Below are 72,089 nucleotides of genomic sequence, written 5' to 3'. Positions count from 1 at the left end.
GACCGTCTGGTAGCCAGGAGCAACTACCCTCCCACAAACCACCCCCAATTGTGGTTGATCACTGTGAGAATCTAAACGGACTCATAGATCCACAGACAAGATTGTTGACCCGTCCGAATACTCCCTAAAATGCCATCCCAACAATTCTTTTTCCATTCTCGCAACAGATTCAGACACATACAGAGCCATAACCAAATCGCTGACCCTTAAAAAGGTACCATACCATTCCTGCAGTTTAAAAGAAGACAGATCCTATCGTGTTGTTATCCGTGGTGTCCATCATTCCGTCCCGGACGTAGACATTAAGGAAAGCCTGACCTCGACGGTCACTTGGTTTGATTTGTCAATAGACCAAGAAGCCGCTTCGACAAAACTAAGCTGGTCAACTTAGTTTTTGTTGAACTTGAACCGGCTGCAAACAACAAAGAAATCCTCGGGATCAAGACACTCTGTCGGCAACGGGTCCAAGTTGAACTCCCCTGCAAAAAGAATGATGTTGTCCAGTTGCCACCGTTGTCAAGCTTTCGGACACACCAAAAATCATTGCCAAAAGCTATCTAACTGCGTTAGATATGGCCTACAACACGGCGTGGAGGCCTGCTTAAAGGATGTCAATCCAGTCAAATGTGCAAACTGTGGCGGTGGACATATAGCTAGCTATAAAGGCTGCGTCATATACCAGCAAGTTGCTCAACGAAAAAGTGCCACATCCCAACGCAGAACCGTCCCCCAGCAGTTTACTGATCCTTATGTTTGGTCAAACTCAGCGGTGCCCAACTCCTACGCTAATGCTGTCCGTGGTATTGCTAGTCATCCCCAGCAGCAACAGGTCCTGTGACCTTCTCGCAGAGCCAACAATTTCCTCCACTAGGCAGTGACAACAGGAAACAAAGTCAGCCACGTCACAGAAAGTACCGCATCGACAGCAGCAGCAGCCATCACAGCAACAACAAAGGCCTCAACAACATCAACAACAGCAACAGCAACAGTCAGATCTCCAGAGGACTCTCCCACAACAACAGCGACGCAACTCACAGCAATTGATCAACGACCAGCAATGGCAGCGCCAAGAGAAAAATGTTCTTGCAATCAAACGAAAGCCTGTCGGTCCTTTTTGCCCAGATTGACAAGTTATTCCAAATGATGGTGTCGATGATGGGTTCTTGTCTCTAGATTATTACCCCAAAATACTCCAGGAACAGCTCAAGCGTTCCCTGATCTTTCCCAGTTAATGCGACACAACCATGAGCCAAATCAGCCTGAGCATTGGTGTGTGGAACGCCGACGGACTGGCCAACAAAGCCATTGAGCTGGAGCTCTTTATGCAAAGTCATAATATTGACATTATACTGGTTAGTGAAACACACTTTTGCTCGAGGTCGTACTACAACTTGCATGGGTACGATATCCATCAAGCAACTCATCCTGTCGATCGTAAGCGCGGTGGGTCTGCAATAATAATAAAATGTGCTATTAAATGCTACCAGTCCTACAGTTTACCAAGCACGAATGTATAATGTGTCTCTGTCAAAGTTAAAACCGACCTTGGGGAAATAGGTATTGCATCTATATATTGTAAACCAAACTTTCAGTGTTCTGCTGACGACTTTGAAAAGCTCTTTGACGATCTTGGAACAAATTTCATAATCGCAGGCGATTGGAATGCTCACCACCGCCTCTGGGGATCCCGGAACTCAACCAGCCGAGGAAGAGCACTCGCAGATGTTGTTCAAAGATCAAACGTCCAGGTCCTTGCAACTGGAGGACCTACGCATTATCCATGCAGCAAAGAACGCCAACAGCTATTGACTTTGCCGTCTATAGAGGGATACGGTCCGAGTGTCTCTCCATCACAGAAAGCCTTGAGCTTAGCTCTGATCACATCCCGCTGATTATAAAGTTAAGAGTAGCTGCGCAAATAATTCGGAATAGGCCTCGTATCCTCCCTCGAAACGCGAGTATCCCGCGCTTCCAAGCAGCAGTCAACCGGCTTGTAAACCTCAATCTGGTGTTAAACTCTCCCGAGGACATAAACGACGCTGTAGAGATATTTGTCCGGAGCATTCATATCGCTGCCAAGTCCTCAACCTGTGGACAAGTCTCAAGCCACCCCAATCCACCTCAGGCTCTTTTAAAACCTGAAGTTATGGACTTGGTAAGGCTGAAAAGATCCTTACGTCGCAGATATATGAGATCCCAAGACTTAGTCGACAAAAGGGCTTACCGTCGTGCCGAGGACGAGCTTAAAAAAACTTCTGCATCAAACCAAGCGCGAATATTTTGATGAGATGCTCCTCAAGGCGGACCCCACCAAACCGTACGGCTTCAACCTCTGGAAATCGACACGAAACATCAAACGACAGCCTCTCCGAAAGATCCCCATAAAGAAAACTGACAATACATGGTGCAGGTCTGACTCAGAGATTTCTTTAGCTTTCGCGGACGAACTAGAGAAACGCTTTCAGCCATTCGACCTTGCGAGCCCAGAGGATCTTGAAGAAACAATGGCCTTCATAAATGCTCCTTCACCGAATGCTCTACCGATCCCACATGTCAGCCCAGAAGAAGTTTTTCTCCATATTCGAAAGCTACATGTCAATAAAGCGCCGGGATTCGATGGCATAGACAATAGAATTGCCAAGGCTCTGCCTAAGAAGGGTATCCTGTTCCTCGTTCTCCTCTTTAATTCAATGCTACGTATCCACCACTTTCCCTCCCAATGGAAGTGTGCTGTGATAACGATGATACAAAGCCAGGAAAACCGGAGAACCTTGTAGAGTCATACCGACCTATAAGCTTGCTTCCTACATTCTCTAAAATATTCGAGAGAATATTGTTAAGTAGAATTATGGGAGTAAGAAGCGTGCAGGTCGCCATTCCCGACCATCAGTTTGGTTTTAGGCATCGTCATGGGACCCCAGAGCAAGCACATCGAGTAGTGAATCACATTTTAAAGGCCTTTGAAAACAAGCAATACTGCTCTGCAATTTTCCTCGACGTCAAGGAAGCTTTTGACCGCGTATGGCATCTCGGACTACTTCATAAGTTGAAGTCATTACTCTCGACTGGCCAATTTCTGCTGCTAAAATCATACCTGCTTGATCGAAGTTTTATGGTCGAGGTGAAAGGGGAAAGGTCAAGCATTAGACTTGCTCGTACTGGCGTTCCGTGGAGAAGCGTTCTGGGGTCCCGTTCTCTACACTCTGTTCACATCGGACCTCCCAAGTTTAGTGGAACCGGGCACACTTTTGGCCACATACGCTGACGATACTGCCTTCCTTGTGAACTCTTCCTGCCGAGTCGAGGCATCAAGGATCTCCAGGAATTTCTGGACTCATATGGCAAGTGAGCTAATAGGTGGAATATTGCCATAAATAGCAGGAAGTCGCAACATTGCAGTTTCACTTTGAGAGCAAAGACACTACCCAGAGTCGAACTGCACGACGTCACCATCCCACAGTCACCCCAGGCCCAGTACCTGGGTCTGACCTTAGACAAGCGGCTCACCTGGAAGGAACAAACCAAGAAAATAACAGCTACATGTCGGAGTAAACTCAGGAAGCTAAACTGGTTACTTAAGCCAATAAAGCAAGCTTAGCCTTGGCAACAAAGTGTTGCTGTACAAATCTATCGTGGTGCCCTCGATCACATATTGCATTCAGATATGGGGCATGGCTTCTGACACAAATGTCATGAATGTGCAGAGAACCCAAAACCGAGCGCTTCGAGAGGAGAGAGGACGTAATGTTTCCCGAGTCCTGAAGCAGTAATTTTACTGTAATCTCCTGTTATTGTATTCATGTTATCTGTTCATTGTTATACTCTACGTATTATAGCCATTAAGTTGGCTGATCGACGTAAATAAAACTTATATGTTAAATCAAAAAAAAAAAAAGCTTTTCTGCCTGATAATTTGCTAGTATTATCAAAGCATACCATGAAAGGGCCCGCGTGATCTGCTGCGTAAATTGAGATGATTTTGTTTTCTCACTTACTCCAATCTTTCCATCAATTTTCTATGAGGCATTGCTTTTCTTTTCACTCACTATTTTTACCGTTTGTCGTTTTCGATGCGGCATCGGATTTTGGCGCGCGTGTTCAAACCATTTCCATTTTTCCTTGTTTCTATTGTGGATCCAAGAATCGGTGCCTTCTCTTTTTCTTTCCCTAGTATTTCTTCTATGTCGTTTGATGTTTTCTAAAGAACTTCTTTTTTATAAATTCTTAGAACCAAAGTTTTCCTGTAAAATTGTAATGTCATAATTATAAGGTTAGAAAAATTAAACTTGGAGAAACTGTCTCTTATATTATTTGTGAATTTTCAATATCGATAAGTCGATATAAGCATGTACGTCTGTCCGCCCGACCGTCTGTCTGTCTGTTTCTACACAAACCTAAGTCTCTCAGTTTTGAAGCGATTGCGTTGAAACTTTGCACACATCTTTCTTTTGTTTGCAGGCAGTATATAAGTCGGAACGGCTGGGATCGGTCGACTATATCCTATAGCTGCCGTATAGTTTTATTTAATGTTCCAACTAGACTTTAATAAAAAAGAAGGACCTTTAGATTTCTATGTGTGATGAAAATTTATGTCAATGATTTAGTTTTTATATAGAACCTATATGTATGTGACGTAGGGTTTACGACCGAATTAGGAATAAAAGACGCGGGGCGCGTCTCAACGCTTGATGCTGCGGAGCGACCGAGAGATGCCTCAAGCGAGCGAGACAACTATAGCGCATGATGGAATATGTTGATGGCCGATCGAATGCACGAGAGCGGGCGACGCGAATAGAGACAAAGATAAAGAAAAGATAAACAAATTCAATAAATTATTGCCGGCCAAACTTTCCCGCGGCTGCTTCACCCGACACAGACGTAACATGATTTTTCTATCTGCTCTCTCAAGGCATCGTCGAATGCCCTTTGTAAAATACTACCGGTATTTTGTAATCCGAAGGGCAAACATCAGAATTTATACTTTTCTCCGTTGACTGAATATTATGTTTTTTCACGATCTTGTTCTGCGAGGAGAATTTGGTGCTAACCGAATTTAAGGTTAGCCAGTATTATACCGATACTCAACAAGGGATATTTATCGGGAATGTGTTTTTCGTTTAGTTTGCTAAAGTCGATTAGCAAACGCATTTTGCAAATACCTGTCTTCTCTTTCGCTGCCCCTGAGTAAATATGAATCTTTAAACTTTCGATGTCCGGTAGCTGGGACCGTTCTCTAAATAATTGAGAAGATCATGTGAGTCGACTGAGGACGCTGTCGTCTTCGATATCGCTCAGCGCGGCTGCCGCTATATCCTCATATTCTTGACCGTGGTACTGGTGGTCTGCTTGATGTTGTCAAGCCGCTGCCGCGTTTGGTCAGATATTCTATCTGAGAGATTGGTCTTCTTGAATTGTTTGCCTGCGAACTTTGATGCTATGTTACATTTTGGTTTTGTTTAAATTGTGGATTTTGCAGGGTTGTGGGGGTGTGTGTGGCTCTTTCAATGTCGTGGGTCATGGCAATTTTATTTGTGACGAGGGTTAGCTTACGCTCAACATCATCATAGTATTGTATGAGACTTTGGTCACTTCGACGTACCGCTTCAAGCTGTTAACGCAACAGTCGCAACGAAGCTTTTTCTGCGTAGGAGCAATCTAATCTGCCCCTAATTTTTTTTTTTCAACGTTGCTGTTATTTCTTAAATCTTCTCTTTGGGAGACTATAATCTTATATTTTTAACTTAACTAACAGTCATGTTGACTGATACAGAGACGGCCCTTGCTGGGTTGGGAGGTCGTTGCGTCGCAGGCGGGATCTGCTGGATACCCGAGTCAATCTCTGAGCGAGGGAATTTGGGTGCGAAGACAGTTTTTATTTGTAGGACTCTTTTTGCTTCTGAATTTCGTCTTTCACTGCGAGGATGCAGATCCCTGTGGATGTTTTCGTTGCGAACATACCAAGGCACAGTGGCGATCGTGAGTTTATGATCCAGTGGAGGCTGCTGGCTTTCAGTTTTAGGTGCACCTTCTTACATTCGATGTGCTTACGCCATGTTAGTCGTCTATCAAGGTGGACGCCAAGGTAAGTTACTTCGTTAGCTTGAGGGATCTGCATACCGTTTAATGAAAGCGGAGGGCATGTTTGTCTATTAAGAGTAAACGTTACATTTTTACACTTTTGCTCGTTTCCACTACTATTAGATGATTAGCCAGTTGGTTTGTTGCTTGCATTGGGCCATCTGAAGCGACTAAGGATAGCGGTATCGTCGGCGAACGTTGACGTTGTTACTTCTGCGATTGTGGGAATATCCGCAGTATACAAAACATATAGACACGGGCCGAGTGCGCTTCCTTGTGGAACTCTTGTGTAGTCGCCCGAAGTAGCTGCGTTGCATCTCACTGAGAATACCTTATTGTAGAGGTATGATTCCAGTAGCTTATGGGTGTATGTTGGCAAATACGTTTTAATTTTGCGCACGAGTCCATTAAGCCAAACTCGGTCGAAAGCTCGAGATACGTCGAGAAAAATATCGCTACAGTATTCTCGCTGTTCGAAGGCTGAGCGTATTTCGGATGTTAATCTGTTCACTTGCTCGATGGATTCGTGGTTTCTTCGGAAGCCAAATTGGTGTGCCGGGATAATTTTGCAAGCTTCCAGATGTGGTATTATTCGAGTTAGCAAGCATTGTTCAAACAATTTAGACAAACAAGATAGAAGGCTTTTTGGTCTGTACGATGACGGTTTTGTGTGGTTTTTTCAGGCTTCGGTATCATTATGGATGGATTTCTTCCACTTTTCATATTGATACCTTCCACACCACCGGCAGCCTTTTTTGGTTTTAGCCCTCTTATGACCTTTTTCGATTTCCTTCGGCTGGAATACAGGTGCAGTTGGGTGAGGGAAAGCGTCTGGCTGAATGACTGGCAAGAGGAGTGAATTTGAGGCAGGGTTTGGCTGGAAGACACTTTTGAGATGTGCAGCGAATGTTTCAGCTCGGTCTTCATCGCTGCGAGCCCAGTATCCCGAAGAGTTTTATATCGAGTCGTTTCGATTGGGGTGCCAAGATTTGGGTGGGCCCTCCACAGAGGATACTTTGTGCTTGTTGGTGAAAGATTCTGGATGTACCTCAGCTGTGCATTTTCTTCCTGTAGGTGCAGAGCCTGGTCGAGTGATCGTGTTGCTTCCTTAAGGCGTTGCTTTGAAGCTGGTGATCTGCTGTTTTGCCAATCACGACGCGTGCGCCTCTTTTCTCGCACGAGCTGTTCGATTTTCTGATTAGATTTGTGGTTTTTGTTTCGGTCTACTTCCTTCCCTTGAGGAGTAGAGATTTTAGCTGCCGCAACGAGTACTTCTTCCAGGGCGCTCGTAGTGTAGTCGATGTCCGATTCCATGTTAAACTCCGGGGCGAGTTCTATGTGGGCACTCACGTACTTTTTGTATTTAAGCCAGTTCGTTTTTGGCGATGTCAGGCTGAGGGGATGTTCAGTTATTTCTGGGCTTTGAAGAAACGTTTAAAGCAAAGGCGAGTGGTCTAATGATATGTCCGAGACTGCTTTGGCTCGTATTAGATTGCAAGGTATGTTTTTTGTCACCGCAAAATCAATGGGGTCTGGGAGCTTGCGTGGGTCGGTTGGCCAGTATGTGGGGACTTTCAAAGGAAACATAGTCCAATTTATTTCTCACATTTATAATTGCATTGTACAATTGCCTTCCACTGGAGTCACTAGACATGATCCCCAGTGCGTGTGCTTAGCTTTGTAGTCTCCTGCGGCTATAAAGTCTCCTGCGGAGATAAAACTATCCCCAAGTAAATTGTAGAAGTCCATAAATTGTCCTTTTGAGATTGAGAAACGAGGAGGGCAGTAAACCAATGTATGTAAACACATTGGTGTTTACCACAATGTAAACATTGTGTGGATTTTGGTTGCGCTTTGCGGTCGCTTGACGCATGCGACTCTGCAACTCCTTGTACACCATACATCCTTGATAGTTTGCCGTATGGTTTCCTCTGCAGTTCCCACATTTCTTCGCGGTACTGCCCATGTTTGTAGTGCAGTAAGTGAAGTTGTTGGGTGTCCCCGCAGACTAAACAGTATGACATAGTGTGTCCATACTCCTGGCAGTTAGTGCATTGCACTGGGACCGTTGCGTTGATGGGCCTCTTCAACTGTGATTCTCTAATGCAAAAGATATTGCAGCTTGTAGATTGGGTGGACTTCGTTCTTCTTCAGCGAATTGCTTTCTGGCTCGAGTTCGACCTTGAAGAGGGTTGTGGCTTTTTATCTTTATTTAGAATGTAAATAACATTCTTGGCGGCGAAGCTCTTTTTTTAAGGGCGGTTTTTATTTCCGCGGCGGTAACATCGGGTTCGATTCCCTTTACTACCACTTGTATGCCCTTGCTGCTTTTCAGCTGGTACGTGTAATAGCTTATCCTATCATTGTCCAAATATTTGGGCACGATACGGAAGTTCTCTTCAGTCTTGGTTTGCACCTTTATTTCGTAGATGTTCCTTTTGAGAAGCGGGACAACATGAAAGTTGTTACCGTTTCCGATCAACGCTGCAATTCGGTTGACCAGGGCACTCGAGTTTTTCTCCCTGATATAGATTGGAAGGGGCTTGGGTTTTTTAACGGTGTCTGGCGCTGGTTGGTTTTCGTCAACCTCCGCCAGTAGGGCAAATCTGTTACTACTGGATCTTCCTGGTTCTTCGTTTATCTTCTGGACGCGGTTAATTTATGTTTTATTGCCTGACGGATTACTCTGCGGGCTGAGCTTGCGCTTAAACTGGATGTAGCGATCCAATCCAGTCTTTAAGGCCGGGGCAGTTTTGGCACTTTCCGAAGTTGTTATTTTTGTACTCGCTTTAATCGTTGATGTCGCGGTATTTTGAGTTGGGGGTTTTTACACTGCGAACTCCATGACGCGGGAGTCGGAGTGAACAGAGCGGGTGAGCAAGACCGTGCCCTATGGCTTTCAACGATCAGTAGAGCCGGGTTTCTCGTAATCACCGAATTTTCTATTTCGGTATCGCGGGTTGAAAAGTAGGAGTAGAAGCCGTTTTTTGGGGTTCACTAAGCTTCTACGCTCGTTCTTTTGATCGTTTCTCAATGAGCTCATTGTGTGGCACTTATTTATTTAAAACAATGCACTAGTTTTTGTTAAAAAAGCTTGTCTATTGCTTTTAATAAATTATGTTAAAGCGTCTTTTCGCTTATATTGGTTACCCCAGAATTTTTGGTTTTTTTTTTGTATTGCAACTATTGTGTTGCAGTTTTCCCGGAGCAAGTAGTTCCGTAGTTCAGATGAACTGACCTTCAGCCGCTATCAAAAAGCTAGTAGTATTACATTTTGGTGACCTCGTCGTGATCGCGCCTGAAGTTCAATCAGTTTAATTGCCCCAGAAACTAAAAAAACCGGCGTGATTCTAACAAAGAAAAAAGTTTTGTTTTCGTTTGTGTTTCGTTACGGGATGGAGTCTGGATGTGAAACTATTAGATCTGCTGCCGCAAGCAGAGAAAGGATACTGCGAAGAAGAGCAAAGGTGACCTGCAAGGAGATGGAGCTGCTGCATCATAAGGTGAAGGCTGCGACGCAGAATGAGGATTGCACCATTATGATTCTGGATGCTGTGTAAAAGCGTTTGCGTGATCGATTCACCACGCTCCAAGAATAGTTGGAGAAGGTTTAATATCAGTGAGACCGGGATTGAGCTATATCGGCGATTCTCGCAGCTAGCGAATGATGTCCATGTGAACATTCAGGTGGAGGTTGCCAAGCGCTCCATGAGAATCGCTGCCCACATCTCGAACTTCGATGTTGCCCTTGACCTTTTGAGCAATCATTTTATTAATCGGAGTTCCTTCTTGCCCAAGGTTTATTGCCTTGCCAATTAGTCAACGACGAAGTGCGACGGCTGACTCGCTGTTTTGTATGTTTGAAGAATGGCCATTTTGCACGCGGATGATCAGCTTCCCGTTGCCCAACGTGCAACCGCCCAACATCATTCCTTGTTGCACCATTGCGGGCAGCTACCCAGCCCTAACAAAGCCCCACCAGTAAGAGACTTAATTGACACCGATGTGTTTCCGTTGCTACCCCATCTTCCCAGTCAATCAACACCGTCTTGACTAATGATCCACTATACTGAAGTGCTTCTGCCAACCGCCAATATCCTCATCCGTGGTCGACAGGTGCCTTCCTGCCTTGCAGAGTGTTATTGGATTCCGGTCACAAGTTCTCTTTATCTTATCGCGGCTGGCAAGTCAACTTCAGCTTCGTCGCTCCACTCGAGGCACGATTTTGCCTGGACCAGGAGATTGTTTGGTACTGCAGTTTGTGGCCTGCGAGCTCGTTACTTCCGCCATCAATTTCGATGCGTCGTTTCTCAGAACTTTCCAGGCGTTGCCACTACTGTCGCTTTCAACTTTTAGGGGAGGTTATTCAAAGAGGCTTGAAAGTCACAGTTCTCTACCATGGTGGAGACAAACCCATTCATAAGTCGGGTAGAGAAGTTTCAGCGGTTGCGGTCCTGCTCTGTGAGTCCGCCTTGAAGACTGTGGGTGCGTTAGAGCTGACGGAAAAAATCCAGCTCATTTTAATGAGATACTGCATCTGAGAGCAGTAGAATGCGCTTCGGCGACGGGGTTTCGCGAGCTTTCCAATAAATTTAGTTCGCATTTGCGATCCATGGCAACTGTAGGCACAACAAACCAATCTGCAAGCTGCATCATAATCCATGTGTTGTTGTAGAATGTTGATGATGCCACTCAGTCTAAGTGGAAAGAAATGCAAGTTGACTCGTATTTCTTGGATTCCCATTCCAAACATGGGAGCCCATCGCCAGTTTCCTCCAGCAGAGATGGCCTGTATCGTGTGCTTTAATGTTTTCGCTAACAACACGAGTCTGGAGCGGCACTGGAACGCACAAACCGTTCGCCTGCACCATTTGCCCAAAAGAAATTTCGGTCACTTTCGGTCGCATACAGGCAAAACGCCCTTTCGTGCCAGTAATGCGCCAAGACGTTTACGCGCAAGGAGCACACGGTCAACCATGTGCGCAAACACACGGGTCAAGCCCCCATCAGTGTGTCTGCGGCAAGAAATACACGCGCAAGGAGCACCTAGCTAACCACATGCGCTCCCACACCAACGAACGTCGTTCCGTTGCGAGATCTGCGGCAAAGCTTTAGCCGCAAGGAGCACTTCACCAACACATACTCTGTCATACAGCAGGCTAGTTGCGACTTCTACTCCAAGACATTACAGTTCTTGTTATTATATTCTTATATTATTATCATATTCTTATATTATTCTGGCACTTGAGTACGCGGAGTGATCTCCCGCTGAAACGGCTGTCGGGCCGTTGTCGGGCTCCGATAACGCTCCTTAAGCTTCGCCACTAAGCTGGCCGTGGAGGCTCAGATGGACCATACCTGACCAACGCGGATCGTGCTCTGAACTCTACACCTCGTTAGGGCTAGAGTCAACCCTAGCATGGGACCTCGCTGCGAGCAACGGTAACCATGAGATCAACCACGCGTCTGCACAACACCTAAGGGCAACGGGTTGGGACCCTATAATATGAGTATGAATACTAATAAAAATAACGTTGACTGAGAAGCTCTTATCTACCTAGCGGCAGGTAGGTAACCCCTCCATTTCAGGGATCCGCGTGGACCAATGCAGGAGCGGAACCCAGGAGATGGGTAAAGCAACACTTAAGTACCTCGGAAAGGACCAGTGCAGGAGCGGTACTCAAGATGGTAATGCATCGCTAAAGGACCTCGGGAAGGAGATCGTGCTGATGGTGGAGATGCTGGAGGATGGAATAAGGAAGTCCATCCACAGCCAATGAGGGACGTAATAGAGAGCATCCGTACTCTCTACGAACCACTGGACGCCCAGAAGGACGAACAAGGAGGCAAAGAAGCGCAGAAAGCCCACCAGGCGTTCCCCTTATTTCGACCGGTGGCGGAACCCAGGAGGAAGGGTATTGGACCCAATCCCCCGAGCACCAAAAGTGGCAGGAGGGAGTCTTCACAAGCGGCGACGCAAACGAGGACCGGAAACGGACAGCCAGGGCAGGCCATGGAATCGGACTCTGGAACCCAGAGGATGAAGGACGCCCCCAAGTGGAAGCTGGTAGGGCCCGAAAAAGGGAAGAACCAACGAAGACTTAACCCAGCACCCAAGGAAAAGCGAAGCCGCGAGGCCAGCTACGCCGACATCCTGCGACGAGTGAAGCAGGGTAAAAAGCTGCAGGGAGCTAGGAGAGGTCGTTTCAAGGATTAGGAAGGACCCAGAAAGGAAAGCTCCTTCTCCCGCTCCTTCTCAAAGGATGCTGAGGAATTTATTTTCGGTTTCAAGAGGTAGATCGCCAGTTTTCATTGAAGGAGATTTTAATGCTTGGTCTCCGGAGTGGGGAAGCAGAGCAACCAACGAAAGTGGCACCAGCCTCTTGAAGCACTTCGAGACCATGAGGTCCTTGACAATCGAGGCCAAAAGTTATCCTACAACAAAGCAGGGTGTGGGTCGATTATCGACATAACTTTTATCAGTAGCGCACTAATAAGAAGTGCGACTGGGAGGTCAGCAATCCTTTTACTTTCAGCGACATCCACGCCATACACTTTACCGTTGGAGGGTAAGTAGGAAATGGATTCCCAAGGTCCCACAATACCGAAATGGAAAGACAAGTCCCTGGATCGAGAAGCATTCCCGGTAGCTCTCCAGACGCTCGACTGGACCCAACCATCTTCTCCAGAGGGTCAGCGAACGACCTATCGAGGTCAATAGCAGCTGCCTGCGACTGCGCCAGGCCTATGAGGATACGGTGCAGAAGAAGAGCTTCGGTATACTGGTGGAAACAGGACATCCAGCTATTAAGGACTGTTTGCCAGCGACCAAGGAAGCGATACCAAAGGGCAAGGGGAGCAGAAAATCAGATCATTAAATCGGAGGAGTTCAAAGCAGCCAAGAAGGGCCCTGAAACGGGCAATAAAAGCCAGCAAGCGCGAATGATTCACTATGATCTGCGACGAGGCAGAGGTGGGGGACCGCCTACAAAGTGGTCATGAAGAAAATTAAAGGGGAGGAACTAAGGAAAATAGTAGAATCGCTGTTCCCAAAGCACCCGCCCAAGCGGGAAATACTAATGGCCTTCATTCCAGTTTCGGAAGAGGAGGTCAAAAGCTACGCGAGAAAGAAGATCAATACTAGAAGACTCCAGGGCCCGACGGAATCCCAAACGCCGCCCTAAAACAGTCAATGGAGAAAAAACCGGAGGTCATTTCAGTGACCTTCAACAAGTGCCTTTTCCAAACAAGAGGCAATTTTCCAAAAAAGTTGGATGATGCAACATCTTATTTTGCTGCCAAAAAGGAACAAGCCAACCGACGACCCATCAGGATACAAGCCCATATGTCTCTTTGGACACGGTAGGGAAAGTCCTCGAGATGACCATTGCTACTCGCATCTCGAAATGAATCGAAGAGAAAGGAGCGCTCCAGGGAACCTATGTGGACTCCGGAAGGCACGTTCTGCGATAGACTCGATCAAGGCGATGACCGACATGGCAGAAGCTGCCATCGCAGGATCTTGGTGGAGATAGGATGATAAGGAGTACTACGCGATGGTAACATTAGACATCCGCAAAGCGTTTAACTCGGAAAATTGCAGAAGAAAGAAGGTGGAACCAGAAGGTGACCAAAAAAGCAGCTGGAGTCCAGGGAGCACTCTCTCGGATGCTGCCAAACATTGGAGGACCAAAAGAAGGCAGGAAACGCCTTCTGGCCAGTGTCGTCACGTCGGTCCTACTGTATGCAGCGTCGATATGGGCTGCATCAGTCAGAGGAAACCAAGGGCTTAAGAATAAGCTAGGCGCATCATACCGGCTCGCAGCGCTGCGAGTCATATCGGGCTTCGATATCGGAAGACTCAGCCCAATGATCCTTATAGACATTCTGGCAACCGAAGCGGAGGAGATCTACAAATCCATTCAGCAAGAGGGAAGTATGGTACCCCGGGAGGCCATTAAGAGGTCCGCCCGGGCAATGGCATTATCCATCTGACAGGATAGGTGGGATTCAGCGAACAAAGGCAGGTTAATTCGTCACCTACAAGAGTGGATCGAAAGAGACAAGACCTGGCCTTGTTACCAACTTACCCAGTTTCCAACTTACCTAGGTTAGGCAACCCTTCCCCCGCGAAATAACACCTTACAGTGGTTCCGCGGAGTCTGTGGTGTGTGCGGGGGTGGTTTTAGTACGTAGGCACTAGCTAGAAACTATTAGTGCATAATATTGGTACGAGCCAATAGTATCTAGAATAGATTTATACCTCAATGGCGCAATCCACAAATAAAAAAAAGAATGTGAGTACTGCCAGAAGACGTTCACGCGGAAGGAGCACCTCAACAACCACATGCGCCAGCACTCTAGGGACAATCTGCACTGCTGCAATGTCTGCAACAAGCCATTCACGCGTAAGGAACACCTGATCAACCATATGTCCCGATGCCACACCGGCGACCGGCCCTTCACCTGCGACACCTGCTGCATGTCGGTCCCATTGAAGAGTAATCTGCTCTTCCACCAGCGCAGCCATTCCAAGGATATGGAGCGGGCCGTTTGCCTGTGGGAAGTGCCCAAAGAACTTTATCTGCAAGGGTCACTTGGTCTCGCATATGCGCTCCCATTCGGGCGAGAAAGCGCACGCGTGCACTCTATGCAGCAAGACGTTCGTCGAGCGCGGCAATTTGAAGCGCCACATGAAGATGAATCACCCAAATGCTATGATGCCGCCACCACCAGTGTGTCCGCATCCACAAATACCGGCTGGGTGCTGACACAAGTCAAGCAGGAGCCTAGGGAACAGGCAGCAGCGGCCCACCGCAGCATCAGCAGCAAGTAGCGGGCCGACCATCAGCAGTAACACCAGTCGGCTGCTGTCCAGGCAGCTCACCAACAACAGCTCCAACAGCAGCAGCTTTCCATTCAACAGGCGACGCATCACCATCGACCGGAGCAGCAAAGTCACAAAGTTCTTTTATTTTTAATATTTTTTATTTATAATTATTTGAATTTAGTAACAATCTAGTAAACAATTATATATTTATGTTTTTTTATTCGTGTTTTCTTTCAAACCTTTGTCACTTTTAAACAATTTTTTAAGATGTAAACTTTTTGCTGGAGTAGAAGCCAGGGAAAAATTACTCAGAATCACATGATTACTTTTACGGATTACGGATTTTTTACGGATCCTTTCTCAGCCCCAAGTACCCATAGAATGTGTTGTTTCAGATTCTGCTCTGCATTCTCCCCAATACCAAGTGCAATACGGTAATATGCACATATATGAACTATTAATATCATATATATATATATCGACCACCCACTGTACCAAGAGTACTTAAAGGGTACACACTGTAACACTTTGTCGCAGTGTTTATGTTATCCAAGGTCTCGGTCATAAACCTAAGTGCACCGAAAAATGAATCGCGCGCTGTGCCTTTGCTGCACGCCGAAAAGTGCATATGTCCGTGACAGGACCTCTATAATCACCTTATAATAGCCCACTTTTGCTAGTACCAAAAAATTCACATCCCAAATTCAGAAAATAAAAATGGCGATTAGTAATAGATTATCGTCAAATTAATAAAAAACTCTTATCTGATAAATTTCCACTCCCTAGAATCGATGACATTTTAGATCAACTAGGTAGAGCAAAGTATTTCTCATGTCTCGACTTAATGTCCGGTTTTCACCAAATTGAACTGGAAAAAAATTCACGAGATATAACATCCTTTTCAACGAGCAATGGTTCATATCGTTTCACGCGATTACCTATTCGGTTTAAAAATAGCGCCAAACTCCTTTCAAAGAATGATGACTATAACTTTCTCTGGATTGGAGCCTTCCCAAGCATTTCTTTACATGGATGACTTAATAGTCATAGGTTGCTCCGAAAATCACAAGCTCAAGAACCTCACTGATGTTTTCGAGAAATGTAGGAAACACAACCTAAAGTTACATCCCGAAAAATGTTCATTTCTCATGCATGAAGTCACCTTCCTAGGACAAAATGCACAAATAAAGGAATTTTTCCCGACGACAAAAAATACGACGTCATTCAAAATTACCCAGTCCCACATGATGTGGACAGCGCTAGAAGATTCCTTGCATTTTGCAATTATTACAGACGTTTCATAAAGAATTTTGCAGAATACTCCCGTCACATAACAAGGTTATGTAAGAAAAATGTAAAATTCGAATGGACAACAGAATGTCAAAACGCTTTCGAACATCTAAAATCAGCATTAATAAACCCAACTCTGTTGCAATACCCAGATTTTAGCAAAGAATTTTGCATAATCACAGATGCTAGCAAATACGCTTGTGGAGCAGTACTAACTCAGAATAAAAATGGATTACAGCTTCCAGTTGCATACGCATCAAGATCCTTTACGAAAGGTGAAAGCAACAAGAGCACTACAGAACAAGAATTAGCAGCTATTCATTGGGCAATAACATACTTCAGACCATATATTTATGGCAGACACTTCACTGTCAAAACAGACGACAGAGCACTTACCTATTCATTTTCAATGATAAATCCCAGTTCCAAACTAACACGAATGAGACTTGAATTAGAGGAATATAATTTTACAGTAGAGTATCTAAAGGGTAAAGATAATTATGTAGCCGATGCGCTGTCTAGAATAACAATCATAGACTTGAAAAACATATATTTAAACATTAAAATTCTGAAAGTCACTACCAGAAACCAAAGTAGACAAAAATGCTGCACAGGAAAAGCAAAAATAGAATTGCATAAGCAATCTATAGAAAAAGCTTCAAAGCCCAACGTATATGAAGTCATTAATAATGATGAAGTACGTAAAGTAGTGACCTTGCATGTAAATGACAATATGTGACTTAGGTCAATTCTTTCAAAGGCTTGAAAAGCAAGCCGGTATGCACAAAATCAGCCAACTTAAAGTGGCACCGTGGGAAAATATCTTTGAACATGTTTCAATTGATAATTTTAAAAATATGGGCAATTATATATTGAAATCATTAAGAATAGCGCTACTCAACCCGGTGACCGTAATAAAAAATAATAAAGAAAAAGAAGCTATATTGTCTACATTTCACGATGATCCAATACAAGGTGGTCATACAGGCATTACTAAAACCTTGGCCAAGGTCCAGAGGCATTATTACTGGAAAAATATGTCCAAATTCATAAAAGAGTACATAAAGAAATATCCTAAATGCCAAAAGTCAAAAACAACACACTAAGACCCCATTAACTATAACTGAAACTCCACAAAGAGCTTTCGATAGAGTAATTATGGATACGGTTGGTACACTACCAAAATCAAACAATGGAAACGAGTATGCAATAACACGATAGCGATACCAATACCAAATAAAAGTGCAAATACGGTAGCAAAAGCTATATTTGAAGATTTTATTCTAAAGTACGGTCCAATGAAGACGTTCATTACGGACATGGGAACGGAATATAAAAATTCAATTATTGAAGGAATATAAAAATTCAACTATTGTAAAAATGTAAATATTGAAAACATAACTTCTACTGCACATCATCACCAAACTGTAGGTACCGTGGAGCGAAGCCACAGAACACTCAATGAGTACATTCGTTCATACATCTCAGTTGACAAAACGGATTGGGATGTATGGCTCCAATACTTCGTCTATTGCTTTAACACGACCCCCTCGATGGCACATGACTATTGTCCATACGAGCTAGTTTTTGGTAAAACTTCAAATTTACCTAAGCATTTTAATACCATAGAAAACATAAAACCTCTTTATAATATAGAAGATTATGCTAAGGAATCAAAATTCAGATTAGAACAGGCATTTAAGAGAGCTAGACTAATGCTAGAATCTCATAAAATAAAACAAAAAATTATTTACGACAAAACTAGTTTAGATTTTGAGTTAAAAATAGGAGATAAAAAATAAAGATAGATTAAAACTTTTTATTTCATAATCAATCAACATTTCATAAATATATCACGTATGGCCATACATAAATAGAAAAAAAAAAGGAAAATAAATAAATTTAAAAAAAAAGGAAAATAAGCATACCAAATATAACACCAAAAAAAAAAAAATTATTGTTAACATCATTTATTAAAATTTGTACAATCTATGTTAGAAAATAACTTCATTATATTACGTTATTTTGTTATGACCAATTCCTGGTCCTACGGTCCGCCAATCGGCATGGGTCTGGCTCCGGCTAGCTCAACCAGGGCCGTGGTTTCCCTGACCCTTCCCATATAGACCGCTAACAAAAATAAACATCCAACACATACTAAACAGCACATGTTAGACGTTTCACAACACTAAATCCCCCGCAACATTTAAATTCAAATACTAACATACTGAGACAAACTCCTAACACTCATCCTCACAAGACTAACACGGGATCTCTGTCCTACTCCTGCTGACCTGGAGACCCGGTGGGCCTGCCCTCCCTTCCGTAGCGGAACGCTGGCCATCTCGTGCGTCCGCCCCTATTTCTCTCCTCTCAATCCCCTCCTACTTTCCCATTATCCTATCCCTAACCCCCAACTTATCCTCTACTCAGTCTTCATTGTTCCTTTCACAATTTATTAAAAAATTTTACAAATGATACTTAATTAGTTTTTATCCTTTATCTTTTTCTTTTTTCTCCTATTCCGACGCTTTGGTTTCGCTCATGGCTTAAATCCTCATCATACGGCAATTATCCTGACATTACAATAGAGTCACTTTCGCCCGGATTTATATCCCTACCTAAGAGAGCTCTCCTTAATACGTAGGGACTACCGCCAAAACCAAAAAGGAAATTTATCGAATTTCTTTGGGAAATTGCCAACCGTTAGCTCCAACGGCCGCTATCGGAACTTACATTTATGTATAAAATAAAGGAACAAAATAAATATATATATATAAATAAAAAAAAACAAAACAGATTAAAAAGAAATAACGGAATATTTGAATGAAAATACATATACAACAACACAAGAAAATTAAATGGGTATAAAAAAAAAAAAATAATAAATAACTATAAATAACTAGAAACAAATAATCCACAAAGGCAAAAACGGTTCTCTCGGAAGATTCTAAAATCCCCGTCGGATTTCCAATCGGCTATTCTTCAAGCTTCTTTCCTTGTGGGCGGATTCCGGCCCCGAGAAGATAAGGCAATTCTCCGGATTACGGCCAACCCGTTATATGCATAGAAGGAAAGAGCCTCTTAGCCTGCGGTCCGTTCTCGGTGGGTCAAACCAACACCTGCACTTCACCAGCACATCTCAGGCCCGGCTCCTATTTTCTGCCAGGCGCCAAAGAAACTGCGGCGCCAAAAATCAAAAGGAAAAAGGGGGGGATCAAATGACCGTTGGGTTCTTTGATTTTTCTTTTTTTATATTTTAAATCCTCAAATAAATATGTGCCAGGCCTAGTTTCGTTTCCTTCCCGGCCTGGCTTCCTCCCCGGAGATGCGAGTCTGGTCGGTCCTGGAAATGAAGAAGCCCATTAATTAAGGCTCTCCCTCCTGGACCGACCACTTACCTGATCTTCCTGCCGATCCTGCTTCCCGCTTTTTTCTCCTCCAATCCCGGCGAAATTATATTTTTTCCGCGTCACCGAACATGAGAAAGCTCTTTCTCCTCTTTTTTTTTTTTTCTTCCTCTTTTTTTTTTTCTTATGTGCCTGCGACCGCACCGCTTGACCACTGCCTTTCAATTCACCTTCGATCTTTACCTGGCATGGTCATTCGGATCGGACCGTTGTTCCGGACCCGATCCGTCCCAGGTCATCAACCCTCTTTTTCAAAAATTCCCTGCCCGGGACTAGGTGGCAGCCCTGTCGCCCTGTTTCTTCCCTATGTGGCAGCCCTTTTCTTCCCTATGGGCAGCCCTGCTTCCGATTGTTTTACATCGGCCACAACAGCCACATTAGCATTTTACGCTTATTAGCGTCAAATGACAATGGAAAGATGGACGATTCGGCTCTACTCTTTGGATCAGACCCATGCTTCGGGAGGCGGCTCTGACCCTATCTTCCAGCGCCCAACGTGGAGACGACCCCGTCGGATTCTCGATGTCATCTAGCACTTAACTTCTCCTCCGCCGTCGTCCTTCCTGTCCCGCAAGTATCGCCATATCTACAAGATGCCTGATTTATTTTTTCTTCTCTCTTCCAGGCACCTCTACGCTGGTCGTTATCTCCTCCCTTTCTTATTAGTGTCACTGCCTCAGATCCTTTACGTGGAATACTCCCCGCGGTCTTTCCGTCCAGATTCTCCAGCTCATACATATTTTCGCCGATCGGCCTTCGGATTCTGCATTTCACAAACTTCCTTGCGAACTTGCATTGAAGCTCTTCCCAAAGTCGCTCAAGACGAAATTCCTCCGGAAGACTTCCTGGCCCGGCCGAAACCGAATCACTCGCGTCTTCCCTGTTATACGTTTCTTGCACTTGCTTCATGTGCCCGTGCAAGTTCCTCCTTACTGCGTCCCTGATCAAGGCGATCCTGTCCGACGGCGTCAAACACAGGAGCTCATTGTCCTCCAGTGCCTTTAATCTTTCTTGCCACCTTATAGTCGGTTCCATTTGTGTATCCTGTGCTGTCCAAACAGGGCAAAGTGCGGGGTTACCCCCCGTCGCCGTATGCACTGACTTTCTCAAAGCTGCTTCGATTCCGTCAGGTACAGGTCCCAATCTCGGTTGGTCCTCGTCCAGTATGCCCTAATGGCGTTCAGTACCGACTGGTTCACCCTCCTCTGCCGCATTCGACTGAGGGGAATACACTGCTGTCCTGACGTGGCGGATGTGGAATTCCTGTATCATTTCCTGGAATCGCTTTGCCCACGAACTGTTTCCCATTGTCCGAGTGAATGGTCTCCGGCACTCCAAAGGTGTGAAACACCTCACCCACCAGGAACCTAACCACCTCTGCCGTCGTTGCTTCCTTCATGGCTTTCAGGAACACGAACTTGGAGAAATGGTCTACCACAATAAAGATATACGCGTGCCCTTTTCGAGATCTCGGATACTTCCCCAAGAAATCTATGTATAGCTTCTGGAATGGTCTGTAGGTTACAGTTTCGGGGCTCCTAGAGTTTCGCTATTCGTAGGCTTCGTCTCCTTACAAGTCCGACATTCCCTCACAAAAGCCCGAACCTGAGCCACCATTCCTGGCCAATAAATCGCTGCCTTAAGCGATGCAGGGTCTTCGACATCCCTCCATGAGCCTTATCAGGCGGGGAATGCGCCTGGTCTATCATGGCCGCGCTCAGTGAGGCCGGTACACCCACAACTTCCAGGTGTTCTCCTCCAACTCCACTCACCGCGCTTTTGCATTCGGTCCTTTTAAACACGAAGCCATCCACAATCTTACATCCGAAACCTATCCTTTTCCGCCTCGAGCAACTGTTTTAATTCCATATACTCTTGAGATTCAAATTCTGTGGTTTGGAATCCGAGCATCCAGCCTTCCTCCGGTTCCTCAACGGCTTCCACCATCCTGGGAGAGCGTGTCTGCCACCACGTTCTCTGATCCTTTGCAGTGCTCGATTGCCATCTGATATGGTTGCAGCTTAAACGACCACCTCGCTAACCTTCCGGCCAGGTTCTTGACGGACATGATCCATTGTAAGCTCGAATGATCCGTGATCAGCTTACACGGCATGAGCTCAATGTACGGACGAAAACGTTCCACCGCCAGCACGGCTGCCAAACATTCCTTCTCCGTCACGCTGTAGTTGCGCTGCGCTGGGTTCAGTTTCTGCGAAAAGAAGGCTATGGGACGTTCGCTTTTGTCCTCCTCTATTTGGAACAGTACCGCTCCTACTCCGGTATCTGAAGCATCGCAACTGTACATAAAACATCCTTTTAAAATCCGGATGTCTCAGAACCGGTGATGCACTCAGCGCCTACTTCAGCGTCCTTACGTCCAGGTACACGAAGACGCTTTCCCTGAGCCTCTGCGGTATGACTTTGTCCATCAGCCGACACAGCCTTTGGGCTGCGTTTGTTAACCCGAATGGCATCACCACGAAATGGTACAACGGGCGTCCCGGGACCGTAAACGCCGTATACCTCTTGCTAGCTTCGTCCAGCTCTATCTTCCAGAACGCATGCCTAAGGTCCATACTCGAGATATACCTTGTCGTTTCTATGCGGCTCAAGATCCCCTCGATGTTCTGCTGCGGATACGCGTCCTTGACCGTTATCTTGTTCAGCTTCCGGGCATCGAGGCAGAGGCGATTCTTTCCTGGCTTTCTGACTAACGTGATGGTGTTACTCCATGCACTGTCACTCTCCTCTATAACTCCCAGGCGTAGCATCTCATCTATTTCTTGGTAAATGAGTGTCTGCAACCGCTGGTGATACCGGATAGTGTCGATCCTTGATTGGGGTGGCCCCTTCCGTCAGCTCGATGCTATGCTTCATGACCTCTGTCCTTCCTAGACCGTTCTCCTCGAAATTAAGGAACGAGTTCTTTATCTTGTTTAGTTGTTTTGTTTCCTCTTCTCCCAGTTCATGCTGCTCATGGCCATCCTTGTCTGTCCCTGTTCTGTTCGCTTTCTCTTCAGCGATTTCCACCTCGCATACTCCAAATAACTCCGTCGCTATTCCAAACTCCTGCCAGAAATTCACTCCTAGGTATAATTCCTGCTCCAACGATGGACATAGATAGAATAGGATTTCACGAGTCCTTTTTTTGTACTCCACTTGCATCTTCACTTTGCCCAAGATCTGCTGCTGCGATCCATTCGCCGTCCGGACCTTAGCATGCCATGGCTTCCATGGGATTTCCAGACGTTCCCACCAATTCTCTGCAGCCTCTTCCAATTAGACTAATCGAAGCTCCGGAATCTAGTAGTCCTCTCATCATTGTCCCTGCTACCTTGACCATTGCATATGGTCGTGGGTCTGTTTTGGGTCCTTCACGCGTCATGGACATCACCGAGCGAGTTACTTTCTGTCGTTCCTTTTTTCTCGCTTTGAAACGCTCGCGGATCTTCTTGACTCTTCTTGTAACCATCGTCATCCCTGCTAGCTGATTCTCTCGGAAGATTCTTTCCCTCGCCTCCTTGTACTGACGCACTCTCTCCTCCAAACTTCGATAGACTCTATCTGCCGCTTTATTTTCTATCGCTTCCTGGGTGTCTGATGATGGTACTCGTGCTTCTATCCTTAGCCTTCCTACTGCCTCTTCTGGACCTCGGGCTCTTTCATCGAACGCTGGTTGCCCTCCGACGCCGGTTGGCGTTTCCCGGCCTACAATTTGGGCACTTGGGCGTTACGGTGTTTGCCAATCCACATTTGTAACAGAAAAGCCTACGCTGAGCTGCTTCACAGTCCATGTAGACATGACCCTCCTGCTGACAGTTCCAACAGGTGATCACTTTTCTGGGTGTGCCGCTAGAGATCGCCGCCACCGTATCTCCTAGTTTGTCCGTTGCGTTCATTTCGGCTGGTCCTCCTGTCCAGTAGGGATGCACTTCTTCCAGTCTTCCAACTCGTTGCTCCTCCCGGGGCTTGAATCCGGCGCTCACGCGATGCCTATGTCCTGCTCCTCGCTCCAGATTTAGCACTCGTTCCACTTCCTTGCACTCATCGTGCAGGTGTTCTAGGGTGTAGACCTCGCATTGGATAAATCCACTGCCTCATCGGTTCTAGGAGATTTCTTTGTGCCGTCTTGATGACCCAGTCGTTTTCCACTCCTGATTTCACCGAAGCTACCAGTCTACTTAGGGCCATAAAATACTCCTCCAGTGACTCCCCTTGCCGTTGCTTCCTCTCCGCGATATCCTGGATCCGATCGTAGTCGCCTCTATTGTCGCAATATCTGCGTTGCAGGGCTTCCTTTAACTCTCTCCAGTCTTGCGGCGGCTTGGTCCTTATTAGCAGCCAGTACCATTCGGATGCCTCTTCCGTCACAACCGGTGGAAGTCTCGAAGCAGCTCAATCCACGGCATCCCATACTGTTTCTGAAGGTGTTCTACCCGGAACAGAAAATCTTCCGCCCTCATCGTTCCTGGACGACCTGAAAATTGGAAACCCCATTTGTCTATCGGAACATACTGCCGGCTCCTCTGTTGTGCTCCCTGTTCCTGCGGTACCATATATGTTCCCGCCATATTGGTGCTTCTGGGCCCGTCCATTTGCGATCCTTGGAAACTTCTATTCCTGCTCGAGCTCCGGTGCCTCCAATTATTCGGCGGTGGTGGAAACTCCCAATTACCGTTTCGCTCCGCTCTTTGGCTGCTTTCCGCTAGTACCCGGTTCAGCAAGGCGTTCGTTCCGACCGTTCCTAATGCGTCTCCTTGGCTTCTGTTGTTTCCTGTCCCTGAACTTGGTGGGGCAAGGAACACCGTGGCTTTCTCTGTCTTTTGTATGTCTCCTTGTTGCTTTCCCGAATTGGGAGAACCGCCAGCTGAACCATTAGGCCGTGGATTCTCCACCTGGGTGGCCATGGAGGATTCTGATGACCTCGAGGAAGGAACTTTTCCTGAGTCCCGATCCAGCTTCCGGAGTATTTGTTCAAATCCCGTCCTCATGCACTGGTCGATCCTTCGATCCACCAGTTGGCTGAGATCTACCCTTAGCTGCTCTTGGGAGGTGTGAATGAGGGCCTGCATCTCTCGTCGATTGAAGGATGCATAGGCCTCTGCGTTTTCCAGGCTATACTGCTCCTGAATGGGATCTAATTGGACATGAGAGTACGTCCCGAATGGATTTGATGCTTGTTCCATGCTGAGGTTCCTCGGGATTGCCCCCCTTTGTTGTGCGCTGAGTCGAGTGGTCTCTCTGCTATGCTCGTTACCGCCCTGAGCTCCCCCTCCATGTCCAAATCTCTTTCCCCTTCTTCGAGCATCGATAGGCTTGGTCCACCCATAGAGTCCTATTTTTATTTTACTCAAGTTCCAATTCGAATAATCCAATCTATTTATATGCTAGCGCTGACTGACTATAATAATTAATTTCGATACTGGTCGGTACCACCAGAATGAGTCCCCGATAACCAAAATAAATAAATAAATAATAAATAAATAGACAAATAAATAAACAAAATGAATAAATAAACAAATTAAATAAATGAATAAATAAATAAATAATTGAGAAAAAAATATACAAATGAACACTATTACACCAAATAAACAAATGAATAAATAATTATACTATTAAATGTCGAAATAAATAAATAAATAATTACACAAACGCTCCCTCCTCAACTTTTGGACTAATAGACTTCTATAAAAAGTTCTCTTCGTAACACAACTATATCTGGTTTCCTATCTGGGGGCTATAAGGAAGGATGTTTGGGGTTCCGGATTGAGGCTTTCCGTCTGAACCGTGTTTTCCTGGATCTCCGGGTGAGTGTTATTAGCGGCATTGTCGACTATACTAACCATCAATTTTACTGATGGATAATAGTCAAGATGCCTTAAGATATATATATATATTTAATATTTTTGTTTTCTATTTGTAGGGTTTTTTTTTCTGGTCCTTCTTGGAGCAACGCAAAGGCTATTTGTGTTTAGCCGTTTGGGACTTCCGTTTTTGGTTCAGAACCCCTACAAATATAAAAAAAATCTTTCTATCCTATTCTTCTATCAACGCATATGTATCCTTTGTAGTTTAAGACACAGTCTTTGTAATTTCTCCTTCTATTAATCTTATCCTTTTCCTATTCTTATCTATTTCTACTTTAAGTCCTATCTATTTATCACAGTACATATCACAGTTCATTCCTTGCTGCGCAAATCGGCCTTTGGTCTATTCAGGCCCGATGTCGCATATGGAATTCCAATTCAACTTTGATTTGTATTGCCATAAAATGGACTCTATTTCCTTGCTTCTTTCGCAGTCCAGAAACCTACTAATTGGGGACCTCTCGAGCGGTTCCCCATTTAGCTTTCTGGACCCACGAAAGTAGAGGTTCCTCTTGTGGAGGCTATAGCGTTGGTTTCAAAATTGAGCGCCATCTTGTTATGACCACCTCCTGGTCCTACGGTCCGCCAATCGGCATGGGTCTGGCTCCGGCTAGCTCAACCAGGGCCGTGGTTTCCCTGACCCTTCCCATATAGACCGCTAACAAAAATAAACATCCAACACATACTAAACAGCACATGTTAGACGTTTCACAACACTAAATCCCCCGCAACATTTAAATTCAAATACTAACATACTGAGACAAACTCCTAACACTCATCCTCACAAGACTAACACGGGATCTCTGTCCTACTCCTGCTGACCTGGAGTAGTTGGGCCTGCCCTCCCTTCCGTAGCGGAACGCTGGCCATCTCGTGCGTCCGCCCCTATTTCTCTCCTCTCAATCCCCTCCTACTTTCCCATTATCCTATCCCTAACCCCCAACTTATCCTCTACTCAGTCTTCATTGTTCCTTTCACAATTTATTAAAAAATTTTACAAATGATACTTAATTAGTTTTTATCCTTTATCTTTTTCTTTTTTCTCCTGTTCCGACGCTTTGGTTTCGCTCATGGCTTAAATCCTCATCATACGGCAATTATCCTGACATTACAATAGAGTCACTTTCGCCCGGATTTATATCCCTACCTAAGAGAGCTCTCCTTAATACGTAGGGACTACCGCCAAAACCAAAAAGGAAATTTATCGAATTTCTTTGGGAAATTGCCAACCGTTAGCTCCAACGGCCGCTATCGGAACTTACATTTATGTATAAAATAAAGGAACAAAATAAATATATATATATAAATAAAAAAAAACAAAACAGATTAAAAAGAAATAACGGAATATTTGAATGAAAATACATATACAACAACACAAGAAAATTAAATGGGTATAAAAAAAAAAAAATAATAAATAACTATAAATAACTAGAAACAAATAATCCACAAAGGCAAAAACGGTTCTCTCGGAAGATTCTAAAATCCCCGTCGGATTTCCAATCGGCTATTCTTCAAGCTTCTTTCCTTGTGGGCGGATTCCGGCCCCGAGAAGATAAGGCAATTCTCCGGATTACGGCCAACCCGTTATATGCATAGAAGGAAAGAGCCTCTTAGCCTGCGGTCCGTTCTCGGTGGGTCAAACCAACACCTGCAGCCGCACTTCACCAGCACATCTCAGGCCCGGCTCCTATTTTCCGCCAGGCGCCAAAGAAACTGCGCCAAAAATCAATAGGAAAAAGGGGGGGGATCAGATGACCGTTGGGTTCTTTGATTTTTCTTTTTTTTATATTTTAAATCCTCAAATAAATATGTGCCAGGCCTAGTTTCGTTTCCTTCCCGGCCTGGCTTCCTCCCCCGGAGATGCGAGTCTGGTCGGTCCTGGAAATGAAGAAGCCCATTAATTAAGGCTCTCCCTCCTGGACCGACCACTTACCTGATCTTCCTGCCGATCCTGCTTCCCGCTTTTTTCTCCTCCAATCCCGGCGAAATTATATTTTTTCCGCGTCACCGAACATGAGAAAGCTCTTTCTCCTCTTTTTTTTTTTCTTCCTCTTTTTTTTTTCTTATGTGCCTGCGACCGCACCGCTTGACCACTGCCTTTCAATTCACCTTCGATCTTTACCTGGCATGGTCATTCGGATCGGACCGTTGTTCCGGACCCGATCCGTCCCAGGTCATCACCCTCTTTTTCAAAAATTTCCCTGCCCGGGACTAGGTGGCAGCCCTGTCGCCCTTTTCTTCCCTATGTGGCAGCCCTTTTCTTCCCTATGTGGCAGCCCTGCTCCGATTGTTTACATCGGCCACAACAATTTTTCAAAAGGAGGGAGATGTAATATGCACATATATGCACTATTAATATCATAAATATATATATCGACCACCCACTGTACCAAGAGTACTTAAAGGGTACACACTGTAACACTTTGTCGCAGTGTTTATGTTATCCAAGGTCTCGGTCATAAACCTAAGTGCACCGAAATATGAATCGCGCGCTGTGCCTTTGCTGCACGCCGAAAAGTGCATATGTCCGCATATACGTAACACGAGTGGACCTTATGCATGTCCACATACCTCCGCCTAAGCGAACATAACATAAACATATATTCATATATAAATATTTAAGAATACATAAACGTCTCTCCGCTGCCGCTTTGGGCAGCGCAGCTACGAGACTTAGACTTCCTTTAACTCATAAGTAAATTTGTTAAATCAGAAACTCCCTTGAACTCGGAGCGGCAACAACAGCTGCTCCGAATACCTAGCAAACATTAAATAAAGATATGCTAAAACTTAAACCCAACTGATGCAATTAAATAACAACTGGGAACACGACCACAAATCTGGGGAGCCTTCATTTGAACACAACAATACATTCTTTCACCAAAAAGCTGCTCCCCAAGTGCAATACATTCTTCCTCACTTCCGAAACTCTTCTACTAGTCTCCATACATATACTCCATACTATATACTACTATAATCTTCGCGATAGACATTTCAAGGTAGGGGGTTAGGGTTATGTGGTCGTAACCAGCAGTAGAGAATATCATCTTGAATTTTAATTGTGTTTCGACTAAGTCATACTAATGATTAAATCCATACAGAGCGACATTCATAGAAAACATCCGCATCATGCATGAACATTTGCAAATGTGCATAGGCATAAGATTATATATAAACATACAATATAATTTGTAAATAATACGCAACAAGACATGCTGGAATCTGGAGAGCATGGATTTGCCGACGACGTCTTATGCACCAAACCCTGCTGTAGGATGGCGTATATCCTTTAATCCAGGAAACTCTACATTTATGGTTACAATTTCGTCCGTTGCCGCATGCATGATCTGTGATTGCCATTCCCACATAATAAACTTCTGCCAAAGGTTTTTAAGTTTGTCGCCTGAGGGCTTTTTAGACGAAGTTAGGCGGCTAGATATATGTTATAAGTGCCTTGGATTTGGTCATCTTTCTAAGTATTGCAATTCTTCAAGCTTCCGTGCATGTGGACGCAGGCATCATAGTCTGCTGCATTTTGGTGGCAACCCGTCAGTTGGTATTCGAGGCCAACACCCCTTTCCCGAGTATTCCGCATCCAACGCCGGTGTTTCTCGTTCAGCAGCCACTGCCGTAAATTCCTTCGACGCCAAGAATAGTTTTGGTGATGTGGTGCTGCTCGCCACTGCCAATATTCTTATTCCGTAGGGAGGTCTACTGCCCAGCCGAGCGCTGGTCGATTCTGGATTGCATGTACACACTCCCTCAACTTCATCCGTGGGCGATGCCGCAGCCGCCCCTTCCAGCAATCTTCAGTTGCCACCACTGCGCACCCTGGATGACTTCGTTTTGTGATCGGTTAACTGCCCATTCTCAAGGATTTCGACAAGTGAGGCAACCGAGTGGTGAAGAATTTGCTCTAGTACCAAACCAACTACTTTCTGCTCTTCCTGACCATTTACGTCTTTATCATTGTATGGCAATGGCAATCCGGCCTATATCATGAGTGGCCTGATTGCCCAAATATTGATCATCGCTGTGGTCTGGGAGTTCTTCAGTTGAAAGTCCAAGTTGAACTTCATTGCTAGCCCAGTAGAAGTGGCGGGAACCCATCTCGGAGGATACCTTTTCCTGCACCTGATCAGCGCTTTACAAAGAGCTTTACAAAATTCTTTCTATTGCTCGCATTGATTTCGAGTTTCTCGGAGATTTAGAATTTTTATTGATTTTATTAAAAGTTTGGACTTTTACTATCTTTAAGGTATGTAATACAACAAAAAACCAATGTTTAGGATGGGTTTACAAATTCGTAGCTCACAAAACGTAGTGGTAATTCAGTGTATTTCGTGGAGTCGAACCAACCGGATTCAAGTGGATTCAGTCCAATTCTTCTATTAGCCGAAAATGTGAATCAATGGCGTCCAAAATGTCTATTATGAACTGCTATTACGTGCCTTCTAACTATGGTACTTTTTAGGCACAGTGTCAGTAGCAAAAAGGGATCTTTTTTAGCATGGCACTCAGAAGTCATCCCAACAAAGAAGTTTGTTGTCATGGTAAACTTTGTATTTGGTACTGTTGTGAAAAACCTTATGACTACCCCACCGCGTCTACCGTAAAAATTTTCTGATGAAAAAGCACTGACACTATTTGTAGATGTTGGACATACCAAGTGCACATGGAATTTGTCAAAGGACAAAACGCGAATATATCCATGCTACGCTATGATCGCATCGATTCAGTGTAAACTTACGAGCGATGGCATGTTGCCACGAAATATATTCGAAGGTATTCCGGTCTTACGCATTGGAAAGTTCGGAATTGTGTGTGAAAACATATCCCTGAATTTATATACCATTTTCTGTTCACAAAATTTTAATTCATGGAGGAGACAAAATAAAGCCATTTTTGCCTTCCAAATGGGCATGATGTCCGAGGAAGCCAAGCACAAGGGCTTCCGAAACTTACGCGAGAGCAATACAAGAAAAAATTGCAGGAAAAATACCATGGAAGATGTATTAAATACCTTATAGTTTCTTCCAACCCTTAGATTACTTCATTGTTTTCTTCTTCTACAAAAACAATTATTATGGACGATGATGTTAAGAGTTTGCTTTTATCTGGATATGCCTCTGTCTGATTCCGAATATCATTCTAGCCTTTTATAGATAAAGTTTATTTATTAAATATGTTAATTGAAGTTAAAAAATAATAAATGTGAAACAAAATTTTATATTTAAAACAATTTTTTTTATCTTGAACAAAAAATTTTAATTTAAAAAGTTCTATGAATTTTTACTGATCAGAGAAAAAACGAACTGAAGACATTTATTTAGCTTAGAAGTTATTAATTAAATGCCGCTAGCGAGACCAAATCGCCCACTGTGGTTCAATTAGATTCCATTCAATTTAACCTACACCCTACCATATTTCTACCCACAAGCTCGAAAGAAAATCCAAGCAAACTTGTAGAGAATCTAAATACGTTAGACACCCATCAAAGGAGGCAATCAACCTACTCCTTTCCCTAAAAACCCCTGAGAAATCATCCACATAGACATATATTTAACGGAAAGGACAAATTGTTCTTGACAAATTCTTCAAATACTATTAAATGAACATATTCAATACAACGGCTTCACAGGACATTAAAACTCCTTTGAGAGAAATGCTGATAGCTTTCGGCATTCCCAAGTGGGTAGTAATAGATAACGAATGCGCCTTAAACTCGGCTGCGATCCAATTTCTTCCGGTGTTTTTGAAAAAATCGAAAATATATTTTTTTTTCAAAAGCTACAACCTCCAATTATTAAAAACCACCAGCAATTTTGAAATCGGTTAAAAAAAAAGCGTTCAGGAATTTTTAAGCGCAAAAAAGTCCCGAAAAACGATTTTTTAACCATAAATCAAGATTTTGAAGGTGTTACAAATATTTCATACACGGTTTTGATAAACAATTCCTACTATATCACTTTAAAAGTTCATTCACTTTTGATTTTTTTGTAGCACTATGTAATCCATGATAAAACTGTACAGCTGTACAGTCTTTAATTTAGTATATACGTGTAAGGTGTGTCAGCATCTCGGAAACCAGTCAATACTCTATAATGTCGTCCCATAATGTCGATCCATAATGTCGTTCTGGTTTGTGATTTACCTTAGTTTATAGCCATCTTATAAATTTTTAGTTCGATTGCTGATTTACCATTTAGACAGTGTAAAAATTGTATTTACCAAAAAACTCACTTGATTTGCGACTGCTTTTATAAGAATAAGACAGTATTTTTTAATTTTCGAGTTATTTTGAAACTTGGCCACACATTCCATCTCTTTTTTAGTTTCTAAAATTGTGCACACGGAAATCTTTTTCCCTCAATGGATTCTAATGATGATTTGCCTATTGTCGATGTCCTTACTTTTATTACTGATGAACTTCTACATACGTACCGTTCCTGCGTTGGAGAAAAAGATAAAGAAAAATCCATCATCGAATTTTTGGAAAGGTTGGATGATGATAAATCTATTTTAAAACTCAAGACTATCAATATTGAAATAAAATCTGGTATGGTAAATCTGGTAAATCAATTATGTTTTTTTCATTTGGAGTAAAAATATTATATTTCCAGATCTGGATTGGTTTAATGTTAGTCGGCCTTTAACGATTTCAGAACTTCGCGGTAAAATAGTCATTTTAGACTTTTTTACTTATTGTTGCATTAATTGTATGCACGTACTACCTGAGCTTCATAGCATACAAGACAGCTTTCCTCCAGAAAGTGGATTGGTAATCATCGGGGTGCATAGTCCTAAATTTGAGAATGAACGTGCTAATTCAAACATTTTATCTGCAGTGCTAAGATATGGGGTGACCCATCCGATTGTAAACGATTTTGGTTCCACTTTATGGCAATCTCTAAGTATTCGCTGTTGGCCAACTCTTATAGTTTTGAGTCCTGCTGGTTTGCCTTTATTGCTTCTAATGGGCGAAGGAAACGGGAAATTTCTCGAGAACTTTATAAGTGTCGCATTGTCATTCTTTGGTCGTCAAGGAAAATTGGAACACTACAACTTGCCCCTTCAACTTTCAACCAATCCGAACCCTGCATCTAAATTACGTTTTCCTGCAAAGATTGCCCGCAGCCCAGCCGGTCGGTTCGCGATTTCTGATGCTGGTAATAATCGAGTCCTAGTGGTTTCAAGTCGTGGTTTAGTGGAACACATAATCGGAGATCACAAGGCTGGACTAATTGATGGTAAATTTACGGAGGCACGATTTAAGCATCCTCAGGGCTTAACTTTTCTTGATGAACATACTTTGATTGTGGCAGACACGGAAAATCACGCATTAAGAAAAATTTCTTTAGCTGACGGAATAGTAAAAACTCTAGCTGGTACTGGTGTTCAAGGATGTGATCGAATTGGAGGGAACGCAGGTCCGGTGCAGCCTATATCATCGCCTTGGGATGTTGCTATATTTCGCACTCGTGATATGGATATGTCGTTTCATCTGGACGAACGAAACGTTTTAGAGAAAACAATTGTACTTATTTCAATGGCCGGAACACACCAAATTTGGGGCTATTTCCCAGAAGGCATTATTTGGTGGAAGTTTCGGAAGTTTGATCCCTTATGTTGTGTTTCATTAATAGGAAATGGTTTAGAGGAGAATCGTAACAATTCCTATCCTCAGAATGCAGCATTTGCTCAACCATCGGGATTAGCTATGTCAAAAGACTTTTTGTTTGTAGCTGACAGTGAAAGTTCCAGTATACGTAAAGTCTCTTTAGTCGACGGAAAGGTGATGCCAGTTGTTGGTGGAGACCGGAACCCCCTTGTAAGTTTTAAACGACAATAATATTTTTTCAAGGTAACAATATATATGTTTTTTTAGAATTTATTCGCATTTGGTGATGTAGACGGAAAGCTTTATAACGCCAAACTTCAACATCCTTTGGGAGTGGCGTGTCATACTACTGAAAGCAAAATTTTTGTGACCGACACTTATAATCATAAAATCAAAGTTATTGACACTGATGAAAATTATGTTTCAACGATGGCCATTGTAAATGAAGATGGTTCCCCTATAGTTTTTAACGAGCCAACGGGATTGTGTTTGGACGCTGACGGATGTAATTTACTAGTGGCTGATACCAACAACCATACTATATATATAATTGACTTGCTAACTCTAAAGGCGAAGCCATTTTGCTTAGATTTTAGTCAAGTTACAGAAAGGGAATCGAATGAGCCCCAATATTCATTTATAAATAGAGAGCTCGTCCATAAAACACTTTCTTTACATTGTAGTGAAATTAATACTATTATATTTAATATTTTACTTTTATTACCACTAAAGTTTACTGAAGAAGCTCCTCAGAAATGGATAGTACAAAAATTAAGTCAATCGGTTAACGTAACTCATTCTTCAGGAACGTTAGATAATGGAACTTGTAATATTCAAGTGCAGAATAAAAATCTTAATAGTGAGGATATTACAAACCAAATTGTCATTGAATTTTTATTAAATTTATGTGAGGTGAAATTTTGCCTTATAAAACGGTTTTTAGTAACTATCGATATAAAATTTAATGAGAAAGTGTGTGAAAATAGACATGATGTAAATATTCAAATCGACCGATCTAATATACATATTGAGTAAAGGATTATCTTATTAAGTTTCTAAACCTTTTTTTATGAAAAGTGTAAAAATCCCTTCACTTTTTTTATAGCCTGTATCTTGACCAACTCTTGTAAACACAATAGCTGCAAAAAATTAATTGAATAAATGTATAAAGCTTCATTATTATAAACACAATTTGCTCAAAAACTCGTAAAAAATATTTGTTATGAAGTTGTAAAAGAACTGAGTTTGTTATACACTAAATCTTAATTTTGGTCTTTTGACCAAAATTATAATACCCTCTGCAAGGGTATAAAAATGGGACTTGGTACAGATTCTATTTTGGACAAAACAATCTGATATGCCGAATTTCATAAGGATCGGCCGGCTATATCCGATATATAACTGAACGATTGCCGGCCGATATATAACCGCCATATAACTGAACGATGGGAAATGGCGCAACCTTAACTGCAAGGGTATATCAACTTCGGCTCCACCCGAAGTTAGCTTTCCATTCTTGTTTTATTTACATTCTGTTTGCTTATGGATTTAGCAGTTTCAAAAATTAAAAAAAAATTTTTTGTCTTATTAAATTCTATAACATCTCTAGAATATTTTCATAAATTTTCAAGTTGATCTGACTAATAGTTTCGAAAATACAACCTTGAAAAGTTGGACGCTCGAGGTCAGGTATAGGCAGTTTAAACCTTTAAACGCGTTTTTCTCATAACTATGTTTTCAATGTTGTCAAGATTTCTCGCGAACTACTCAACCGATCTTAATGAAATTTTACACAGGGCTTCGATATATCATTTCCAAGGTATTAACCAAATCACTTTTTATTTTAATTATAACTATTTAAAAAAAATGTGTAGAAATTTTCATCAAAATTTTAATGAAAATGTCAATTAAAAATTCTAAATTTCATTTACTTTTCACCTTTGTTTAATACCTAGTTTATTTCTCCTGATGATCCTGAAAGAAGTTCTGCTGACAACGCGGACTCAACTTTTTCCGAGGAACTGCCGGAGGAATGAATAGCAATAAAGTTCAAATTGACTCCACATTTTATTTAGAAAACCGTTGTATGCGAAATCGAAAAGGGCTGTTTTTAGGAGGTATTCGACTTTTTCTCGCCTTTTAAACCTTCCCTAAACATCCTTAAACATTTCAAGACTAAGATAAGATCCATTTAGGCGTTCTTGATTTTGAGTGATACTTCAGCGTTTCAGCGGAGTGTCATTTGATTGACTTATAGTTTGTGATTAGCTTGATTAGATTAGATTGATTGTTTAGCTTGAAGATGTTATATTCTAGTTTCAAAAGTGCTAACATTTAATTCAATGTAGATATTATAAGTAGGTGTTGAACAGAAGGCTTCTTACGCGGTCCGAAGAGCATTGTTGAATATGGCAGGCCGAAATCTATGTTTAACAGGGATAAGCTTTTCATGATAAGGACGAGGAATTTAATTATATTTGACGATTTTGTCAGTGATTTTAAATAATACTTCATGTTGGGTTTCAAACTATTTTTGGAATCGAGGGATAGTTCTAATATTTTTAATTCCTCTACAGAGTCAATATTGTGCGATTGTGTAGATACTCGGTAAGTGCAATGGTAAGTAATGTTTCCTGAAAATATGTATATGTTTGTATTTTGAGATTGACAATGATGCTCCTGATGTTTCCCACCAGTTGGTAATTTTCGCAAAGAGACGGTTTTGATCAATTTTCAAGTTTTTTTCTTTAACAGACAATGAGGAACCCTGTGGTATCCCGTAGTAGAGTGTGTACATTATCGATTGAATGTGATTTAACTCGGATTCACTCGAATTCTAATTTTTTGTTAATTGGGGTCCACACCCCCATTAAACAATTGAATTTTTATGGTATGAAGTCCAACTTTCTCGAATGCTTTTTCCAAGTAAAGGAATTAAATTGATGCGTGTTTTTTTCTGAGAGGGTCCTCCTTATGATCCATATAGTATAAATAAAAAGATAGAGTTAAAAAGATTTTTTTAATATTCTTAAAAAAAAAATTGTGTGCGTGGAGTCCCTACGCGCGAAAGAAGTGAAACTTCTTAGCGATATTCCAAAAAATGCATATTATTTCGTATAAAAGAAAAATAGCAGGAGGGAAAGGATAAAAATAAGGTGGAGTGACCAACACTTTCTTCAATTCACATTTTATAAATTTATTATAAAGCAAAGTCCAAATCAATGATCATCTCTGGGTTCTGACGGATTCATATCTATAATATTTACAATTGGATTATGATAACTAAAATACGATATGAAATGTCTTACATCTTTTTCCGCTGTAAAATCAATTCAAAATCAAACCATTAAAATTTTTGCCAATCCAATTTATATTAATTTCAAGATGATATGATCCACAAGGTGCATCTGTTATGGACAATTGAAATATTCAAGAGAAACGTACCACCACATAACCTGGAATCCGCTGTGCTATGCGTATTTTCACTGTCACTCATTTTATTGTTTGTTTGAATCACTATTCACTGTACTAATACTACAAGTAGTGCGTCAATATTATATAGAACACGAATTAATTACACAGGCCGACAATTTCCAACTTTTTTTTCCTCCAAGCATAATTTTACCTGCTCCATAATCTTTAGGCTCCCCTGAACCAAAGTGCAGAACAAACATAGGTTCTATCACCCACCGTTTCCGCGGTACACCTAAGAGAAGAAATTGATCAGATTTTACCATATATTGAATTATGTAGGCCGTGAAATGGCTACGACCATTATTGTTTCCAGTACATATCATTTTTGAAATGTATGTGTACCAACTAAAGTTAAAAAATGGTATCTAGCAGTTACCATATCTTTGGAATACTCATCCAAAGTTGAAATCTCAGATTTTCTACGTTAATTTTTGCTCTTCTATGATTTTTTCCCAAGCATTTTTCTATGGAAGATTTTTATTTTCTTATTGAAATCAGTAGATCATACCATGTTTTAATTTTGGATTTAAGGAAAAACTCGGAATAATGTTATTGAATTTAATATAGGTGGTTCAACAATATTTTCTTAAATTAAATTGGAGTTTTTAATCTCATATTTTCAAAAAGTCATGGCTATCTAAAACTGTTTCTATATTCAAAACGTATCTATTGCAGGTTCAGCTTGTTTAGTAAAGCTTTACAGAAGTTGTAGATAGCCATGACTTTTTGAAAATATGAGATTAAAAACTCCAATTTAATTTAAGAAAATATTGTTGAACCACCTATATTAAATTCAATAAAATTATTTCGAGTTTTTCCTTAAATCCAAAATTAAAACATGGTATGATCTACTGATTTCAATAAGGAAATAAAAATCTTCCATAGAAAAATGTTTGGGGAAAAATCATAGAAGAGAAAAATTAACGTAGAAAATCTGAGATTTCAACTTTGGATGAGTATTCCAAAGATATGGTAACTGCTAGATACCATTTTTTAATTTTAGTTGGTACACATACATTTCAAAAATGATATGTACTGGAAACAATGATGGTCGTAGCCATTTCACGGCCTACATAATTCAATATATGGTAAAATTTGATCAATTTCTTCTCTTAGGTGTACCGCGGAAACGGTGGGTGATAGAACCTATGTTTGTTCTGGACTTTGGTTCAGGGGAGCCTAAAGGTTATGGAGCAGGTAAAATTATGCGTGGAGATTTTTTGCTGTTGGCCTGTGTTATGGGAAACACTTTAATAACAAAATACGAGATAAGAATAAGAAAAAGAATTTTCGACACATAGGACACTTGATGCACTCACGCATAGGCACTAATATTAGTCTAGGCAGCTGTTACGCGCTACGTGTATCGCCATAGCAGCGCATGCGCCTGGCGATACCTTACTCTCATTCACTCTCTCTCTCTCTCTCACTCTATCTTTCTCTTTTCCTCTTCTCCTTCCGAGTTGCGTTAAGCGTTCAACGCTATTCCCCCTCCACTGGAGCGTTAAACGTTTAACGCAACATTTTCCGGCGTCGTATAAGAAGTTTCACTTCAAAAAAAAATTTAATCTTTTTATACCCTTGCAGAGAGTATTATAATTTTGTTCAAAAGTGGTGCAATGCAGTGAAGGAGACATATCCGACCCTATAAAGTATATATATTCTTGATCAGGATCACCTCCTGAATCGATATGAGCATGTCCGCCTGTCCGTCTGTCTGTCTGTCTGTCGGTTTCTACGCAAACTAGTCTCTCAGTTTTAGAGCTATCGAGTCGAAACTTTGCCCACATCCTTCTTTTCCTTGCAGGTAGTATATAAGTCGGAACGGCCCGGATCGGTCGACTATATCCTATAGCTGCCATATAACTGATTGATCGGAAATGCCATAACTTTGGTGTTTTTTAAGTTAGAGGGTTGGGACTTTCCTCACATGTTATATTTGGCCAAAAATATCTTTTGTAGAAAATGTCATGAGGATCAGTAGACTATATCCTGTAGTTGCCATAGAACGATCGGAACTGGCATAACTTTGGTGTTTTTTAAGTTAGAAAGATGGGACTTGGTACAGATTCTATTTTGGACAAAATAATTTGATTTGCCAAATTTCAAAGGGATCGGCCGGCTATATCCGATATATAACTGAACGATAGCCGGCCGATATATAACCGCCATATAACTGAACAATGGGAAATGGCGCAACCTTAACTGCAAGGGTATATCAACTTCGGCTCCACCCGAAGTTAGCTTTCCATTCTTGTTTTATTTACATTCTGTTTGCTTATGGATTTAGCAGTTTCAAAAATTAAAAAAAATTTTTTGTCTTATTAAATTCTATAACATCTCTAGAATATTTTCATAAATTTTCAAGTTGATCTGACTAATAGTTTCGAAAATACAACCTTGAAAAGTTGGACGCTCGAGGTCAGGTATAGGCAGTTTAAACCTTTTTTTTTTTTTTTTTTTTATTAAACTTTGCTTTTATTTATTGGATCTTCTCTTAATTTTGAGACTAACAATAAGTTTTCAAATCTTAACATTAACATTTAACTAACAGTAGAGTAAAACTGCATTCTGGTTGCACGTTCCTCAAGACGGTCGCTGGGTGGGTAGGTCATTCCGACGAAGTCGTGATTGGTTACTCAACCTTGTTAGACCTCTCGCCAGGTGGTTAGGGTGCGACAATAGCTTGCTAAAGTACTTTTCCTTCTGTTCTGCGATCACATCTTTGACTGGAAGAATGTTTAAGTCGCGATGTATGTTTTCGTTGCGAACGTACCACGGTGCCCCGGTGATTGTTCTCAAGATCTTCGACTGAGCTCGCTGGACTATGTCAATATTGCTATTGCTGGCATTCCCCCATAACTGGGAGCCGTACATCCATATAGGTTTAAGTACCGAGTTATACAGCAGGACTTTATATTCAAGGCAAAGGGGAGACCGAGCGTTGATAAGCCAATGAAGGCTGCTGGCTTTTAGCTTTAGGTGGGTTCTTTTAGCTTCTTTGTGCCGACGCCATGTGAGTCTTCTATCGAGGTGTACTCCTAGATATGTTACCTCGTTTGCTTGCGGGAGTAGGGTGTTGTTTAGCGTAAGGGGCGGGCAGTTTTGCCTATTCAAGGTGAACGTAACGTGCTTGCATTTTTGTTCGTTTACTTTAATTCGCCAGTCTGATAGCCATTTTTCAACATCCACCAGATGAAGAGCTAGCTGCGCAGTTGCTTGCATCGGGCATTTTGAGCGGCTAAGAATAGCTGTATCATCAGCAAACGTAGATGTTGTTAATCGTGTGCTTGTCGGGATGTCTGCTGTGTAGAGAACATATAATGTTGGTCCGAGTACGCTTCCTTGAGGAACTCCAGCTCCAACAGTGAATTCGTCAGATATATCAGTGTTGCACCTCACAGCAAATTTTCTGTCGTAGAGGTAAGACTCTAAAAGCTTGTGGGTATTACAAGGGAGCATTGTCTTGATTTTGTACATTAGACCTTCTAGCCAGACTCTATCAAATGCTTGAGAGACATCTAGAAATATTGCGGTACAGTACTCGCGTTTTTCGAATGCATTCCGAATTTCTGCTGTTATCCGGTTGACCTGCTCAATTGTACCGTGCTTTTCACGAAACCCAAACTGATGTGACGGGATTCCTTCCTGGATCCTTAGGTATGTGTTTATTCGAGTCAGAATGCATTTCTCAAAGAGTTTAGATAAGCATGAAAGTAGGCTTATAGGTCTATACGACGTGGGAATTGTGTGGTCTTTTCCCGGCTTTGCTATCATTATTATAATTGACTTTTTCCATCTCGCTGGAAAGTGGCCAAGTTTTGCGATGGCATTGAAGAGCTGGGTGATAGTGCAGACGGCGCAATATGGAAGCTCAATGATCATTTTGGGAGTTATGAGGTCGCAGCCTGGTGATTTTTTCGGATTTAGTTGGTTTTTGATGATATTAGCGATTTCGTTTGGGCGAAACTCGATTGGTTCATGTTGAAGCTGAGGCTCATATGGTAAAGTCGGCAGAGTAAAGGCACTAGTGGCCGGATTTGGTTGGAAGATATTTTTGAGGTGATTGGCAAACGTGCTGGCTCTGTCTGCATCGCTGCGCGCCCAGCCGCCTGTGGGATTTCTAATAGGCATCACTGTTTCTTTCGGTGAGCTTAGAGTTGGGTGAGCTCTCCATAGTGAGTGTTTTGTACTAGAAGTTGACAATTGCTCTATATAGCGGCGGTGGACATAAGCTTCTTCTTGCTGTAGGGCTTTAGTAAGTTGACGTGAGGCATGTCTAAAGCTTTGCTTAGTAGATGGCGATCTGTGGAATTGCCACTCGCGACGTGAACGCCGCTTTTCGAGGACGAGCTGTTCGATTTGTAGATTTGTCTTTTTATTGCTTTGTGTATTTATAGTTTGCGATGTTGAGGCTCGAGCTGCAGAGACGAGTACAGACTCAAGTGAATTAACAAAGCTGTCTACGTTGGCTCCATCGTGGAGATGAGGACTTAGCTCAATGTGTGAGCTGATATATTTTCTGTACTTAACCCAATTGGTTTTCTGTGAGGTCAATTTTAATGGTTGTTCCAATGTTCCTGGATGTCGCAGTAGAATAAACAGGACAGGCGAGTGATCAGATGAAAGATCCGATAGGCAATTGGCGCTTATCAGATTTTTAGGGATGTTTTTGGTAATCGCAAAGTCTATTAAATCTGGTAGTTTCCTTGGGTCTGCCGGCCAGTATGTTGGTGTGCCAGAAGAAACATAGTCGAGCTTGTTCTTGGCTTTGATAATTGCATTATAGAGCTGCTTCCCTTTTGGAGTCACGAGACGGGATCCCCAGTGTGTGTGCTTGGCATTGTAGTCTCCTGCTGCTATGAAGTGGTCTCCAAGTGTGTTGAAAAACTGCATAAACTCATCTTCAGCTATATTGAAGCGAGGGGGCAGTATACGGCGGCTAGTGTAAGTTGGTTGCCAGTATTTAGTTGTATATTTATAGATGTGGCCTGTAGGTAGTTTTTAGCAAATTTGTTTTGATAATGGTGCTTTATGCGGCTTCTGATTAGAATTCCAGTCCCACCATGTGCTTTACCATCTGGATGATTTGTTCCGTAGAATGAATATCCTCGTAGTTGAAAATTGTATTTGTTTGTGAGGTGTGTTTCCGAAAGCAGCATTACATCGATGTGATTGTCGAGTAGGAATTGAGCTAACTCAAGTTTATGTTGCGAAACGCCGTTAGCGTTCCACGTAGATATCCGTAGGAAAGCCATTATTTGGATTGTTGTGAAACCAGCATTTGAATCAATAGATTTTGGTTTCGCATTAAATCTTGCATAGTTGTGCGCATAAACGACATAAATTCCGTCAGGCTTTGTTGTAGGCTGCATATCATAGCTTCAAAGTTGCTTTTTGGCTGCTCTGTTGGTTGATGTTGCTGAGCCGTGTTCGGTTCTTGATATGCTGATTGCAGAAATGAGCTTCTTGAGGCAGGTGTCGCCGGTCCTGATTTTAAGGCGCTTGCGTATGTCACATTTTTGTCAACGTTAATGGGTCCTAGTGAGGATCTGGCTGCAGTCGAGAAGAAGACTTCAGGGTTTGATCTGGACGCCGTGAACTGTCCATTTTGGGTGCGGGCAGCTATTCCTTTCTGGTGGATGCGACTTTTCAGCTCCTTATAGACTGGGCATCCTCTATAATTAGCAGTGTGATTGCCCTTTAAACGCGTTTTTCTCATAACTATGTTTTCAATGTTGTCAAGATTTCTCGCGAACTACTCAACCGATCTTAATGAAATTTTACACAGGGCTTCGAGATATCATTTCCAAGGTATTAACCAATGCACTTTTTATTTTAATTATAACTATCATATAAAAAAAGCTCTTGACGAGGTAAAGTACCGGTGACGAACCTGCATGCGAAACCCAAAATATCTGATATCAATTTTAGTGACGAAAATATGCTATATAGGTGTACAAAATTGCATATAAAAAATATTCTTGTTCGGCACGTGACTGATTTTTTTTGTTTTTCGTGCACGTGCCGAACAAGAATATTTTTTGACATTCAAGAAGGTGGAATAATTAAAAACCTTTCCAAAGACTTTTTCAATAGCTTCAGTGGCTCTGAAGTTATACGTATTTTTAATTTACAAAGGTTTTGGAATTTGGTTAGTTTAAAAATTTTAATTAAAAATTTGCCCAAAAATGTATTTAAAATCCAAAATGGTTTCGTAGTTGTGGGAAACCAAATTATTTTAACAAATGAACAGATGAGAGGCCTATCCTTATGAGAGTTCCACTATATAATATATTATTTAAAAAAAACAAGAAAGGAAAGCTAACTTCAAGCGGAGCCGAAGTTGATATACCCTTGCAGTTAAGCAGAAGCTTATATTATTATTATATATATCGGATCCTATATAGTTGTCCGATCCTTATGAGAATTTCAACATCAACAAAATTTCTAATAAAAATATTGGAAACAGCCCCAAGCATCTTTAAAAATAGAAAGGTTGTGCCATTTCCGATCGTTCAGTTATATGGCAGGTATAGGATATAGTTGGCCGATTCTTATGAACATAGGATTAGATTGCCCAAAACGGAAACCATAGATAGTCCCATCATTCAGTGGGGGCATATGCATATAAAGCGTTCTACTCATAAAATTTTGCATTCTTCTCATTAAGACATGAGACACTGAAACATAAAGCAAAATTACATCAAAATTTGCCATCAAGCAACAAAGTTCGAGATTAGCCGAGTGGAGAGCGTTGTGGTTTCTAACACGGGAGGGCCTGAGTTCTAATCCTAGTTGAGTCAATGTTTACGTTTTACTTTTTAAGCCCTTTTTTATTTGGATTTTATTTTTGAAATATTTGAAAATATCTTATGTACAAACTTTCATAAGGAAGGGCCGACTATATCCCATAGCTGTCATAGAACGATCGGAATTGGCATAACTTTGGTGTTTTTTAAGTTAGAAAGATGGGACTTGGTACAGATTCCATTTTGGGCAAAATAATCTTATTGGCCAAATTTCATTGGGATTGGCCAACTAATAACTCCAATAGCCGCCATATAACTGAACGATCGGAAATGGCACAACTGCAAGGGTATATCAACTTCGGCTTCGCCCGAAGTTATCTTTCTTTTCTTGTTTTTCTTTGGGACCTCAAGATTGGTACCTCAACCGACCCGTCCGACAGCTTTTTACAGCTTTTTCAAAAAGTTGTAGAACAATAATTGCTCATATCATATGAGTCATATGACATTAACAAAAATCTCCATTTCTATTCAGGATTGCAAAGAAAAAAATATAGACAAACAGACCCACTGGCTTCATTTTGAAAAAACTGTAAAAATCGAATTTCTTGAATAACTTCTGAAAGAAATGTCGGATTGAGGTACCAATCGACGCGTATTTAGCTCTAGAATGCGAATATATAAAAATATTCTATCTGGGGACTAAAATGTGTCCACCAGCCCCACTTTAGTGATAAAAAATTTTTTTACTTTCACCCTAATTTCTCCCAAACCAAATAACTTTTGGAATATGTTTCGACAAAAATTATCTAGTTGAATCAATACCTTTCGATTGGTATATCATTCATTTAGATCGGTTGCCTACAGAAAATTTTTAATTCTTCGGCTATATATAGAGTTTCCTCGCGCACGCCTAGGCATGCAGGTCGTCACCTCGTGGACTTTCGTCCACAGTGATTTAAAAAAATGTGTAGAAATTTTCATCAAAATTTTAATGAAAATGTCAATTAAAAATTCTAATTTTCATTTAGTTTTCACCTTTGTTTAATACCTAGTTTATTTCTCCCGATGATCCTGAAAGAAGTTCTGCTGACAACGCGGACTCAACTTTTTCCGAGGGACTGCCGGAGGAATGAATAGCAATAAAGTTCAAATTGACTCCACATTTTATTTAGAAAACCTTTGTATGGGAAATAGAAAAGGGCTGTTTTTAGGAGGTATTCGACTTTTTCTCGCCTTTTAAACCTTCCCTAAACATCCTTAAACATTTCAAGACTAAGATAAGATCCATTTAGGCGTTCTTGATTTTGAGTGATACTTCAGCGTTTCAGCGGAGTGTCATTTGATTGACTTATAGTTTGTGATAGTTTAGCTTGAAGATGTTATATTCTAGTTTCAAAAGTGCTAACATTTAATTCAATGTAGATATTATAAGTAGGTGTTGAACAGAAGGCTTCTTACGCGGTCCGAAGAGCATTGTTGAATATGGCAGGCCGAAATCTATGTTTAACAGGGATAAGCTTTTCATGATAAGGACGAGGAATTTAATTATATTTGACGATTTTGTCAGTGATTTTAAATAATACTTCATGTTGGGTTTCAAACTATTTTTGGAATCGAGGGATAGTTCTAATATTTTTAATTCCTCTACAGAGTCAATATTGTGCGATTGTGTAGATACTCGGTAAGTGCAATGGTAAGTAATGTTTCCTGAAAATATGTATATGTTTGTATTTTGAGATTGACAATGATGCTCCTGATGTTTCCCACCAGTTGGTAATTTTCGCAAAGAGACGGTTTTGATCAATTTTCAAGTTTTTTCTTTAACAGACAATGAGGAACCCTGTGGTATCCCGTAGTAGAGTGTGTACATTATCGATTGAATGTGATTTAACTCGGATTCACTCGAATTCTAATTTTTTGTTAATTGGGGTCCACACCCCCATTAAACAATTGAATTTTTATGGTATGAAGTCCAACTTTCTCGAATGCTTTTTCCAAGTAAAGGAATTAAATTGATGCGTGTTTTTTTCTGAGAGGGTCCTCCTTATGATCCATATAGTATAGTACAGTCCGCTAGGTGGCGCCACCCATCTTATTTTATTAGATATATAGCGAATCGTTTATAGTCGGCCGATCCTTATGAAAATTGGCAGATCAGATTGTTTTTCCCAAAATAGAATCTGTACTAAATCCCATCTTTCTAACTTAAAAAACACCAAAGTTATGCCAATTTCGATCGTTCTATGACAGCTATAGGATTAGTCGGCCGATCCTTATGAAATTTTGTACACAAGATATATTGGTCATATATAACATGTGTGGAAAGTCCCAACCCTCTAACTTAAAAAAACACCAAAGTAATGGCATTTCCGATCAATCAGTTATATGGCAGCTATAGGATATAGTCGACCGATCTCGGCCGTTCCGACTTATATACTGCCTGCAAAGGAAAGAAGGGTGTGTGCAAAGTTTCAACTCGATAGCTTTAAAACTGAGAGACTAGTTTGCGTAGAAACGGACAGACGGACCGACGGACAGACGGACCGACGGACAGACGGACATGCTCATATCGACTCAGGAGGTGATCCTGATCAAGAATATATATACTTTATAGGGTCGGAGATGTCTCCTTCACTGTATAAAGGGTATATCTCCTGGGTATAAAAAGATAGAGTTAAAAAGATTTTTTTAATATTCTTAAAAAAAAAAATTTAATCTTTTTATACCCTTGCAGAGAGTATTATAACTTTGTTCAAAAGTGTGCAATGCAGTGAAGGAGACATCTCCGACCCTATAAAGTATATATATTCTTGATCAGGATCACCTCCTGAGTCGATATGAGCATGTCCGCCTGTCCGTCTGTCTGTCTGTCTGTCGGTTTCTACGCAAACTAGTCTCTCAGTTTTAGAGCTATCGAGTCGAAACTTTGCCCACATCCTTCTTTTCCTTGCAGGTAGTATATAAGTCGGAACGGCCCGGATCGGTCGACTATATTCTACAGCTGCCATATAACTGATTGATCGGAAATGCCATAACTTTGGTGTTTTTTTAAGTTAGAGGGTTGGGACTTTCCTCACATGTTATATTTGGCCAAAAATATCTTTTGTAGAAAATGTCATGAGGATCAGTAGACTATATCCTGTAGTTGCCATAGAACGATCGGAACTGGCATAACTTTGGTGTTTTTTAAGTTAGAAAGATGGGACTTGGTACAGATTCTATTTTGGACAAAATAATTTGATTTGCCAAATTTCAAAGGGATCGGCCGGCTATATCCGATATATAACTGAACGATAGCCGGCCGATATATAACCGCCATATAACTGAACGATGGGAAATGGCGCAACCTTAACTGCAAGGGTATATCAACTTCGGCTCCACCCGAAGTTAGCTTTCCATTCTTGTTTTATTTACATTCTGTTTGCTTATGGATTTAGCAGTTTCAAAAATTAAAAAAAATTTTTTGTCTTATTAAATTCTATAACATCTCTAGAATATTTTCATAAATTTTCAAGTTGATCTGACTAATAGTTTCGAAAATACAACCTTGAAAAGTTGGACGCTCGAGGTCAGGTATAGGCAGTTTAAACCTTTAAACGCGTTTTTCTCATAACTATGTTTTCAATGTTGTCAAGATTTCTCGCGAACTACTCAACCGATCTTAATGAAATTTTACACAGGGCTTCGAGATATCATTTCCAAGGTATCAACCAAAGCACTTTTTATTTTAATTATAACTATCATATAAAAAAACCTCTTGACGAGGTAAAGTACCGGTGACGAACCTGCATGCGAAACCCAAAATATCTGATATCAATTTTAGTGACGAAAATATGCTATATAGGTGTACAAAATTGCATATAAAAAATATTCTTGTTCGGCACTAAAATTGATATCAGATATTTTGGGTTTCGCATGCAGGTTCGTCACCGGTACTTTACCTCGTCAAGAGGTTTTTTTATATGATATCAGTTGTTTTTTTGTATATATTGATCTTCAATTATTTAAAATAGAACGCATAACATATAGAATATATACACATATATGGAAGTAACCTCTGGACAGGCGATTTACACAGTTAGCAATACTTTAATTGTAAGGATAAACATCAAAACTATTTTTTTTAACTCTATAGATTTTGACATTCAAGAAGGTGGAATAATTAAAAACCTTTCCAAAGAACCTTTCCTTGGGATTTACAAAGGTTTTGGAATTTGGATAGTTTAAAAATTTTAATTAAAAATTTGCCCAAAAATGTATTTAAAATCCAAAATGGTTTCGTAGTTGTGGGAAACCAAATTATTTTAAAAAATGAACAGATGAGAGGCCTATCCTTATGAGAGTTCCACTATATAATATATTATTTAAAAAAAAACAAGAAAGGAAAGCTAACTTCAAGCGGAGCCGAAGTTGTTAAGCAGAAGCTTATATTATTATTATATATATCGGATCCTATATAGTTGTCCGATCCTTATGAGAATTTCAACATCAACAAAATTTCTAATAAAAATATTGGAAACAGCCCCAAGCATCTTTAAAAATAGAAAGGTTGTGCCATTTCCGATCGTTCAGTTATATGGCAGGTATAGGATATAGTTGGCCGATTCTTATGAACATAGGATTAGATTGCCCAAAACGGAAACCATAGATAGTCCCATCATTCTAGCTTCAAAAACAACAAAGTTAAGCCAATTATCCTAATAAAATTTTGCAAATCGGATAAGATTTCCCAAAATGCAATCTGTACTAAGTCCCATCCTTCTAACTTACAAAAGAAAACAAAGTTATGGCATATCCGATCAATCATATAATAAACATATATGATATCTAAAATAAATGCGCAAAGATAAAAAATTAAAAAAAACTGGAAAAATTTTGCATTCTTCTCATTAAGACATGAGACACTGAAACATAAAGCAGAATTACATCAAAATTTGCCATCAAGCAACAAAGTTCGAGATTAGCCGAGTGGAGAGCGTTGTGGTTTCTAACACGGGAGGGCCTGAGTTCTAATCCTAGTTGAGTCAATGTTTACGTTTTACTTTTTAAGCCCTTTTTTATTTGGATTTTATTTTTGAAATATTTGAAAATATCTTATGTACAAACTTTCATAAGGAAGGGCCGACTATATCCTATAGCTGTCATAGAACGATCGGAATTGGCATAACTTTGGTGTTTTTTAAGTTAGAAAGATGGGACTTGGTACAGATTCCATTTTGGGCAAAATAATCTTATTGGCCAAATTTCATTGGGATTGGCCAACTAATAACTCCAATAGCCGCCATATAACTGAACGATCGGAAATGGCACAACTGCAAGGGTATATCAACTTCGGCTTCGCCCGAAGTTAGCTTTCTTTTCTTGTTTTTCTTTGGGACCTCAAGATTGGTACCTCAACCGACCCGTCCGACATTTTTTTCAGAAGTTATTCAAGAAATTAGATTTTTACAGCTTTTTCAAAAAGTTGTAGAACAATAATTGCTCATATCATATGAGTCATATGACATTAACAAAAATCTCCAATTTTATTCAGGATTGCAAAGAAAAAAATATAGACAAACAGACCCACTGGCTTCATTTTGAAAAAACTGTAAAAATCTAATTTCTTGAATAACTTCTGAAAGAAATGTCGGATTGAGGTACCAATCGACGCGTATTTAGCTCTAGAATGCGAATATATAAAAATATTCTATCTGGGGACTAAAATGTGTCCACCAGCCCCACTTTAGTGATAAAAAATTTTTTTACTTTCACCCTAATTTCTCCCAAACCAAATAACTTTTGGAATATGTTTCGACAAAAATTATCTAATTGAAACAATACCTTTCGATTGGTATATCATTCATTTAGATCGGTTGCCTACAGAAAATTTTTAATTCTTCGGCTATATATAGAGTTTCCTCGCGCACGCCTAGGCATGCAGGTCGTCACCTCGTGGACTTCCGTCCACAGTGATTTAAAAAAATGTGTAGAAATTTTCATCAAAATTTTAATGAAAATGTCAATTAAAAATTCTAATTTTCATTTACTTTTCACCTTTGTTTAAGGGGGCAGGATGGTTTGAGACTTAAAAAAATTTATTTTTTCAAAAATTTTTTATATAATAAAACATTATCTTAGGAATATCCTGTGAAAGTTTCATGTCGATCGGACTAACACTTGCTGAGATACCGATTTTCTAGTTTCTTTCTCTCCATATACTTTCCATTGCTTTTAAAACTTTAGACGCGTTTTTCTCAAAACAACTTTTTCAAGTCGGTGCGTAACGTAACTCAAAAAGTAATGCTCGGATCTAAATAAAATTTTGCACACATTTTTAATACAATAAATACTTGCGGATGAACGAACGCTTTTTTTTTTAAATTTTTTTTTTACCATTTTTACGGGCAATAATGGGCGGATTTTTATGTAAAAATGGTCCGGCTTTACAACCGCGCCAAAAATTCAAAATCGCATATTTTTCAAAATGGTTTCGTTCATCCGCACAAGAAACTAATATTTTAAGTAAATCAATTAAATTTTTTTATTTCCGATAACACTGTAAGGCCAGACTTTACGCACCGCAAGAGACCAATTTTTGGAAGCGACTCCGGCCGACGGGATAAATTATAATTATTTCTTAAAAATAAAAATTCCTAGATACTCTCCAAATATAGCCATTAGTCGTGTAAAAAAATTGAATTGATATATTTACTCAGACATAAAAAAAAAATCGCAAAAATCTGCTATTTTTCAGCCTCTGAAACCATCCTGCCCCCTTAATACCTAGTTTATTTCTCCTGATGATTCTGAAAGAAGTTCTGCTGACAACGCGGACTCAACTTTTTCCGAGGGACTGCCGGAGGAATGAATAGCAATAAAGTTCAAATTGACTCCACATTTTATTTAGAAAACCTTTGTATGGGAAATAGAAAAGGGCTGTTTTTAGGAGGTATTCGACTTTTTCTCGCCTTTTAAACCTTCCCTAAACATCCTTAAACATTTCAAGACTAAGATAAGATCCATTTAGGCGTTCTTGATTTTGAGTGATACTTCAGCGTTTCAGCGGAGTGTCATTTGATTGACTTATAGTTTGTGATAGTTTAGCTTGAAGATGTTATATTCTAGTTTCAAAAGTGCTAACATTTAATTCAATGTAGATATTATAAGTAGGTGTTGAACAGAAGGCTTCTTACGCGGTCCGAAGAGCATTGTTGAATATGGCAGGCCGAAATCTATGTTTAACAGGGATAAGCTTTTCATGATAAGGACGAGGAATTTAATTATATTTGACGATTTTGTCAGTGATTTTAAATAATACTTCATGTTGGGTTTCAAACTATTTTTGGAATCGAGGGATAGTTCTAATATTTTTAATTCCTCTACAGAGTCAATATTGTGCGATTGTGTAGATACTCGGTAAGTGCAATGGTAAGTAATGTTTCCTGAAAATATGTATATGTTTGTATTTTGAGATTGACAATGATGCTCCTGATGTTTCCCACCAGTTGGTAATTTTCGCAAAGAAACGGTTTTGATCAATTTTCAAGTTTTTTTCTTTAACAGACAATGAGGAACCCTGTGGTATCCCGTAGTAGAGTGTGTACATTATCGATTGAATGTGATTTAACTCGGATTCACTCGAATTCTAATTTTTTGTTAATTGGGGTCCACACCCCCATTAAACAATTGAATTTTTATGGTATGAAGTCCAACTTTCTCGAATGCTTTTTCCAAGTAAAGGAATTAAATTGATGCGTGCTTTTTTCTGAGAGGGTCCTCCTTATGATCCATATAGTATAAATAAAAAGATAGAGTTAAAAAGATTTTTTTAATATTCTTAAAAAAAAAATTTAATCTTTTTATACCCTTGCAGAGAGTATTATAATTTTGTTTAAAAGTGTGCAACGCAGTGAAGGAGACATCTCCGACCCTATAAAGTATATATATTCTTGATCAGGATCACCTCCTGAGTCGATATGAGCATGTCGGTTTCTACGCAAACTAGTCTCTCAGTTTTAGAGCTATCGAGTCGAAACTTTGCCCACATCCTTCTTTTCCTTGCAGGTAGTATATAAGTCGGAACGGCCCGGATCGGTCGACTATATCCTATAGCTGCCATATAACTGATTGATCGGAAATGCCATAACTTTGGTGTTTTTTAAGTTAGAGGGTTGGGACTTTCCTCACATGTTATATTTGGCCAAAAATATCTTTTGTAGAAAATGTCATGAGGATCAGTAGACTATATCCTGTAGTTGCCATAGAACGATCGGAACTGGCATAACTTTGGTGTTTTTTAAGTTAGAAAGATGGGACTTGGTACAGATTCTATTTTGGACAAAATAATTTGATTTGCCAAATTTCAAAGGGATGGGCCGACTATATCCTATAGCTGCCATATAACTGAACGATCGGAACTCGCTATAACTTCGTTGTTTTTCAAGTTAGAAGGATGGGAGTTTCAATGGATTCCTCTTTTGGCAAAATAATTCGATATGCCAAATTTCATAAGGATCGGCCAACTATATACGATCCGCTATGTATCTAATAATATAAGATGCGTGGCGCCACCTAGCGGACTGTGACTCAACTGCAAGGGTATATAAACTTCGGCTCCGCCCGAAGTTAGCTTTCCTTTCTTGTTTACATTTTTATTTGAGTGTCGGATTGGAACTGACAATTATGTTTCTTATAATTAATAATTACACCTATGCGTTGCTCCATCGCTGCCGCGATCTCGGTCGCGGTTGCTGCTGCTGCTGGCGTCCCTCGATGTCATTGGTAGCTGATGTTGTTGCTGTAGCTTAAGTCCATATCTTCATTGCTAATTGGTCCATGCAAGTGCATTGTGTTGTTGGTGGATGCACTTGCCATTAAGTTCAGTGAGCTTTGCCAAATATTTGGGTGTTTTCTTTCTTTTGGCTTTTCCACGATCGCAAGCATAATCAATGCTTACTCAGCGCACGTGTCTTTCGATCCGTGTGACCCTTATTGGTGCCACAGCATCATATTGCATCCGGTGCACGGTGCACTCAATGCGGTTATGTAAGTTGTTCTTTTGCACTTTTGCAGTTGTTATTAGGAACTTATGTGCTTAGACTTAGCGTTTTCTTAATATTATCTAATATTTGACATTTTAGGTGTTAACTGTTCCCCCTTAAACGCGGGCGTCCTCGTTCGCAACGTAAAAAAGAACAGGGTTAGGTGGGGTTGGATCCGCCGGTGTTTTTGTCGTTTTTGTGGCGGCTTCTTTTGGTCTGCACCTTCTAACTAGCATTATGATCAGACTTACGATCATTATGAGCAGGATAGTGGCTAACGTATAATTCACGGAAGCCTCGATTGTCTTTTCTACTTTAATTTTTTTCAGAATCTTAGTGTTATTTATGTTTAATTCTTTGATTAATTGAATTTGAAGGGAGAGGACTTCGTTAATTTTAGGGTTTACCGCTGACAGTTGGAAAAGCGGAGGTTCGGGGTCTACCACAGTGACCTCTTCCGTTCTATAGATGTTTTCGCCGATCTGTACCGTGGAGTTCCTGTGCTGAATGATGAAGGATCCTTGAAGATTAAGGTTCTTTCCGTCCAAGGACACCATTCCGTTAAAGTCGTTCAGCATCAGTGTTCCTGGTAGTAATTCCTCAAAATTAGGCACATATTGACTGTTGATTGCTTTGCATTCCTGTGGTCTTAGGTTTAATAGAGCGCTCACGCAAGTGTCTTTGGTTAAGTCTAACAGTTTATCCTTAACACAAATGGTTCTATCATTATGCGATTCACATGGTTTTGATATCGCAAATAGTTCCTTTGAAATAAGTTTGGTTTTATTTTGATTTGACATATGTTTTTTATTGGAGCAGCAATGGTGCCGCTCCAACGATCGAAATGTCTCTGGTTTTTACAATATTCTTTAAGTCTAACTAAGGCTAAGTCTCATAGCTGCGCTGCTCGCAGGCAGCGGCAGAGAGACGGCTACGTATCTATATACTTACAGTAGAACTCCAATTATCCGAACTCAGACTATCCGAATCGCCGATTATCCGAATCACAAGTCTTGACTTGACTTTTCTTAACCTGCCGTTGTGCCTACACTGACTTCCCCCGCGATTGTTTGTTTTGATTAGCCAGTGTGCTATTGACCTTGCTCGAGGACGCTACTCTTTCGCTACGGCTTACTTTTGTTTGTGCGTGTACAATACTGTATTGTTTTTATACCATGGCTTCGAAAAGAAAACGAAAATCCGAATATTTGATTATCCGAATGGGTCCCGGTCCCCATTAATTCGGATAATTGGAGTTCTACTGTATTGCTAAAAAGCTAAAATCATTTTCGGAAGGGAGTTTTATTTAAAAGGTTGCCAAAATAGATGTCGGAGAGGAAGTAACATAGTCTCTCATTAGGCATGATACTTTAAGGTGTGATCAATTGTTCGAGTATATATCAGTTCTGGTATGATGAGGACGCAGTTTGCGAACTGAGGCTGTATGTGGCTTCATTTCGTTGCTAGAGCTGGTATCTCTTCTCTCAATCCCTGCTTTAGAGTGGTGTACAGTTGAGGACTGCTTGTGGGTAATTATTATGAGCAACAAAGGCAACGAAGACTCGCTGCATCAGCCAGAACACAATATGGAATTACAACAAACAATCGATCAAGCGACTAATGGAGCGCCCTGTATGGAGAAGGCTTTAATTCTTCGACATCAGAAGTGTGATTCGGTTCTAACCCAACTTCTTCTAGGGATGCAGATGCCGGACAGATGTCGGCGAGTGAGTTGCAACAGACTAATGAGATTTGCCTGCCGAAATATTATCCGGATATTATCATATGCTAGCGTGGATGCCAGGCACTGGCAGTCGACATCATCTTACGACAAAAACCATTAAGTGACAACACTCTTATATTAGCGTTATGTAATGCTTTGGAAGGTACAGCGGCGCAATGGTTATTTCAAATATTTTACGCAGAAATAACTTGGCAAAAGTTCCGGAAATGTTTTGAGCAGCGATACGAGCGATAAACAAATTTCCATCGCGCTGGTTCTTAGGTATATGGCTAATTTCGACCGGCTTTTGCATCGAATGATTCACCAACGCATGTTTTCTTATCGCTCTCAATGACGCACCAGCTGCAAGTTTTCTCATCGCTATAAGAGTGCCCTAATATATCAAACTAAGAACTAAGAATACTAACTAAGAATACTTTCAGTACCGCCCAACTTAAATTGGTGGTTTTGTTTCATGTAGTACCAGACAAATGTATGAAAAATTGTAATCGGCAGAGGATAATTGGCTCAGGGGTTTTTAGTGGAAGTCTCCTACGATAATTTTAAAATTGTTTAAGCTAAAGTTGTAAACATTTGCGAAACCGTTGAACCTACTAATTTTAAAGAGATTGAAACTGAAATGATCGGAATTGCGAAGGCACTCCGCAAACGCATTTGAGTACTGGGGAAATGCCTATTCGAATGATTGAATCAACTAAGACTGTGCAAAAGCGACCATACAGGTTTGGTCCAAGCGAACGGGAGTTAGTACGTGCTAAAATTAAAAAAATGATCGAATATAAAGTTATCAGGCGTAGTAACTCACCATTTGCGGGTCCTTCATTATTGGTTAAGAAGAAAACCGGCTCAGCAAGACTTTGTGCTGATTATAGAGAATTAAATAAAAATACCGTACCGCATTACCGTTAATATCAGAACAAATAGCTTAACTTAAGGGAACTAAATATTTCACTTCACTTGACATGGATAGCGGGTATTACCAGATTTCAATGCACCCTTTAATCAATCGAATATACTGCTTTTGTTACCCCTGATGGGTAGGTCGAATTTCTTGCAATGCCTTTTGGATTAAAAAACGCACCTTCAGTGTTTCACAGAGCTATATTAAAGACACCCGGCAGACTTACTCATTCGTTTGTAATGGTTTATATCGACGATATATTAATTCTTTCAGAAACAAAGAAAGAAGCGTAGGTAGCAGGATTATTTAAGGCAGAATTTTTTTTAACATTTCAAAGTGCTTTCACTTGAAAACTACAGTTCGCTATCTTGGCGATGTGACACAATCCGGGGAGATACGTCCAAATTTTAACAAATTTTAATCACTAGTGGCGATGTCTCCAACGAAGTCAGTTGCTTCTCTGAGACAGTTCATTGTGTTAGAGTCTTATTTCCATCAATTCATTCCGGGGTTTTCTCAAATGATGAAGCCTTTATATTTTCTCACGTCTAAAAAGAATAGTTTTGATTGGCAAACACAACATGAACAAATTCGCAGTAAAATCGTAAATGTATTAACAAACAAGCCTGTTTTGATTATATTTTATCCTCAATTTCCATCCTTTTGCACCGCATAATCTCAGTCATACCTCATGTGGTTAAATACATTAGAAGAGAAACTATGAGTGCAGATATACATCCAATGAATTAGAAAAATTGGATGTCGTGAATGCTGTAAAACATGTTCGTCAATATCTGCGTGGGAGAAAATTCGTAATTTTTTCTAACTGTAATTCTGCTTTAAAGTCAGTACCAAATAAAAAAAAAAACGAATTGACTTAATGGAAATATCAGAGAGCTGGATACTGGCGGAACAACAAAAGGATCCAGAAATATAATAAATCTTAACTAAGTTGAAGAATGACGATTTACCATTGGCTTTATTTTTCACTTATGAAATTAGATCAAATGTCTTGTATAGAAAGATTAAGAAAAATTCAAGAACTCGTTGTTTGCCTGTAGTTCCACGTACTTATCGCTGGACAGTTATAAATCAGGTTTATGAGTCTATCATGCATTTAGGTTAGGTGAAAACACTGGATAAAGTGTACGAATATTACTGGTTTCCGTGTATGGAAAAATATTTTTGAAGATTTGTGGAGAACTTCATTACATGCAGAGTTTCTAAGGGTACATTAGGAAAACCTAAAATGGAATTACATCCAAGTCCAAAAATACGCATTCCTTGGCACACTGTTCACGTATATATATGAGCAGAAAAGTGAACAGAAAAGTAATATATTATTGTACAAATCGACGCTTTTACAAAATACGTTTATCTTTTTCACACCTTCTTCTTGGATGCGAATATTTTTATAATCGTAATGAAATCTTCGAATGCCATTTTTGGCTTGTCAGCACGTTTAATTGCTGATCAAGGGCGCAGCTTCAATTTTGTTCTAGCCAAAAAAATTCAATTACATCTAATTGGAAGGGGCGCAATTCGAGCCAACGGTCAAGATGAAAGGGTCATGAGTACACTGAAGAATCTATTGCCGGCTGTTGAGACGAGCTCTAGATCGGGGCAGGATGCACTGGGTTATGTACAGTTAGCTTTTCACTGTTCGTTAATCGTAGCACTAAGGGTATTCCTTTTGATCTTTTGATTGGTAAAGTTGTGCGACCCTGGGGTTGATACCGACTACCCCCTATTAGTGATACCGAAACTGAAGTTGACAAGATTTAATCAAGGCAGTTGGCCGCTAAGAGAGTGGAGGAGGTCGATAGATATGAGAAGACAAAATTTGATAAAAGTATATATGTCCATATGTGCAAATTATAGCAGAGCTTGATGTAAAATACAAAGAACAAAGTCAGTTGTAAAAGTTTATTGAAAAAGAGAGTGTTCGTGAAGTCATGTGATTTGAGATGAACGAGAGTTGCTTTAGAAATGTTTTTGATGAATTCGTGAAGCCAAGCATTGGGCGATGGACGAGAAATGTGTTTGCTGAATTCGTGAAGCCAAGTTATGGGCGATGAATATGGTTGATGAATGCGTGAAGCCATGTTTTTGTTCATAGGACAATTTAATTTGTTTGAAAATGTGTGAAGCCAATGTGTTTTATAAGCTGACTAGTAAAAGTCTAGTTATGTATTTTGGATTACAAATTAACGATTTGAACTAATTTATGTATAATTTAAAAATGTTTTGTTGATCTCTGGTTTGGAAATGAAAGGAAAGAAAAAATGTTGAAATAGCCTACATGTTATAAATAGAAGTTAAGTTATGTTAATGAACATTATATGAATTTTAGATTATGTGGTTAAGCTTTCGAAAACTTTCGTATATATGTCAGGATGGCCGTGTTGGAGAGGTTGTAACTCAGTCTCTCGTTAGGCATGATACTTTAAGGTGTGAACATGGGTCGTGCTCGATATACCAGTTCTGGTATGATGGGGACTTAGTTTGCGAACTGAGGCTGTGTGTGGCTTCGTAGCGTTGCTAGAGCTGGTCTCTCACTTCTCTTTTAATTATTATAAGCAACAAATGCATCGAGGACTCGACGCATCAGCCAGGAGATAATATGGAACAAAAACAAGCAACCGATCAAGCGTCTAATAAGAACCTGCATCGAGAAAGCTTCAATTCTCCAACATATGTTATTAAGTTTTTCCATTTATTTTCCATTATGTGTTAGTGTTAACACTGCTCTACAAGCTTTCTTACTTGCATCAACAACCGATTACTATCAAATCATCCATATAAAGGAATGAATGCGAGCGTTCAAGTCCAGAGAATGCAATAGTCATCATTCTTTAAAATTAATTGCGTTAAGCAATAAGAGAAAGGATGTTATGTCTCTAGAGTTTTCGTCTAGCTCTATCTGATGAAATTTTGACATTAGGCAAGAGAAATAGTTAGGTTTTCCTAAATGATATAAGATATCATCGATCCTAGAAAGTGGGAATTTATCAGACAATAATTTTTTATTTAATTAACTATAGTCAATTACTAATCTTCATTTCATTTCGTTATTAAATGACATTTTTGGTACTACTGATCTGATCTGATCTGATACTGATGGTTCTAGTGAGCTTAGAATCCAACCAGATTCTACTTGTAATCCCTGCGAAGCTTTACTTTGTCTGATAAAAGAAGTTAAAAAGCAAGGAAGGGGAAGGGATAGGGGATCGTTACGTAATTGCCGCAGATATCCAAAGAATGTATCGCTGCGTCATTTTTGGAACTGCAGCACCGTATACAGCCATCCGCGTGCTCCGTCAACTTTCTTAGGACGAACAACACCGGTAACCAGTGACAACCTCAGTCCTCTTAAACAAAGTATTCGACGTAGACGACGCCCAAATTGGTCATAAAACTATTCACGGATCATTTGAAATACGCGATCAAGTTATGGTACACTAAAATCGGCAGGAATTGTATTCAGGAAATGGGCACTTAATCATCCACAGATCTTCTTTACTGCATTTCTGACCAGCACTTGGCTCAAATAAGAAATGTAGAAGTGAATTACTAGGAGACTATTAACTCACACGTGGACTCCTACAGCTTTAATGTTCAATTTGACATCCCGCCCTCCTTTACTAAAAGTTCGTTTCTTTAAGAATTCGCTCGCCTCTAAGATCCCTTAGGCTTTATAGTCCCCGCTGCTGTCAAGTGTATTCTAAAGGTCTACCAATGGCGGTCCAATAAGAGCCAATCTTCTCTCGATTGGAAAGGCCCGTTACCTTTAATTCTTCAAGCTCGATGTAAAGAATTCCGACATAACTTACCAAACATTGAGAATCTCAAAATTCCTAGATGGCTTAGTTACCAGACCGGTAAAGCCCGGACACATCAACTACATGCCTTTCATGACAGCTCTTCGCAAGCATACCTGTGTTTACCTCCGAATAGTACATCTAAAACTGTTTCTTTGTTCAAAACATATCTATTGCAGGTTTAGCTTGTTTAGTAAAGATTTTCAGAAGTTGTAGATAGCCATGACTTTTTGAAAATATGAGATTAAAAACTCCAATTTAATTAAAGAAAATATTGTTTAACCACCTATATTAAATTCAATAAAATTATTTCGAGTTTTTCCTTAAATCCAAAATTAAAACATGGTATGATCTACTGATTTCAACAAGAAAATAAAAATCTTCCATTGAAAAATGTTTGGGGAAAAATCATAGAAGACCAAAAATTAATGTAGAAAATCTGAGATTTCAACTTTGGATGAGTATTCCAAAGATATGGTAACTGCTAGATACCATTTTTTAATTTTAGTTGGTACACATACATTTTAAAAATGATATGTACTTGAAACAATGATGGTCATCGCCATTACACGGCCTACATAATTCAATATATGGTACAATTTGATAAATTTCTTCTCTTAGGTGTACCGCGGAAACGGTGGGTGATAGAACCTATGTTTGTTCTGGACTTTGGTTCAGGGGAGCCTAAAGGTTATCGAGCAGGTAAAATTATGCGTGGAGGAAAAAAAAGTTGGAAATTGTCGTCCTGTGTAATTTTGCCAAAACGCATCATTTTACCGACGTAGTAATTAGAAACGCACACTTGAACACACTTCACGGAGGCACAGAACTCACATTAGCAACCATTCGCCAATAGTCAATGGAAAACAATCAGTACAAAAGGATTCTGCGACAATGTGTCCAATGGCTGAAACATCGTACAATGCCTGCTTCACAGTTAATGGGAGATCTGCCGCTGCACCGCGTCAACCCCAGCGTTTGAAGCCACTGGCGTCGACTACAAGGGCGCCTTTTACTCAAAGGCCTCCAGGTTTCGCGGGTATCATAAATATAAGGCTTATATCGCGCTGTTAATATGTTTAGCGTCCAATGCGATACATTTAGAATCAGCCACAAGACTATCTACTCAATATTTCCTGTGGGCTCTTCAACGCTTATCATTATAAGCATCTATAGAGCGATGGAGTGACCAATTTCATCGGAGCAGACCACTTTCTTCACATCTGGCAAAAAGAGTTTCAAAATTTGATGAACCTGATATCGCACCCACCCTTGTGATACGTGGAAATCAGTGGCACTTTATACACCTCACAGTTATTATTTTGGGGGACTGGGGGATCTAATCTAATTATGCTACACCGTCCCCGTTGAAGGCCTCCATCCGGCTTCAACCAACCGGCAGCCTCGCTAGCTTATGGATCGCCCTCTTGAATATCGCTCCAGCGCTAGTCCTTACGACGGCGACCCTGACCCTTCCGTTTGCGCCGGCGTGTGATTCGACGACCCTGGCGGTGATCCACTGTTGGGGCGGCTGGTGATCTTCTGTGACCAGAACAAGATCGCCCTTCCTGACTTCCTTCTGCTCCCGATGCCACTTTGACCGCACCTGTAGGCCCAAGACGTACTTCCGGGACCATCGCTGCCAAAACGTTTCCTTGATTGACGATACAAGCCGCCATCGCCGCAAGCACGTTAGACCCTGCTGGTCCGGGGTCCGCGGTGCTGGTGGGGCGATGAGCCCGCCTGTCAACAAGTGCGCGGGAGTCAAAGTCTCGCCGTCGCTTGGGTCCTGACTGATGGCGCCCAGGGGTCTCGAATTCATCACGGCTTCGACTCCCATGTGCGGAGCCCGCGGGGGTATGAACGCAAATACGCATCCTTTTTTGATACGTATTGTCGCAGTTCGTTCCCCACGTCCTCGATTTGCTGCCGCAGTGCCGCGAAGTAGCGACTCGCTCCGAAGAAGTTCGTCACGTTGTCGCAGTGCACGATCTGCGGACATCCTCGGCGTCCGACAATCCTTTAAAATGCCAATTAAAAGAAGTCAGTTGATAAATCAAATGCTACTTCTAAATGAACTGCCTTGGACGCAAAACAAACAAAAAGGGCAATGTAGGACTTGTAGGGTGGCCTACCACGAATTTTCAATGTCGTTTCAATAGGGCCACAGAAATCCACGTCACATATGGAGAATGGGCGGAGAGCACGGATTCGATCTAAGGGTAAATTTTCCATGATTTGAGTCATCAGACGAGGCTTGCATTTAAAACAGCAAATGCCTGACCGTACTATCTGACAGCAGACTTCCTTCGCGTTTACTATCCAAACATGCTGTCGCAAGAAACTCACCAGGGCTCGTGGACCCTTATGAAAATTCGACTCGTGCAAGTATCAACAATAATGGAAACTTGGCATCGTAAGATATAGGAGCATTAGCTAGTCGCCCCCGACGCGCAACAACATAAAGGCAAGCCCAGACTGAGAAGCGTCATGGACAAATGGATTTAGCTTTTGTAGACTTGGAATAACAACAAGGTTTTTTCGAATATTTTTAATTTCCTCTTGATACTCGTGCTCTTGAACTGTATGGACAATTTTATTAAAAGCTTTTTGATATTCGAAAGGTTAAGGTACACTATCAATAGGACCTACTAATTTTTTACACTTCTTTGGGATGCGATGGGAACGTATCCAATGAAGACAAACTTCTGAATCTGACCAATATAAACTGCGTTCGATCGGTACTTTTATAAGAGGCTTGATTTTACGGCAGAGGTCTGCGGGAAGGTGAGCGGCACATAACTCAAGACGGGGAGCGTCTTTGTCTTGAGTGGCGCTACTTTGGACTTTGCAGTCAATAACGAGACTTTAATAAGTTCTGCAGATTCGCAACGAATATAGACGCAGGCTCCATAGTCTGATTCCAAATGCAGTGGAATTGACTCATCCCAATCTAGCTTATAAGGCCAAAGCTCCTCTTAAGGATCTTTCCTTTAATAAGAATTGGGCTTAATAAGCCAAGGGGCTCAAATAGCTTAGATGTCACCGAAAGATTGTTCCGCTTAGTCGCCCTTTGACCCATGACTGACGTATCAATTTCAAATTTAAACACGATATCTTTTGGAACCCAAGCGATTCCTAATGCCTATGCAGCTCTGGGTCCGAAAGTGTTATTGGCTTAAGGTGCTCTCGGATGCAATAACTTCAGGCGAGTTTGAAAACCACTTACTCAATCAATCAAACTTTTCAAACACCTTATGGCCAGGAATGGGGCTAGTGCAGAGCCATTTGTAACGGTGTTGAGCTTGCACAATTTCAAGGACTCTGATGGTTTTTTCTCCACACTATCAACTGGTATCGCCTATCTGCTTCATTCACCATTACTTGGCGATACATCTTTTTTATGTCGCCTATCAGAGCGAATTTGTTTAGCCGAAACCGAAGAAGAGTTGAGTACAGCTTTTCCTGAATTGTTGGACCCACCTTCAACATTTTTGTGTGGATGTCTTACAGGACGCATCAAAAACGACTCGTAGTTTGGTCGTTGTACTTTGAGGCCGTAAGACACACTGGTGGGGTATTACGTAGTGTGGCGTAGCAGGAACATCATTGCGTACAGAAGACATATGATCTAGGGATTCGTATTCTTCCATAAATTCCACATACATTTTCTTTAAGTTCGGATCTCGAAATAATCTTCTCCCGAGCGATAGAAAACGGCGTTTGGCTATCTCGAATGAATTGCCAAAAAAAGCTTGGATCCGACTTAAATGGAAGTCTGACTTCGAATCTGAATCGACCTGAAGGCAGTATTCTAGTAGTCTTTCGATAATGTTCCTCACACAACTCCTGTTCTGGCGACAAATTCTTTTTAGAAGATGGAACTTCTTCCAATGACCAGAATTTTTTCAAATTGTGATCTATTGAATCTAATATTTCTTCTTCGCAATTTAGGATAGAGACTGGTTGTTGAGGAGTTGAGGAATTTGTCATATATTTTCCCGATACTAACCATCCAAGGAGCGTTTTTGGCATGGTTCGGACCTTGCTTTATTTGGCCAACGGACAAAAGTTCGAAAAATGACTCAGCTCCAATCAACATATCTATCCGCTGAGGTATATAAAAATATGGGTCTGCTAAGGGCAAGTTCTTTGGGTCCAATCTTTCACGTTCACTGACTGGTCAGGGCGATAGCCTGAAATGGTTTTTAAAATTCCTCTTCCTCGTAGTATCTTTCTCCTAATCCTCGCTTATCTATCTCGGATCTATTCCCGCGATTCGAGCCGTACGTTACGCGGCAGCGTCCCTCGGTCGGTTTAACGGGAGGCTGTACGTATGCAGTGGGAACCGCGCAAAAAAAAAAATCCAAAAGTCGAACGGAAACTCGCTAACATTGATTCTCGACTTCACCACGGTGTGTATCTTTTTCTTTACTTGTGAATTAGTTTGACCAATTCCAAGCAAGTTGATGCACGATTCCTCCCTATGGATCTGTAAGCGTTGAGCAAGATCTTCAGTAATGAAGTTCATTTGTGACCCTGAGTCAAGTAATGCTCGGACCAATATGTGCTCGCCATTTTTTGTTCGAACGCTTACGATCGAAGCATGTGAAGTAGAAGAGCCATCATTCGTTAACGCTGGAGGAGGATTTTCTGTTGGTGGTGGTAACGCTTAGTTATTTTCAGTCAATCTAAATCGGTGCAGAAAATTATGGTGCGATCTTGCACAGATTTAACATATAGTCGATTTGCACTTCGCTACGTTGTGACCTTTTCGCAGACAATTTAAACAGAGAGATGCTAACTTAACAAACTCAAACCTTTTCATTACAGCAAGGCGAGCGAACGGACTGCACTGGGCCACAAAATGGTCTTGAGCGTTGCCAGCTGGTTTGGTGTTGGCAGAGGAGCAAGTTAACGAACTTTTATTAAGTTGCTTGCTAAACCCAGTTTTCTCCTGTTTTTTTTACCAGTCTCTTCAGCGGATAGATGCTGGTACCTACGATTTAATATCTTTTCGAAATCGGACCACAGCGGCAATTCCTCATAATCCAGTGACTCTTCCCATTTTTGCCTGGTCACTGGATCTACTCTACTCAAAACTAAATATATAAACATAGAGTTTGCAATTTGATCCATAAATTGATGATACAGTGTCGATGAGACCCCTCAAGGACGACGCAGACGGCTGGGAAATTTTCGGAAGGCTGAACAATTGACTTATTTGGTTCGCAAAGATGAGACATTCGTTATCATAGACTCTTTTTAGACTAGCGATAGCTTTGTCATAATTACTCTCGGTGACTTAGAATGCCTTCCTAAGGCTCCTAAGGCTTCACCAGAGAGGCAAGAAATTAAATGATTACATTTCTCAATGACAGGAATGTTCACATCTTTGTGTACCAAGGTCTCGAAAAGACTTATAAAATTTTTGAACTCCGAATAATTTCCACTGAATTTTGGTTATGCTAAACTGGGAAGTCTAGCTCGAGTTGGGGCTGCAGAAATTGCAGTAGCTGTGCGGGAGTTTTCAGCTGTATTGAAGGCATTACATAAGGACATACTCCTTGCCTTGGTTGTGATTGTTAATTCTTTCAACTCGGCTCCAAATTCATCCATTTCGTCTAATTGCTTGATCTGGTGTTCAACTTTAACTTTCAATTTTTCAACTTTGCTTTAGAAAATGTTTCATCTAAAACCTGAAGCCTGCATTCTAGCTCGGTCATCTCTAGAGGAAGTGATCCAGCTTCCGAAACGTTCCTCTAACCGGCGAATGCTTTTTACTTTAACATTTAATTTTCTTTTTAAATCATGAAGGGTCGTGGAATTAATTTTCGGTTTATTACTCTCCATTCTATATGTTGGCACCTATTGCCAAAACCTACTACCCTAGATATTGACACACCTAGTAATAATAAGCAATAAGCATAAAACAATTCGAGTGTTGCTCCCGTAAAACGGACCTTAAGTAGAACCCGCGTTACCCAACCTAATTCGAGTGTTGCTCCCGTGAAACGGACCACAAGTAGGACCGGCCGATAAGGAATCAGCCGAAACCCCGTACCATCTGTACTTGAGGAGCACAAACCCAAGTACCCCACATCAACTCCACCCTTATCATAGCAAGAGCCCGGTCAACCCGAGCAGCTCCTTGCAGAGTCCAGGTAAATTTAGTCAGACTATTTACGTTCTTTGACTACGAGTCCGCTACACCGCTACTCCCGCGAGTTCAAGTTTGACGTAGTTGCCGCAAAACGCTCTACGGACGAACATTTGGTGACCTCGACGTGATCCTTTGCTATAGGATCACACCCTGAACACAAACCACACGGCAGTTCATCTTAAAAAACGTACACCACAACCATGGGAGAGAATCAGACCCTGTGACCCAGATGCAAATTGAAAACAACATAGTCATCCAAAGGCTAATAAGAATCTTCACTAAGGATTCCACAGAGCGAAAGCCCAAGGAATTATCCACACACATCAGACAACACAAGAAGGACCTATGGAAAGAAATCGTCACGTTATACCATCTCATCTCATCGACCTGGAGCCAACCTTAAAAAATGATAGACACACCGATGACAGATTTTAGGTCGTACGAGCAGAGTATTTTTCATTTCTGAAGGAAGCTTCAAAATCGACGCCGGTTTCAACACAAAAACCCGCGATGGCCTCTCCATTTGTAATACCACCAGTCGACATTCCAAAATTTGAAGTGAAGTCGACATTTCGGAGATTATTTGAAGTGGACCCGATTCTGCGACATCTTTACGGAACTGGTCCACAATCAAGAATATAGCGATGTGTTAAAATTCCGGTACCTGGAGAATCACGTGATTGGAGAGGCCAAGAATTTAATCTCCACAACATTTGGAGGACACGCCAGTTATCTCTTGATAACCTGGCCTGGCAGCGACTAAAGGCACGATATCAGAATGAAAGAATCCTCATCAAATCAACACATGCAACCTTGTTTGCACATCCAAAAACAAATGGATCAGCAGATCAGCTAAGTAGCTTACATGTGCTTAGAACAATCACCGTCCTTCACGCCCAGAATATATCAACATTAGGTTGGGATCCGATCCTGATAAACATTTTCGAAGACAAATTAGATTCCCATACCCTATCATGTGTAGAACTCGCCATCACAAACCTAACCTGCCAACAATCATTAAAACAAATGCTTGACCATCTAGAGCGGCAAGCAACCAGCCTAGTTACGCTACAAAAGACAGCGGCCAATAATGGGCTTCGCTCATCAACTCAAGCACCGGTTGAAAAATGTAGTATATGCACCCATGGCAATCATCGACTTCAAACCTGCACGACACAAATGCCGCGCAGTATTAGATTCCGGATCACAAGAGAATTAAATTTCTCAGGAACTGGCAGATAAACTAGGAGTGCAATCAGCACCCTTCGACATTACCATACAAAACAAGCGAACTCCCGAACAGTATTAAATATGTTCTCATTAACCACAAACTTCAAAACACAAATTGTGTCGTATGTACTACCAGAACTCATGACGAATCAACCATCTGAGCCAATTCTGCACCCAAAAATATTCCTCCAGAACTGCGTTTGGCAGATCCCAATTTCAATCAGCCACAAGGGATCAATTTGCTGCTTGGGGCCGAATGTCTCTCACAACTCATCGAACCGCTACATATAAACCTAGGACAAGGACAACCATAACCAGACCAGCTACAACCAGTTCTGTGGTACGAACAAATCCACCAGTAAGCAGTGCCCTATCAACCATGGAGGAACCAAGAATCAATAGACTAGACAATCGAAGAAAACCAAAATGCCCTTACCACGGACGAGAAGTTATGCGAACAGCATTTCATAGAAAATATAAATAGGGGGCAGATAAAAGATTAAGTGTATGGCTACCATTTAAGGAAGATCCACAAACTTTGGGAAATTCCCTTCCAATGGCATATCTGCGTTTCTACGCATTGGAAAAGAGACTTCAACGGGATCCTGATCTCCAGAAACAATATGTACAATTTATGGATCAAGACGAGGAATTAGGACATATGACTAGATTGACACCCACCCAATTAACATCAAACCATTATGTCATTCCACATCCACCAAACTTCGGCTTGTATTTGACGCTTCAGCAACGACGACAAGTTGAATAATCTTAAATAATCTATTATGGATTGGAACATCAGTTCAAAGTGACTTACTATTCATTCTTTTACGGTTCCGATCGTATCCATGTGTTTTTACATCAAACGTGGAGAAAATGTACCGACAGATTATGATGACCCAGATGACCGCAAGTTTCAAATTGTATTATGGAGACGCAACTCTATGGAACCATTAAAATATTATCAACTGAACATGGTTACTTATGACACAGCAACAGCTCCATACTTGGCCACCCGATGCTTTCAATATTTGGCAGACACAGCACCTGAGCATCTGACCCAGAGTGCGGCTGCATTGCGACAGGGTTGTTACGTAGATGATTGTCCCACCGGAGGTCACACCATAGATGAAGCACTAAGAAAAAGGGATCAACTAATAAAATTGTTTGGAGAAGAAAAATTCAAACTAAGAAAATGGTGCGCAAACCACCCAGCATTACTAGCAGACATTCCGGAAGAAGACTAAGAAATGAATCTTGATTTCAGCAATTTTACTGAACAAACCGTCAAAACCCTCGGAATTATTTGGGATCCACCCGGAGATTGGCTGTGCGGCGACAGAAGACACAGGAGTTATCACTAAGAGGATCGTGTGTTCAGAACTTGCAAAAATCTTTGACCCTCTAGGATTGTTTGGTCCAGTTGTAACAACGGCAAAGATAAGAATGCAACAATTATGGGAGCTGAAGATCGACTTCGACACGGAACTGGGTTCAGAACTCACCCATCAATGGCAAGCATTCAGACATGATGTTCAGATCCTGACAACAATAAGAATTCCAAGATGTGCACTCCCAGCTGACACATCCGGAGGCATTCAGCTACATGTGTTTGCAGACGCATCGGAAGCAGCATATGGGGCAGTGGCATATTTACGAGCAAGTAATAAGACAGGCAATATTGTCACACGATTGCTATGTTCAAAGGCACGAGTAGCACCCCTGATGAATATTTGGAGTGGTATATTTATGGTCAGACTCGTAGATTGCATTAAAGTGGATAAGCGCCACTGCTTTCTCATTCCAAACGTTTATGGCGAACCGGGTCGCCCAGATTCAAGAACTGACAGACCCAGAGTGGTGGAGACATATGGCATCAGCAGATAATCCTGCAGATATTCTCTCCAGAGGGTGCACGCCAGCACAATTAAGAGATCCAAAACTTTGGTACACCGGACCACCATTTCTGGGACAAGATCCAGAGTCTTGGCCATGATTCCACTCAACAGGAACAAACAATGCAAACGAAGATCAAGAAAGAAAGATGGAGACGGTCTGCAACCTAGCCAATAAATCCGAAGAATGGATGGAACAAATTAACCACCATGGATCATTCGATACGATGTTGCAAATAATAGGAAGAATGCGGCGATTCATTTGTAATTGCCGCAAGCCAGAGAAGAAGAGGACTGGACCATTGTCACCAGTAGAATTGAATGAGGCGTTAGGAGTGATAATTCGGGAAATACAGTCTCAGCATTTCCTAACATCCATTTTGCAACTCAAGAAAACGAAAACTGTCGGACCAAACGATCCATTACGAGCACAAGATCCGTTCTTACACACGGACGGAATAATTCGAGTAGGGGGACGACTACAAAACGCCGCATTATCGTATGATGCCACACATCCAATGTTGTTATCTCCAAACCATCCATTGACAATACTTTTATTTCAATGGAAACATCAGCAACTGGCACATTGCGGACCACAGGCATTATTATGCAACATTAGACAACGATTTTGGTCATTAATAGGAAAGGAGCTGGCTCAAAAAAGAGTTAGCCGTTGTATCAGATGTTGCCGAATGCGACCAAAATTGTTGAATCAAATAATGAGTCCACTACCGGCAGATCGAGTTCAACAACATAGACCATTCAAGAATACTGCGGGCCTTTTTGGACTCACTATGAAACGATTGAAACGATTGAAACGAACATTATATACCGCCACACTAACTCATGAAGAACTTGAAACCATAGTCATCAATATTGAAGCCATTCCAAATTCTCGCCCGCTGACATATGTCTCTTCCAGCCCAAGGGATCTTACGGCATTAACACCAGGGCATTTCCTGATTGGGGAACCTCTAACGGCATCATCCGATATTCACAAATCAAGGCAAGGCACAGGATTACTCACTCGGTGGAAGCGTCCCGAACAATTACGAAAAGAATTCTGGACACGCTGGAGCCACGAGTTCCTACATGAGTTATAGAATCGGTCAAAGTGGACAAGAAGTTGTAGGACGTGTAACGAACTGTTTTGCTATGTTTTGCTCGCAACAAACGCCGCGGCTAGCTCACAGAGGTTGAGGGTACGTTCCACCGAATTTATTGATTCGACGTGATTGCCCGAGCCCAGAAATAACACGGTATTGCTTCTTTTCAAATAAATCCCCTTTATTGTAATTAATTTACAAGGCAATAGAGAGAATCTCACCGGCTGTCTGGCTCAGCCGACCGACCGCTCGTCCTCCCGTCGATCCCCGATCCCCGCTCCGAGTTGGTGCCAATACGCACGCCCTCCCAAAGCTTGCGCCCGGCAGGTCGTGCGGTCTTGGTGCCTGGCGCCGAAACGGCTCTCGGTTCCCTTTGTTCGGACTCACGGACTCTGGTTGCGGGGCCTGTGTTGCTGCTTGTCGTCTTCCGCTGCCGCTGCCTGTCCGTCGCTGCTGCTCCCTCGTCGACGCTGCTCTACGGTTGCCACTGCTCCCTCGTCGTCGCTGCTATGCTGCTGTCGCTGCTCCCTCGTCGTCGCTGCTATCCTGCTCGGAACCTTTGGCTTGCCGGGATTTGCCCTTTCGCCGTGGCCGGCACCTAATCCGTGTTAACAGACCGAGTGGCTCACCTCCCAGGCATACGCCGGGCAGGATATGCTCCTCGCTGCTTAGCGGCCGGATCAGGGCACGAAGGGCCTTCCTACCCTACAGGACACGCCCCCGGTCGCGTTCGCCACTCGCCTCCAAACACCTGCGTGCCTACGCCCCGCAGGATCTATGGTAGGCCAGAGGTTTGGGCGTCGCGTCTCCTTTGACTCCAGGTGGACCGCTGTGCATACGCTCCAGCGCCTGGATCAGGATTCTCTTGACTTCCCGGGGTGTCCCTGCCTGGTTTCACTATTGGGCTTGAGTTCCCGGGTTGGCTATCCCTCGCGTTACAGGATCACACCTGGATCGAACGGTCAGGAGCAGACAAGGCGTACGCCAGGCTGATCCGTCGTTGCCGCCACTACACCAGGATACCTGTCGTGTCCGGGAATAACTCCACCCGACTCTTTTACCCTTGGGCCTCAGCTTTGCCGCGGATCCTTGATCCTTTTCCCCTGACTCCTTGCTCGATTCGATGCGCGTACCGCCGCCGGACTTACCCACAGGGGGTCCTTAAGCTATTTTCGTATATCCTTGCTCACTCGCTTTAATAGCCCGCACTGAAGACTGTCGGACTTACCCACGGGGGGTCCTTCAGCCAGTACTCCTAACTCTTCAAGGAAGCTTTCCAACTTGAATGGCAGACTTACCCACGGGGGGTCTTTCACTCACTCTCCCAGACTCGGCCTCGATTCGCTCCAGGGGCCCTCCTTATATAGTGCCAGAGGCGCCCGTTAATCCTTGCGAATCCACTTCCTGCCGTTAATCCTCCGCTCCTTCACTTTCTCCGTTAGCTTTCTCCAAGCCCGCCGTCTTTCTATCGGCGGGCTTTCTTTATTGTTACCCCCCAATTGCCCCGTTTGGGCCTCCGATCCGCATTATTTTTGTGCCGGTCATCGGACTTCGTCCCGATACCCCGCGATCCCCCCCTGGACATTCAAATGCATTTCTGTGTTTTTGTGCATTTTGTAAACACAGCTGCGCGGTCGCCGGCCGCTTCGTTCCCCGCCGTCCCCGCTGTTTCCTATGACCTTCGAGCGCGGCCGCGGAGGCCCGGCCGGGACCGTTACGTTCCACGGTGACTCCTCTTTCGCCCTCTTCCGTGCGCGACGCCGTGCTGGTTCCTCTTGCCCCCGCTGCTGCCCCCGCATGCCGTCTGTGCTCGACGCATTTCTCTCTTGATACCTTTCTCTTCTTCAGTATTTCTAAACACAGCAGCGTTGGCCCATCCGACGCTGCAGTGCTGACTTGCATGTTCCCCCCCCTGCTGTTACCCCTCTTGCCACCTGTCTTGGTGTGTGGGAGATCTAATCTCCTCAAACTTCCCCCCTTCTTAGGGAACGACAGAAGCTTTGTGGTTCCAGCTTCATGTTTGTTTTTTCAACATAGTTTTTTTTTTGTTTTTGATTTTTTTTTTCCCCCTTTTTTTCGTGTGAATATTTTGTGTGTGGATACCCTTATCCACTTCCCCCCTTCTTCGGGTGACTCTTGGGTCGTTCCCCTTCCATTTCCGTATTTTGTTGTGAGTACCGCCTTTCCTTTTTTTTTTGTATATATATAGTTATATATATGTACTCTTATATATTTTCCATTTTTATATTTTTTCATTATATATTTTTTCATCTTTTATATATCTTTAATATATATATATATTTTTTTTTGTGGTTCTTTTTTTGTATTTCGTTTTATTTCATATTTTTTCTAACTTTTTTTTCCATTTCATTTTCTTTTTTTTTTTTTTTTTGAAATATTTTTACTTATTTTATATATTTTTAATATGTATATATTTTTTCTTGTTTCTTTTTTTTTTGTATTTTTTTTTCTCAGTTTTTATACGTTTGCAGAGGGTATTATAATTTTGGTCAAAAGTGTGCAACGCAGTGAAGGAGACATCTCCGACCCAATAAAGTATATATATTCTTGATCAGGATCACCTCCTGAGTCGATATGAGCATGTCCGTCTGTCCGTCTGTCCGTCTGTCCGTCGGTCCGTCTGTCCGTCTGTCCGTTTCTACGCAAACTAGTCTCTCAGTTTTAAAGCTATCGAGTTGAAACTTTGCACACACCCTTCTTTCCTTTGCAGGCAGTATATAAGTCGGAACGGCCGAGATCGGTCGACTATATCCTATAGCTGCCATATAACTGATTGATCGGAAATGCCATAACTTTGGTGTTTTTAAGAGGTGGTGTTAGAGGGTTGGGACTTTCCACACATGTTATATATGACCAATATATC

The 72,089-nt window shown here is 41.5% G+C and overlaps 1 protein-coding gene and 1 pseudogene across 4 annotated transcripts; both read left to right on the top strand.

The window, feature by feature from the left end:
* The first annotated feature begins 28,687 nt into the window (after nucleotides 1-28,687).
* Nucleotides 28,688-29,663, top strand: LOC26514158 (annotated as a pseudogene).
* A 2,101-nt stretch (nucleotides 29,664-31,764) lies between these two features.
* Nucleotides 31,765-34,287, top strand: LOC6499156 (NHL repeat-containing protein 2). Of its 4 annotated transcripts, none has more exons than XM_014904653.3 (3): nucleotides 31,765-32,034; nucleotides 32,099-33,306; nucleotides 33,364-34,287. In XM_014904653.3, exons 1-3 carry the CDS (start codon nucleotides 31,848-31,850, stop codon nucleotides 34,129-34,131), a joined length of 2,163 nt encoding a protein of 720 aa, XP_014760139.1. In that variant the 5' UTR covers nucleotides 31,765-31,847; the 3' UTR covers nucleotides 34,132-34,287. The 4 variants fall into 4 exon arrangements, with proteins under 4 accessions (XP_014760139.1, XP_014760136.1, XP_014760137.1 ...); XM_014904650.3 differs by lacking the exon at nucleotides 33,364-34,287 and having other exon boundaries at nucleotides 32,099-32,268; nucleotides 32,324-32,427; XM_014904651.3 differs by having other exon boundaries at nucleotides 31,901-32,039.
* Nucleotides 34,288-72,089: the final 37,802 nt, after the last annotated feature.

Source organism: Drosophila ananassae, chromosome 3R (assembly GCF_017639315.1).
Source record: "Drosophila ananassae strain 14024-0371.13 chromosome 3R, ASM1763931v2, whole genome shotgun sequence".
NCBI lineage: Eukaryota > Metazoa > Arthropoda > Insecta > Diptera > Drosophilidae > Drosophila > Drosophila ananassae.
The sequence above is the reverse complement of the archived record's forward strand: the minus strand, read 5'-3'. Positions and strand labels throughout refer to the sequence as shown.

What these genes read in the sequence shown, in the direction of transcription:
- LOC6499156 (XM_014904653.3), top strand. Translation starts at nt 31,848, where the DNA reads ATGGATTCTAATGATGATTTGCCTATTGTCGATGTCCTTACTTTTATT. An exon ending in CAATATTGAAATAAAATCTG is followed by an intron (nt 32,035 to 32,098) that starts GTATGGTAAATC and finishes TTATATTTCCAG; the next exon opens with ATCTGGATTGGTTTAATGTT. An exon ending in GTGGAGACCGGAACCCCCTT is followed by an intron (nt 33,307 to 33,363) that starts GTAAGTTTTAAA and finishes ATGTTTTTTTAG; the next exon opens with AATTTATTCGCATTTGGTGA.